Raw genomic sequence first — 59750 nt, 5'->3', positions numbered from 1 at the left:
CAGCTGTGTTCTTTGCCAAGAACAACAAGCGTTCTTCTAGTTCTAAGCAAATACCTTTGAAGCAGCTATTTGTTAGACAGATGTACCTACATGTGCTAGAACGAGCATAATTAGCTATAATGAGCCACGCTCATTGTACCGCCGGAGGTACCGAATCTCACCAAGGGGATGACCTACGAAGTCACGGCCAGGCGGGCTACCGCTCGAGCCCTGGACCGCCTCCAGATCACCGCTGACGCGCCGCGTCAAGATAGCATCAGAAGCCCCTGACGCTGGGAATCGAAGCACAACAGTCCCACATCGGAAACAAGAAGAAGATCAACCCCTTCCTCGCCTATAAAAGGTTCTCTCCTCTCTCCTCATTAATTACGCAATTACTACTCATTTATTGTTATGTTGCGCATATACAGTGACTGACTTAGGCATCAGAGAAGTGAAGGCATCCCAACGCGGTCTCCCTCTGACGCCCTGTCTATCGTGTTGCAGTAACAGGAATCACCTAATCCTAGGAGTAGCGGTCCGCCCACCGGACCCGCGTTAAGCAAGGAATCGGCTACCGCCGGACTTGAGCATTAACAACAGAAGACAAGGAGTGAAGAGATAGTAGTACCTTACATAGAGACTGCAAACATGCTTGCAGATCCTCTTACTAAAGCTTTAGCAAATAAATATTTTATTAGGCACACTTTCAATATGGGATTAGTTGCTAGTTTCAATCTAATTGAATAGTGGGAGCTTGTAAGCAAGCTCTTGGAGGACTGAGGCCATATTGAAAGATCTGGTCTTCCTATTCTTTTATGCTTTTATGGATTTTATGACATGTCATTGAGATTTATTTGGATGTATTGAACCCATATTTAAAGTTACTTGTGCACTTATTCAGACCATTTTTATTGGTTTATATTGTTGCTGCAGTTTATGTTTTAATTGATAGCTATTGAAGGATTAACTTTGCTTGAAGGTTTATTGCAAAGTGGAGTGTATGCTCGTTGTGGCATACATGCTTCTTGGAAGCATCAGGAGATTTGAGGATGCTCAAATCATAAAGTGGACCACCATATGAAACAATAAGGTATCACATTAAAGAAAGTTTCATATAATTTTCATTTAAGCATTATCTTATGATCATGTGAACATTGTGCTAGTAATGTGGTTATGGGACTCTTACATTAACAGATTATGTAAGCTGTGGTGTAGCTCTTTACTTGTCACATGTTTGACCGATTATGAGTTGGGTTATTATCATATATGTATTCTCGTGCGCACTAAGGAATTATTTAATTAGTTGAAGATTGGTATTGTTGTTATAATACATGAAAGTCCAAGTGGGAGAATGTAAGATATCTTTATTGGATATATCATGTATTGTAATGATACTAAGGAAACCAATTAGTCAATGATTAAATAGTTGAGAATATAATAATGATTATCCGGTTACGATATATTGTTTATGTGATATAATATATTGGTTGGAGACTTAACAAATAAAGGATTTATGTAATCCTAAAGATATGCTATTAAGGTTGCTTGGTCGTAAAGTTGTGTCTTATGGTATCCTCGATGGGTTAGGACTTTAAGACATATGACCATATAAATACAGGGTCCCTAGGCTCACAGTCGATATGCTAAACATTCTGCCCCATTAAGATATAGCATAAGGAGACTGGAGAGAATAGAAGATCTTGTGTTCTACAACGACATCAACCGAAGCAATGGCATCCGGACAAGGTTAGTATGCTATTTGGTTAATCAAAACTTATGGTATAATGTGTTTCTATGTGTGCATATGTATAAGGATAATTCAGGATAAAGACTACAGTTTTGGCTGAGCTTCATGATCTTTAAAAATGTTGAATCGCTTAGGTAACAGTTCTTTTGTTAATTCCACCTTAATGAGTAGTTCTGTGTAATTTTACTGATTAATGAAGTGAGTTTTCATTTTCTAAAAAAAAAAAAGAGTTATAATCAAATAGCTTTTATGTGTATACTTTTTTTTTTTTTTTTGGAAAAGGAATATCGGTTTAGTTGTTAATTAGTGCAGCTGAAAACAAGTGGACTCTTTGTACCAAAAATATAAAAACAAGTGGAATCGAATGAGGGGGTTCCTCACTGGTTTAATTTTTATCAAAAATAGAAAAACAAGTGGAATCTAATGAGGGGGTTTCCTCACTAGTTTAGTTGAAAATGCTTCTTTGCATGTGGGTTGCTTCTTTGCATGTGAGTTGTTTTTCTTCCTGGCACCTTATATAAAGGTTGGACGTGAATATTCTATTTTATGATTTTCCACTTGGACGTGTTTGGATTCGAACACCAACCCTTAAAAAGGTTCTTAAAATCTAAGAAAGTGACAAATTTTACTTATACGAAAGGCCCAAATGCCCAATGATCTAGCTAGCTGGGCACTGTCTTGGAAAGACGTTAGGTAAAATAGACATGTCACCTTATATTGTTGGCCATGGAAGGAGATTTTGGGTTCAAGCTATAAGAATATATTCAAAACTTAGCTAGAATCAATTTGTTTAATCGATAAGTAAATTCTTGATTAATAATAAGAAGTAAATTTTTGATTAATAATAAGATTTATTGAATCGGAAAGGTGATAATGAAATAAATAAAAGGGACTGGAATTGATGCCCATTATTTTACAATCCACGCATTTTTTCATGAGTAATTTTCAATGGACATATGCATGAAGAGGAGTATGCTTTATAAAAAAAAAAAGTGTCAATTTCACCCTCTTAAATAAACGAAAGACCAGCTTTTATAAGCATGACTTTTTTTTTAATTTCTTTTTTGTTACAGTAAAGGGTTTAGTTATGTTTGGCAAAAAAAAAAAAAAACTATTTTCCATCTATCGAGGTCATCGTCTCAAATCTAATTTATAGTATTTTTCGTATCAAAAAAGAAAAAATCATTGTCTCTTTTTTTTTTTTTTCCCTTCATTCCAGCATCAAGCTCAGTCTGTTCCAAAAGAAAAGCAACAAATATAGCACCTGCAGATCTTATCTTATCGGCTACCCTTCGTCCCACGCATTATTTAATCGGTGGCCCGACTTCTTTGGACATACATCTAGCCCTCATGTTAAACGTACGTACAACAATATACATATCTTTCATTTCTGAAAATGGAGTTTAAGTGTTTAACGTGATTAAATTTTTAAAAAATATGAGATTGGTGGAGATCTAAAATTGTTTCATACTTTTTAGCTCAATGGTTTTGATGGGACTAATGATATAATCACAGCTTCTACTTTAACGTGCAGTGGGAATTAAATATTAGAAGAACCGTTCAATGATTGAGCCACAGATCGTAGACAACGAGCTATGTCCAAAAACAATCTATCAAAATGTATAGAGAAAGAAATTATTACTGTAAGAGAAAATAAAAGCGAAATACAGTTAAACAGTTATAAGTTGATCGTCTTCTTAGGTAACTCCTGCATCTACCTTTTGTAGTAGTTTATGACACAACCACATCATTTAATAAAATTTTGTACTACATCAGCTGTCACATAAAGTAGGATCGATTCATATGATATCACTTAATCAACACAAAATAGTGGGGCACCAAGTTTTACTCAACACATAATCACATATAGATTTTCTGGTTATTGATGCTTCCATGGATCAGACTATACTAGAGTAAAAAACGGAGCTAGAATTTTGAATTAGATTGGACTAAATTTACCTTACAAACAAATTCTTTTTTGAAAATACAAAATAAAATTTTGACAAAAAGTTTGAGAATTGTGTGTGTTTTTTTAGAATAAAAAAAAACCTTTTATTCCAAGATACTAAGATTACATAAGATGGGATTGACTGGTGGTAAACATAAGTTCCCCGCTCTTCTCCCGAAGAACAACCTCAGTTACGGGTCCATCAATAACCATGACATCCATAAGCCAAATGGACCCAACCCCTAACCAAACTAATTGCCCATTTGCTCGACCTACGTGATAGTACTAATCTTGAGAGTCACGATAAATTCTCACCGCCAATACTAACAACAACCATGTCATCTTCATCCGTTTCGTGTTCCAAAATAGTCAGACCACGTACAAGGATAAATTGCTGCCATATTAACCACAAGAGGCCACTGATAATATCACATGTAGTCCTCGGGAATAACACCGTATCAATAGCTCATCAGAAAAACCAACCCAGAAGTCTCCATACCTTCTCATAGCCAATCTTAAGGAAAAAAAAATGACTACCTTCAACACTGTGACCCAAAACCTCCAGACCATGTGCAAGAGCTCTTCCCCAATACCTCGTGTTGGTGTGAGTCATACTTACCTTATTTATGTAGATATTTTGTAATATTCTGTGATTTGTAATATTCTGTAATATCTGTAGTATTATTTGATTTACTATTTGTCTTAGGAATAGTACTTGTCTTATTGGGCACAATTGTAATTTGTATATAATTCCTTCTTGTAAGGTGAATGAGATATAGAATTATTCAGCCAAATTTTGACTTGGTATCAGAGCAGAGATCCGATCTTGGACTCTGACTCATTGCTCTTTGATCCTTGACCCTTGTTCTTTGTGCTTAGATTTGTTCCTTGTCCTTTGATCCTTTCATCACCGTTGCCTTATTATATTTCCAAGTACTTTATTGTTTTTCCTTCCGCTGAGTATTCACCATGGCTAAAGATCAAGACGTTTCGATCGTGATCAAGCAAGATGGAGATGGTGAGACGTCTCATGGTTCCAACTAAATTTTTGTCTCCATTAAAGATGATTCAACTGGAAGTTATGGAGGTGTCAAGCTCAATGGCTCTAATTACCGAACCTGGAAGAAGATGATGGAGGCTCACCTTTGTGGAATTGATAAGGTGGGCTATGTTGATGGTTTAATTACTGAACCACCAATTGCAGCCAACAATTATTCAAAATGGAAGACTGCAAATGGCTCGGTAACCTCTATTCTTTACAAATCCATGACTGAAGATGTTTCACAGATGATTATGGGATATAATACAGCTGAAGAAATCTGGGAAAGCTTTAAGGAGATCTACTTTAACGGAACAGGTTTTGACGAGGTTTATGAGTTGAGCACTCAAGCCTCCCGTATGACACAAGATGGAAAACCAGTTGCCATGTATTTTGCAAAACTAAAGGGGATTTGGCAAGAAATTGATCAGATGCGTCCATGTCGCATGAAGTGCCCGGATGATGTCAAGATTTATAAGGAGGAGCAGGATCTCATGAGAGTTCATATTTTTTTGGCTGGCCTAGATCCAATATTTGAGAATGCAAGGAGTGAATTACTTCGCCGGACTACCACACCAACCTTGCAGCAAGCCTTTGCTTATATTCGCAAAGATGAGACCCAAAGAGCTGGAACTAGAGCAGTTACTTCAGAAGTTGCAGGCCTTGCAATACAATCAAAGCCATCCAATCCCTCAAGTAATCGGTCACTCTCAGGCAATCGACCTCCTTCTTCTTTGCGTCCCTCTCCTCAAGGTCCTCCTCTTGGGTTCTCCTTAAATCTGACTTGTAACTACTGCAAGAATCCAGGTCATATCAAAGCAAATTGTTACAGGTTGGTTGGTTTTCCAGCAGGCTACTTTGATAGGCCCCGACCTTAGGACAACAAACCCAAGGGAAAGACTGTCGTTCATCTTGTTCAAGACCAAGATTACTATGCGGTGACAGAACCAGAGCACACCAACTTGGCTGGTAAGGATACCGCATCAGTAAGTCGCGGTGGTAATGGTAAGATTGGAGTTGCTTTAAAAATTTCTAGCTTTACTGGTGGCAATACTTGGATAGTTGATTCTGGAGCATCTTACCATATGACCTAGCTATGATCGTAGTTTCTTCCTTTTTCTCAATCCACCCTCTATTTCCTCTGTTGTCAATGCCAATGGTGATTCTTTTCCTGTTTTAGGCATAGGGTCTGTTTGTCTCACCCCTTCTTTGACACTACATAATGTTCTTTATGTCCTTGATCTCTCTCATCATCTCATATCTGTGCCTCAGCTTAATACTCAATCTCGATGTTCTGTAACATTTTTTCCTTTGTATGTGATTTTTCAGGACCTCCTCACCAGGGAAATAATCGGCAGGGGTTATCTGAGGGGTCGACTATTTCATCTGGATTGCATGTTCGCTGGAATGAAGCCGGAGAAGGCAGTCCAAGCAGCTTTGATTTCGACTGGGGTTACTAATCAAGTTAAAGAAATATGGCTATGGCATTGGAGATTGGGACATCCTTCCTTTAGTGTCATGAAGAAATCTATGCCATCCTTGTTTCTGGGCATTGATGAGTCTAAGTTGCATTGTGAGTCACGTGTCTTAGCTAAAAGTCATCGTACTAGTTATCCTTTTGAGTACTACTAGGAGTTCTTTTCCTTTTGAGCTTATTCATTATGATGTATGGGGACCTTCCCGTGAGTCAACCTTGTTTGGCAAACATTGGTTTGTTTTGTTTATTGATGATTATACCCGTCTTACTTGGGTCTCTTTATTGAAACACAAATATGAAGTTTTCTCTGCTTTCTAAGAATTTTTTGCTCTTGTTCAGGGGGGGGGGGAGTTTGTCAATTCTCAGTTTCACCAATTCTTTCATTCTCATGGGATTGTTCATCAAACTACTTGCCCTCAAACCCCTGAACAAAATGGGGTGTCATAAAGAAAGAATCGTCATTTTCTTGACATAGCTCGGTCTCTTCTATTTAGTGCTCATATGCCTAAGTATCTTTGGGGATATGCAATTCTCACTGCTTGTCATCTCATCAATAGGCTACCTTCTTCTATTCTCAATGGTCAAACCCCCTATGCTGCCCTTTCAAATCATGTGTCTGTCCATTCGTTTTCTAATCTCCCTGCTTGTGTCTTTGGGTGTGTAGTGTTCGCCCATGTCCCTAAGAATCAACGGTCCAAACTTTATGCCAGGGCATTAAAGTGTGTATTTGTGGGCTATGGTGTTAATCAGAAGGGCTACAAGTGTTTTCATCCTCCTACACAGAAAGTTTATGTTACCATGGATGTCACCTTTTATGAGGATGCATGTTATTTTTCTTCCACCAATCCTTCACTTCAGGGGGAGAAACACACTTTTTTGGAAGATAAGTCTTGTGAGATTAAAATTCAGCCAATTGAAGATGATGATCGTGTAATTTCGGGTCTAACGATTGATCGCCATAATGCCAGCGATCGATCGCCAGACAGGTTCGAAAAAGACAGTAGCCAAACGATCGATCGTTCCATTCCTGGCGATCGATCGTTCAGCGAGCCAGAAGCTCCCAGTAGCAAAAAGATCGATCGTTCCATTCTTGGCGATCTATCGCCGGCAGAACCAGAACACGATGTCTGAAATTTAGTAGTCCAAGAAGGCCAAGCTCCTCGACCCCTCTCAAATATAGATAACCCTTGTCAACCAATTCCTGAGGAGCGTCCCAATCTTGAGGTTAGTGGTGTTTCTTCTAACTCTGATAATAGTGATAGTGTGTATGTTTTGCCTCCTAGGTCCACCCGTGGTAAACCACCTCGTCAATATGAGCCAAGTTTAGATGTTAAGTCTAAGAATGCCATAGCTAACTTTGTATCCACCCATCGGTTATCCAAATCCCATGCTTCATTTGTGAATCAAATATCCTCTGTATGTGTTCCCAGTAAAGTGCAGGATGCTCTCAAGGATCTCAAATGGTCTCAAGCGATGAATGAAGAGATGGAGGCATTGGAGAAGAATAATACTTGGGAGTTGGTGACACCTCCACAAGAAAAGAGAGTTGTTGGATGTAGATGGGTGTTCACTATCAAACACAATGCAGATGGTTCAGTGAATATATATAAGGCAAGACTTGTTGCAAAGGGATATACTCAAACATATGGCGTGGATTATGAGGAGACCTTTGCTCCAGTAGCAAAGATTAATATTCGAGTGTTGATGTCTCTAGCAGCTAATCTAGATTGGCCTTTGCAACAGTTTGATGTGAAGAATGCCTTTTTACATGGAGAGCTATATGAAGAAGTCTATATGGATCTACCACCAGGATATGAGGCAAGAACAAGAGGAAGATTTGTGTGTAAGTTGAATAAGTCCTTGTATGGACTCAAACAATCACCACGAGCTTGGTTTGGTAGATTCTCTCAAGTTATGCGTCGTTTTGGGTACAAACAGAGCAACTCTGACCATACATTGTTTCTGAAACGCCGTGAAGGTAAATTAACTGCCTTGATTATTTATGTCGATGATATGATAATGACTGGTGATAATTCAGAGGAGGTTGAAAGATTAAAAGATTTGCTTGCATCAGAGTTTGAGATGAAAGATCTTGGTTCTCTTAAATATTTTTTGGGGATTGAGGTCGCCAGGGGGAGTTCAGGAATTTTCTTGTGTCAGAGAAAATATGTGCTTGACTTGTTGACAGAGACAGGAATGCTAGGTTGTAGACCTGCTGATACTCCTATTGAGCAGAATCATAAACTGGCTGAGTACCCTAATCAAACTCTTACAGAGAAGGCTCGCTATCAGAGGTTAGTTGGCAGATTAATCTATCTCTCACATACTCGGCCAGACATTGCATATGCAGTTAGTGTTGTGAGTCAATTCATGCATAATCCAAGTGAAACTCATATGGAAGCTGTGATCCGTATTCTGAGGTATTTAGAGTCTGCACCTTAAAAAGGCTTGATGTTTTCAAAGCATAATCATCTGGATGTTAGTGGTTATACAGATGCAGACTGGGCAGGTTGTGTTACAGATAGAAAATCCACTTCTAGTTACTTCACTTTTGTAGGTGGTAATCTTGTTACTTGGAGAAGTAAGAAACAAAAGGTTGTGGCCAAGTCAAGTGCTGAAGCAGAGTATAGAGGTATGGCTCATGGAGTTTGTGAGTTACTTTGGTTGAGAAATTTACTTCGTGATTTGAGATTTAAACCCAAACGAGCCATGGATTTGTATTGTGATTATAAGGCAGCGGTGGATATTGCTCACAACCCAGTACAACATGACAGAACTAAGCATGTTGAGGTCAACAGACATTTCATTAAAGAGAAGCTTGATGCTAAGCTTATCTCTTTTCCGTTTATCCACTCAGAAGAACAGTTGGCTGATGTTCTCACTAAGGCAGTATCGAGTAAGGCATTTCATGACTCACTTGACAAGTTGGGCATTCGTGATCTGTATGCGCCAACTTGAGGGGGAGTGTTGGCGTGAGTCATACTTACCTTATTTATGTAGATATTCTGTAATATCTGTAGTATTATTTGATTTACTACTTGCCTTAGGAATAGTACTTGTCTTATTAGGCACAATTGTAATTTGTATATAATTCCTTCTGTAAGGTGAATGAGATATAGAATTATTCAGCCAAAATTGTCTCTAGTTTTTCGTTATATTTTGACTCCTCGACCATAAGATGATACCGAGAATAAATCCATACTCCTTAAGAGTGACACCATAACAATGGCACAAACATACCACTAAGAACCCCAAATTCCACCTCGAGAGGGTAGGGACTCAAATGACCTAGCAAAAAGACTATAGACAAAGACCTAAAAAAGCAAAAAACAAATAAAAAGTAAAAAGCGATGTCACCATCGACCTTCATTTTCCATACCCAAAGCTCCGACACCGGCTGAGGTAACCACATAACCACAAAGCCTTGCCGAAAGGTAAGGCTGCTGCGTTGTACGAAACCTTTTCACATATCCCCTCCAATAATAGACCACCAGGCAAAGCTTGAAGATATCAAAATAAGCCAACAATTGTAGACCACGGAGCCACCAACCACCGTGCCCACCGCTGCCAGTTCATGTATCTCTTTTTCTCATAAACCCAACCCTTGAATATTGTCCCCAATAATCCAAACCCAGATTCACCCAAAACCTTAAAGATTGACCTAATCTGACTCGGATATTGATGAACTTTCAACCATGGCCCATCAATCTGCCATAGAACACCATACCACCACCACGATCTTCTTGAAGCCGCCATCGATTTCGCATTTTCGCCTGAGAAGTAAAGAGAAAACGGTGCCACATCTCCCACTGAGGACTTCGAACTGACAACACTATAGCCCGTCCGGCTATAGTCATCTTACGCCGACTAGGCAAAGAGCCGTCATCGATGTGAGGGTCCCGCTGGACAAGCGCCAAGAGAAACTTTGTTTTACCCAAACCCTAAAACGCTTCGAATTGTGTAGAGTTCGACCCCCGAGTAGTCCTAAAACTTAATACATCCAAGGCTTCAAAAAAAAAAAAAATTATAGCAGGCTAACGGAAAAGACAAAAAAATTAATTTTTCTTCCATGAATCAAATGAAGCCTAAAGATAACGAAAAATAATTTCCTCTGTCAATGACTAACCAAGTAAACATGAATGTTTGGAGACGGAGTGAAATAGTGGGTCGGTTACTAATCTAGGGGAAATATCACCAATGGTCACCAAGTTATGACTTATTCGACACTTAACTCACTGTATTTTCAACAATATCACTTAACTCACTCAGTTTTACATTCGTCTTTCACTTAACTCACTGCCGTTAATTCTACTGTTAGAAGCCGTTAAAATTGAGGGTATATTTGTCAAAACACTTAAAAATCATTTTTAACTTAAAAAAACTACATTTATTAGATTTTTTTTTCAATTTTTTTTAAATTTCTGAAATTTCTAATAAAAAATAATTTTTTTAACTTAAATATAATTTGAAAAAAAATTGTCTTTTTTTAAAAAATAAAATTAGAAATGTATTTTTTTAGTGTTTAGACAAATATACCCTCAATTTACATTTATTAGACTTTTTTCAATTTTTTAAATTTCTGAGATTTCTAATAAAAAATGATTTTTTTAACTTAAATATAATTTGAAAAAAAAAGTGTCATTTTTTTATTTAAAAAAAGTTAGAAATGTATTTTTTTAGTGTTTAGACAAATATACCCTCAATTTTAATAGTTTTTAACGGTAGAATTAACGACAGTGAGTTAAGTGAAAGACGGATGTAAAACTGAGTGAGTTAAGTGATATTGTTGAAAATACAGTGAGTTAAGTGTCGAATAAGTCATAACTCAGTGACCATTGATGATGTTTTCCCTACTAATCTACTACAATTATGAGACAAGTACTTTAATGGCTGGAAGCCAAGTTAGGTAGCAATAATACATAGCAGTGGGTGGGTGGTTTTGTCGATAGGAAGTTCACTTTCTGATAAAAATGAAAAATGCGACTTAACTAGTCTTTTAGGGTTTTGAAAATCTTATAGCTAGTATATATACCACATTCTACAAATAATTTTGTTCTAAAATGATCGTGCTTTTTCTTGACGCATTTATTAAAATGTTAAAAATCAGCAACAACTACCATATGATGAAGAGCATGCATGCAATCAGTCTTATGGATAGTAGATTTGTTTATGAGAACTACGTATATTATTGGATATATATACATGGTTCTTGGCTAAGAACATCCTTACCTAAGCTTAGCTATGGATTTCCAGTTTTTGGCCACTTTTTGATCACATATTTACATCTTAACCGTTCAGTTTTTGGGTCCTAATGTATAGATCATCTCTGCAAAATTTCAGCCAAATTGATGATTGTTAAGGCATTCAAAACTGCAATTTACAACAATATACACGAACGGTTCCTGTTCGACAGATTCGGTTCGTTCGTGTAAATTGCAGTTTTGGATACCTTAACGATCATCAATTTGGCTGAAATTTTGCAGAAGTGATATATACATTAGGACCTAAAAACTGAACAGTTAAGATGTGAATATGTGATCGAAAAGTGGCCAAAAACTGGAAATCCGTTTCATAAGCTTAGGTAAGGATATCCTTACCTGAGAAAGCATATATATATAGGATTTTTTTTTTTTGAGCCATTTTAAGGGATTTCTTATGGAACTCACTTTTTCATTGCATTTTGACATCTTGACCGTTTAATTTTTAGCTCATAATATATAGATCTATTTCTGCAAATTTTCAGTCAAATTGATACCTTAACGATTCAAATAAGATTAAATCAATGGACGAACCAAATCTGTCAAACCTGAACCATTCGTGTTTATAATTGTAAATCGCAGTTATGAATGCCTTAATAATTATCAATTTGGCTGAAAATTTGCAGAGGTTATCTACTCATATAGACCTAAACATTGAATGGTGGAGATGAGAATATGTTATCGAAAAGTGGGTTTAATAAACTATCCCTTAAAATGGCTAAAAAAAGAGATCCCTCACTAGAAGGGCCATGTATATATATGTAAAAATATATACATAACCCTTTTTTGGTTATTTTTAAGGGATTGATTATTTGACCAACTTTTTGATCACTTATTAACATCTAGGGCTGCCACTTGGTTTGATAATTACCAAACCGACCGAATACCAACCGATACTTTAGGTTTGATAAACCGACTTTTTGGTAACCGAGACCGATAAAACCGAAATCGAAAATTACCGAAAAAGTTGGTTTGGTTTTGGTAAATACCGAATCTACCGATTATCTAAATAGTAGCTTTATATGCTCTGGTTTTCAATACACATACATGTATATTAAGAAATAAACATAAAAGTTTTCATAATAGTATGAACATTACTTAATATACTACATAATTAATAGTACATGTATTTTAAGTAACCTACTCCAAGATGGTTAAATAACCTAGTTTTATTGAAAATAGATAAAATTTGATGTCATATATACAAAAGAAAGCTATGATTAGTAGATGAATATGAAGTTTACTGTTATAAAATTGAAAAACCTAATTTTGTTCATTCTAATTTATATTACAAAGAATTAGTTGTTCTAAAGTTGGTAATACCGAAAACCGAAATATCAAATTTGGTATATATGATTAAAAACGGAAAATTTTGGTTGGTAATTGGTAGCTCAATTTTGAAACCGAAAGCTTTGGTTTTGAAGTTGGTAATATCTATAACCGATTCGAACCGACCGAGTGACAGCCCTATTAACATCTCTACCATTCGGTTGTTAGGTCTACACGATTAGATCAATTTGCAAATTTTTCAGCCAAATTGATAATCGTTAAAACATTCAAAACTATGATTTACAATTAATAAGATGAACGGTTCAGGTTTGATAGATTTGGTTCGTTCATTGATTTAATCTAGTTCGATACCTTAACGGTCACCAATTTGGCTGAAAATTTGCAAAATGGTCTATTTATGGAGTCCGAAGAAGTGAACTGTTGAGATGCCCATATGCGATCAAAAATTGTGTTCCACAAAGGATTCCTTAAAATGACCAAAAAAATGGATCATATCTCTTAGTCGAAGGGCCATATATATATATATATATATATATATATATATATATATATCAGTGTTCTGAAACTCGGCCGCCCAGGCTGCCTAGGCGGCGACTCTCTGACTCACCTAATAAGCTGTTAGGCGGACTGAAGTTAGGCGGCCTAGGCAGGTAACTAGGCGCCTGGGCGGGGGTGGTTGGGCTCTAGGTGGCCTTTCTAGGCAAATTTGCAGGTTATTTCATAGAGTTTGACGGCTTGGAGAGAGAGAGAGAGTGTGTGGAGGAGTTGACTATGATCAAAGTAGTATAAAAACCACAAGGTTAAAATATTGATCGTCATCGCGGCCTTCGTTCTTGTTTCTAGTTGTTTTATGTGATTATTGACTGAACAATAAAGAAATTGAAGAAAAATCGATGAAGAGAGATGAGAGAGAATGTGGAGGTGGTGACTACTGGTTTACTGGTTTTGTGCATGAGAGGACGAGGAAGAGAAAGGAATGAAAAATTGAAAACAAATGGGGTAGTTTATTGTTGGGAAAAAAATACAAACAGTACTCCAATTATGGCCCATTCTAAATTTTCATACCCAACTTTTCGAAACTATCACAATGGTACCTGGAATTCCCAACCCGACCCAATATTCGTACCTGCCGTCCATGACGGCGTTAAGCGGCATGCCAGGTGGCATATCTTAAGGGATATTTTGGTCACTTCATTCACTTAGACTTTTTTTAATATTTTTTTCTTTCCTCTCTCAATTTTTCTTCTTCTGGTGATTTCACCAAACCTATCCTCTCTCTTTTGGGTCCCTATGCTCAGCTCTCAAACCTTGAGCACCACTGCCATCAGTTGGAGGAACACCTTCCTCCATGCCACCACACATACGGCCATACCCATGTCAGGAGCAGCGCCGTTTAGCCATTGGATAGCTTGGTTTCGATTGCATCTTCAATCTTCTTCTGGTCTTGTGCCTTGAGCATGGAAGCAATCTTCTCATCTTTAATGGTTTTCCTCACTTGAATCTATAGCTTTGGAATCAGGATCTTCTGGTGTTCGCAATTGAGGCCGAAATCGGCACCTCCCAAGCTTCCACCTTTTAAGCTAATCAAAACCCAAAATTTCCCACAACCCACTTCATTTCTCCACTAAAATCAACCGACCCAAAAACGAACAGCCCCAAAGCAAACAATCTCAGAGCTAATAAACACTACCTTCCCCAGATTTCTTCTTACAATCCCTTCTTTTACACGCAACGGCGAAAACAAGAGCAGAAGACAAAATCGGATTAAGTGTGAAGAAAGTGATTGTAAGAAAAATTAGAGGAAAACAGAAAAGAGGTTGTCAAGGTCTCTCAATCGGCTCCGTTGGAGCTTAGACTCCACCATTGCTGATTGCTACTTCTCTTGGGTGTCAGAAAGTGATTTTTGCTATTAATTCACTATTTCACCATGGTTAATGGGTGGACTCCACCATTGTTGATGGCATGTTTCCTCCACCATTGTTGATTGTTTCTGGGTTTGCTGGATTTGAATGGGGACGAGAGAGAGAGAGAGAGAGAGAGAGAGAGAGAGAGAGAGAGAGAGAGAGAGAGAGAGAGAGAGAGAGAGAGAGAAAAGGGACTAAAGAATGGGGCTGGGTAAGTAAATGACACAAATACCCATCAAATATGCCACGTGGCATACGTGTTAACCCCGTCATGGACGGCGGGTACGTATATTGGGTCGGGCTAGCTATTTGCGGTACCATTGTGATAGTTTCAGAAAGTTGGGTATGAAAATTTAGAATGGGCCATAATTGGAGTACTGTTCACTAAACCTCACTAAACTTCCTCAAATAACCTTACTCATATAATTTGTAAATAAATTATTATCTTTAAAATAAAAAATTTAGTCATTTCAATGATTTAATCATTCTATAAATCTTAACTAAATATACATTTCTTAATCAAACTTGAGTTTCAAAAATTAATGTCTAATCAATAAGAAAATGCTATGAACTATTAGTTTTTTTTTTAAAAAAAATTCTATTTTAGCTGTGCAAAAAAAAAATCATTTTTTTTAATTCTCAAACAAAAAAAAATCATTCGTTTTTTAATGTTTATTTTTTTCTGTATTTTTTGTACCACATGATTAATTATTTAAATATTTTTTTTTTGGCAAATATAATGGATTGTTTTAGATTTATGTCATAAATCATAAGAGGATTTATTTTGTTTTCCCTCACCAATATGTGTTCAACATACATATCATATATTTTTATGTCACATGATCTTAATCATATTTTTAATTCTTATTAAATATATATGAATGCTTTAATGAGTATGTAGTGAAATTGGAAAATGAAAATAGATAAGGAAAATAATAAGGAATACAATCTAATATTATTGAATTGGAAAGTCTACATAAAATAAATATAATATTTTTTTTGGTATAATTATTGTCCTTAATAGTCATTTTATAATAGGTTATATATGTCATTTAATAATTTATAATCGAGTGAGATCAAGTGAGTAGATTTGGAGGTCCCAATAGAAACTCTTTTTTTCCCTTTATTGTTAGAGAGAGAGAGAGAGAGAGAGATTAAAAGGGATAACTTCATTCAGTTGCTGTAAGAATCTATAATCAATGAGTTTATAGTGATTGACTTCGTTCCCTATCATGATTGGCTCACGAAAGAGTATCTAGTACCACTCCATTAGAATAATATATATCAATTACTTAGATATTTTGAAATGGATGGACTGAGCCAATCATGCATCATTCTCAACCAATACATAGCAGAAGGCAATGCGAAGGTACACTACACAATAGGCGGCTTGGTTACAAATTCTTGGGGCATAATGTCAAGAACAAGACTGGAAAACATTCAATAACCGATATGCCTCGATAATGATAGCACCTTCATGACTAAGGTCTTAATTCTTATTATCCAAAAAAAAAAAAAAAAAGGTCTTAATTCTTCGTCGGTGTTGAGAGTTCAAGTATATATACCGCGCTTGTACTAAAGATACCATTTGCAATATCCAATAAGCTCCCTAATTCAGCTCCTCCAATGATTACGTACTTCATATTTATCAAAATATGCTTATGTTGAGTGATGTACGTGGAGTCTATGTGGCCGTGAGGCATACACATGTGGGATAATTCATTCTAATACCAACAGGTCCCCGCACATGTAGTGAATCTTCAAGTCATATATGTAGACAACTTATATTAGGTGACATGAATCCCGTGTAGTCGCGAGACATACAGAAGTAGAATAATCCACTTCGATACAATGATACACATGAAAAATTCATATTGGGTGATGTGGAGCCTGTGTGGCTGCGAAACATGCACACATGAGATAAAACATACTCCAATATAATGATAAAGTAATATGAGTTTTACAACCAAAACTAATTGATAATTGACAAAATTTAAATCCTTATAAACTCATAGGCAATGTCCTCATTTTTCTATATGAGATTCATATTCTCAACAAGAATTGACATAAATCCTTATAAGTCTATAAACAATTAATATCTCTATTTTTTCATGTGGAATCCATATTTTCAACTTAAGTGATTGCAAGTGCCAAAAACCAATGCAATACGATCACCCTTTAAGGCTTCCCCACGTCATAGCACAGTACTCATATTTATATGTTTGGAGATGACTTGGAGCCTATAAATACCATCGCACTAGCAGTAGCTTGTTCATCATTCGTATAAACCAAGTTAGTTAATTAGAACATCCCAGGCCAGAGCTAGCTTTCTCTCATATCTCTCTAGCTCCTTCTTCTCTGCTCTATAAACCATGTTTCCTAATTTCTTTACTTGTTGCTCGCTTCTTGAAACTTCAAGGTAATGCATATAGGATACAGAACTAGCTCTGTATCAGAAACGTTCACGTTTTATTGTGTTTATGGATGCATATATGTGCTCATTTTATTTGCTTCTAAAGCTCTAACCCTGTGAAATGTATAAAATAAAATAATGTCTACAATATATTAGCTGGGCAGGTAGCCGGATACAGTCGATCGGGCTATGGTCTTCTCTGCCAGCTTTTGTTGTTGAGAGATCCAGGCGTCGGCTTCCTTTTTATCATCGTACATTCTCTGAAATTATAAATTTTTATATTGTCGACCCTTCACTTTCTTCTCTTTTTGAAAGGTCCCCTCCCACCAACTTCGGTCGTAGCTTTGCTTCTTTTTCTATAATAATACAAAAGGAAGGACCGAATCGGGGGTTCTTTTAAAAATTGAAAGTGATGGTCCAATTTTATTCAGGAACGAACAGTGAGTACTTGAAAGTGATTAAGTGATGGTCCAAGAACTGTGCGTAAGCACTTTATTCTGAGATAAATTTATTCAAGATCTAATATCGCATATTAATCTGTATAGCCACATTAGGACATGTATATATACAGGGACGTAGCTATTTACAAAGCTACTTAGGTTGCAGCCCAACTTAAATTTCTCTTAAAATGTTTATATACCATAAAATATACCATACTCAATTAAGTTTCTCATAGGCCGGCCAGTTGGTTAAAGCTTTGGTATAACATAAATCAAGTCACTGGTTTGATCAACAATAGAATAGGTTTTTTTTTTTTTTTTTCCTCCTTTTCTTTCTTTCTTCTTTTACTAATTTTCATTTCCTTTTTCTTTTCTGGGTCTATTCTCTTTTACTAATTATACATCAAAATATTTCTAGTTTTATCTATTCTTTTTCATGATAGGATTGAGTATAGTAAATGAGTTGTATTTCTCTAAATTCATTTATTTACAGTAGGTACAATTATTGTTAATCGATAAAATGTGTATCACATATGTATTAAAAATAAACCCAATCATTTTTTAAAATTTATATGCTTTTAGCAGGAAAAAAATAGCTTATTGTTATAGCCCACTCAAACTTGACATCATGGATCCGTCCCTGGCTAAAATTAGACTAACCTATTTTCAATTCCTGGTTACGTCCCTATATATATATATATATATATATACATACATATATATACACACACACACACACACATATATATACAGATCCTATTCAGAGCGAGGCCTCGCTTTGAAATTAAAGTGCGAGGTTGGAGTTTATGGTCACTTTTCGGTCACATATCCACATCTCGACCGTTCAGTTTTTAGGTACTAGTGTATAGATCATCTCTGCAATGTTTCAGCCAAATTGATGATCTTTAAGGTATCTAACTCGCTTAAGCCAATGGACGAACTGAATCTGTCCACCCTAAACCGTACTAGCTTTAAGGCAGTTATCAATGCCTTAATGACCATCAATTTGGCTGAAATTTTGCAGAGATGATCTATATATTAGTACCTAAAAACTGAACGGTCGAGATGTGGATATGAGACCAAAAAGTGACCCTAAACTCCAACCTCACAAGTTAATTTCAGAGTATGTATCTATGTGTGTATATATATATATATGTATGTATGTATGTATATATGTATACGTATACATACATACATACATACATATATATATATATATATATATATATATATATATATATATATAAAGAGTAATGCTATTCATAAGTGTTATGAATTAATTGTGTGTAGTTAGAGCCTCATTTGATGACACATGATAACACCGGATTTGGATCACTCAGGAAGAAGAAGAAGAACATGGTGATCACCCACCGGGATCAGAACCTGGAAAAAGTGAAAGCAGAAGTTGACCCACAGTTGCTCTACTTCCATGTAAAACCAATGGGCTCCAGGAAGCAAACAGAATTGTCTCTACGATCAGAAATGGTCAAGCCGAGGACAAAAGGCGGAATGGCCTCCTCCGGCAGGAACAGAAGTTCCGGGAACCTAGCCGATTATCTCAGCACGAGAGACCAGGACGCATACAAGACTCACGATGAAGATGAAGAAGAGGAGGAGGAGATGGGAATGGAGTTCGTAATTATGACAGAAGTGTTCAACGCCGTTTCAGCCATGACAATTGCATACGTGAGCCTACAAGAGGCCCACAACCCGTGGGACCCGGAGAAGCTGAGGGCGGCTGACGTGGCGGTGGTTGGGGAGCTGAGAAGGCTGGGAGACTTAAGAGAGAGGTACTTGAGGAGAAGATGTTACGGCAGAGGTAGTGGTGATATGCTGAGGGAGGCGGTGGTGCCGTACGAGGCGGCAACCGAGGAACTGAAGAAAGAGGTGAAGGCTAGAGATATGGAGGTTGACAATCTGAAAGAGAAGCTCAAGAGCATTATTGGAGAGGCCAATAGCGGGAAGAAGAGCAGGAAGTCTCTGTCTAGGAGAAAGGTCCATTGCATTACTCAAGGTAACGTAGAAACAGCCACTTATGGATCAGTTTATTAGGGCATGCAATAACACCTTGTAGCAATTCATGGCCACTTTAGGGCTTGAGTGACAAATCGTAGATATAACTACAAAATAGACAAAAACCTATGGTGTCATTTATTACAACATCAGGAAACTAGAAGAGTTGAAACCCTATACAAGCTTTCATTTGGCTTTTTGGATATATACCACAAAATTTATAGCAGCTAATAGCTTGTAATCACTTGCAGTTCCAGCAGCTCCTGCACCAGAATTGTTCGAGGGGGCAATGAGCGGAGTTAGAGAGGCATTAGACACCTTCACTATAGTTCTCCTCTCTCTCATGCGTGCGGCTCACTGGGATATCGCTGCGGCCGTACGCTCCATTGAAGCCGCCACTGCCACAGCTACGAGGATCAGCGCTTCCTCTGTAATCCAAACTCAACGTGCCAACGCCAAGTTCGCTCTTCAGTCCTACATTTCCCGTAAAGTCTTTCAAGGCTTCGACCACGACAGCTTCTACATGGATAACGGCCTCTCCTCATTTCTCAGCCCAGACCAGTATCACCGGGACTGCTTCGCCGAATATTGTGACATGAAAAGCATGGACTCCGCAGAGCTTCTCAATATTCAGCCCTCGTGTAACTTTGGGAAGTTTTGCTCCAACAAGTACTTGGCTATTGTTCATCCCAAGATGGAGGAGTCATTCTTCGGAGACTTGGAGCAGAGACAACAAGTTGTAGAAGGCAGGCATCCTAGGAGTCAGTTTTACAGGCAGTTCTTGGAGTTGGCTAAGGCGATGTGGTTGCTTCACTTGCTGGCGTTCTCGCTTGACCCTGCACCAAGTCAGTTTGAGGCCGGCAGAGGAGCTGATTTTCATCCAGACTACATGGAGAGTGTTCTCAAGTCTCCAGGACAAGTTCCTTCGGCTCAAGTTGTTGGGTTTCCCTTAATTCCAGGGTTCAAGCTTGGCAATGGGTCGATTATTAAGGCCAGAGTTTACCTTGTATCCAAGAATTAGACGTCTTGATTAGTTATCAAGAAAAGGTCCAAGTACTCCTATTGTTACTACTGTTGTGGTGCTACTCTAATGTTGAGGACTTGAGAATGTGTCACGGTGTGCAATAAGCAATGTCTTTTTCCTGAAATTAAGTAATATGTATTGATGAATTCCGAATTTATAATATTTTAATTGGACTTCATTTTGAGCCATCCGATTTTATTTCCGCAAGTAAACGCTCTCGTTCTCTCTCATAGCTAGGGTTTCCCTCGACAAAAATCTTCCTCGTCCGGCGGCGCACCCGCGTCGGCGTGGGCCTCTGGTCTCGTCGGCGTTTGGCGCGTGCAGCCGGACGGGCACTTTCCTCCTCGGAATTCTCAGATTTCTGGCAACTTTGACAGGTTTCAATCTCAAGCGTGGTCTAGGAGAGATGGAAGGGGGGTGGATGTCAGGGTGGGTAGATCGATTTCGATCTGACCTTCTATGGTCGTGGGCGATCGTAGGTGCAGAGTGGTACTGGAGTGGGGTTGATCGGCGGCGGGATTGGGGTTGTCCTATCAGTGGTGATTCCAAAAGGGATATGCTGCTCTTTTGGGTTCGATCACTGATTTGGGCGGAGGTCTATGAAGGTTGGTGGTGTGGTTGGATGGCACCGGATCGTTTGTGGCGAGGCTGGCGGAGGAATGAGCGATCTGCAGCTCTGACGGTCTTGGCTTGGAAGAGTGGTGGTTGGGCCGAGCTTGGCGGGAGGGATCTTGGTAATTCACCCGAGGTTCTTCTAGGCAATTCTATGGATTCCGATGGTATTTTTTTGTTTTTTAGTGCTATTTCAGTTTTTGGTTTAGGTTTTTGGCTTAGTCTAATAAGTCCCTACTCCTTTGAGCTAGGGTTTTGGAGTATTGTTATGGTAGGTGTGTCGTGTTTTTCCCAGAAATTCAATTTACCTTTTTGTGGTCAAAGTAATGGGGAGAAGCTCCTGCACATGGTCTGGCGGTTTTGGGCCATGGTGTTGAAGGGAGTATCTTTCCTCTTGAGGTTGGCTGTGAGGATGTACTTTGTCTCTTGGGTTAGTATGGATGAAGTGCCGTTGATATGGCGTTATATCCGGGGACTACATGTTTTACTCTCGGTGTTTTCTTGTTGTCAATGTGGTAGTGACTTGCTCTTGCACGTGGTCTGGTTGGATTGGGACACGGTGTGGATGAAGGGGAAGTGGCTGTTTGTTATGTTGGCTGCAGGGATTTATCGTGACTCTCGGAAATTGCCTTATGTTGTAGCCCGAGTTGAGGGGCGATTGGTTTGGTTAGGGGTTGGGCCCTTTCGGCTCATGGAGGTCATTTTTGATGACGGACCCGTAACTGGTTTAGGTTTTAGGGAGGAGAGTGGGGAGTTTATGTCCACCACCGGTCATTCCCGTATGATGTAATTTTGGTTATTATCAATAAAGGTTTCTTATTCTCAAAAAAAAAAATTGGACTTCATTTTGTTGCGGATTTTAATTTACAAAAAGAAAATAGAAAGAAAATTGTTTGATCAATTGATATCTTACATTGAGGATGGGGATGAGGACTCCCCATGCATACTTTTAATTTGGGATTGGAGAAGAGATGTGGGCTGAGAATAGATAGATTCTAGATGGGATGATGTTGTGATCTTGATCCCAATCCATTTTATTGCCATCTTATGTAAATTAAATTTGAACATTCTATAATTCACCAAGAACACAACAAGCCAGGCTTCCAAGCCATAGCTTGAATAACACCTTCATCCATGATGTAATTATCACAATCTCCACCGTCACATTTTGTTATAACTTGCATCAGTGTAGTATGAAAATTAACCAATTTGTTGTAAATATTATATATATATATACATATATATATATATATACACACACACACACACATATCCTATCCAGAGCGGAGCTCCGCTTTGAAAATTAAAGTGTGAAGTTCAAGTTTTGGGTCACTTTTCGGTCGCATATCCACATCTCGACCGTTCAGTTTTAGGTACTAGTGTATAGATCGTCTCTGCAAATTTTCAGCCAAAATGATGATCGTTAAGGCATTGATAACTGCCTTAAAGCTAGTACGGTTCAGGTTGACAGATTCAGTCCGTCCATTGGTTTAAGCGAGTTAGATACCTTAACGATCATCAATTTGGTTGAAAATTTGCAGAGATGATCTATACACTAGTACCTAAAAACTGAACGGTCGAGATGTGGATATGCGACCGAAAAGTGACCCAAAACTCGAACTTCACATGTTAATTTCAAAGCGGAGCTCCGCTCTGGATTGGATCTGATATATATATATATATATATATATATATATATATATATGTGTGTGTGTGTGTGCATGTGTGGCTATCCACTGTAAATACTAACTAGTTATGTCCTTAAGATATAAACTCTACCCCTATATAAAGGGGTTTAATGAGAATGAAACATATGTTAACGAAGAAGATTAGTCTGTCTGCTAATTAGGGTTAATTAGAGTTAATTGTTACTTAGTTTGTTACGTACATGCTTATGTGATTCAGTTGCCTACAGTTGGTTTACACGTGTCACAATTCTGCTCACTTGTTCACTTGTATAAATAGCTGCTCTCTCTCTCTCTCTCTTGTTTGTTGTTGGTTGTAACAGAATCACTGTAATAGAAAAACCTCTCTTCAATTTCTCTCTATTTTCTCTCTAACTATTACTTCAAGAATCCTAGCTTTCATGGTATCAGCAGCTCAGGTCGTCACCTAGGGTTTGCTTATACGTGCGTCTGCTTCACAAAGCTCACTGTTCTTGCTTTCTTCAGTGCTCGACGTGCTCCTTCTGCAATTTTCAGATAAGTTTTCTGTGTGTTCATCAAGAAGAAAAAGTTAGATCTACAATTTTATAGAGTAAATTCCTTGATTTGAAGCTTTGATCTGGTATAATCAGTGTTCGATTATGAATATATGCAAGTGTTCTAGCAAAAATGATTGTTTAGCTGTGAGGATTCCTATAATTCTTGTGATTCGAAACCCTAAATCTTGAAGTGTTATTCTGAGAATCATTTGTGAACTATAATAGCAAAATTGAAATCTTTATCAGTTGGTATCACACTATGAAGTGTCAAAATTTCTAGTTGATTGAAGGATTGTGAGGATTATTGAATCTATGGTACTTTGTGAGGTTTCAAAACCTGAGATCTACTAGTTTTACACAGATATACACTAGATTCCTAGACTGTGTATCTTTTCTTCAGCAAGATGACTACATCCACATCACAAGCCTCTACTATTACCACTCAGACTACTGTGTACCTCCCGAATGTCTTGCTTGATGAATCCAACTATCCTACATGGTTGTTTCGCTTAGAGTCCTTTCTTAAAGGACAGAATTTGTATGGATATGTTGATGGCTCAACTCCATGCCCCACTCAGTTTGTCTCTGCATCCGATGGTTCTGGAAATATAGTATCATCTGAGTATACTAATTGGAAAATACAAGATCAGAGTATTGTGAACATGATAGGTCAAACACTTAGTCCTGTGGCCATGTCATGTGCTGTGGGAAGCAAGTCTGCACAAGACATGTGGAATAGACTGAAACTCAAGTTTGCTGCACCGAATAGACAAAATATTTTGCAACTCAAGTCTAATCAAGGCTGCTAGAGATGCACTTGAAACAGTGGGAGTATTTGTTGATGATGAGGATATTGTTGTTACAGTATTGAGAGGTTTGCCTTCTGAATATGCTGCTATCAAGACTGTTATCAGGGCTCAGTTTGTTGCTTGTTCTGTTGGTGAGCTTAAGACACTACTTAAGGCTGCAGAGATTGATATAGAAAGTGAAGTTCAAGCATCATCATCAACCTCATCTCTTACAGCAATGATAGCCAAAAATACTAATTCTGTTCTTGCAACTGACAACACTAATGGTGCTTCCTCCTCAAGCTTACAGTCTCAAGCTCCTACTGTGCCACCTGGCTTTGGTCCTCTATTAACTACTCCAGCCAACAACAACATTCACCTATCATCACAAGCTCCATATGCTTCCATTCCAGTTATACCATATGGTGGCATTCCTCAGATCAATTCATTCTCCATGACTGATCCTAGCCAATCAATGACTGGTTTTTATGCTGGTAGACCTACTGGTTCTTTTGGCAACAACAATGCTAGGTTCAATAACAACACTGGAGGATACAGAGGAAACTCCAACTTTCACAATGGCATGAATAGAGGAAATGCAGGGTTTCATAACACCTTCTTCAGACCAAATGTAGGAGGGACTGGACTTACTTGTCAACTCTGTGGCAAACCAGGTCATGGTACCAAAACATGCAGGAGTCTATCAAATTTTCAAACCTCTCAGCCAGGCAGCTTGAATATCACTGGATGCCAATATTGTGGTAAACCAAATCACACTGCAGATAGATGTTACTACATCTTTGGTTTTCCTGGTCAACAACAACAGTCTGCTCCACAACTTCAAACTATGCAAACCATGCAGACTCAACCATCTCAACAGTTCCAAAATGCTCCACAAGGTTTCCAGCAGCAGGGAGTAGCAATGTTTGCTTCATCTTCAAGTAACAACACACCTCAATATTGGCTGGCTGACTCTGGTGCAACCAATCACATGACAAGTGAAGTGCAGCTCAACAACCTTGCTCCATATAATGTTACAGATTCTGTGCAGATTGGTGATGGTAAATTTTTAAATATCACACATATTGGTAACTCACATCTGGGAAGATTAAAACTGAATAATGTGCTTCTTATTCCTGAACTTGCTGCACATTTACTCTTAATATATCAGTTGTGCAAACAGAACAATTGTTCTGTTTGGTTTGATGAGTTCATGTGTGTGATACAGGACAAAGTATTGGGAAAGGTGCTGTATAAGGGACTGAGTAATCAAGGCTTATATCCAATACCTTTTGATCTGCCACTGATCCTTCAAGAACAAGCTGGTTCAAATAACAGTCAGTTCAATCCACAAAATAAATCTGCTAATCTTGGAAGAATTGTCAAGCATTCTTTGTGGCATCAGAGGTTTGGACATCCTACAAATGAGATAGTTCATAGTATGTTAAATAAGTGCAACATTTCAAGTATACCAGACAAGGATTCTTCAGTGTGTGAAGCCTGTCTTCTTGGGAAATTTCACAAGCTACCTTTTTCTTCATCTCAGTCTAGAAGTCAAGTTCCATTTGAGATTGTTCATTCAGATGTTTGGGGTCCATCTCCTCATCTTTCTTTAGATGGCTACAGATTTTTTGTATTGTTCATAAATGATTGTACTAGATACACTTGGATTTTTCCAATGAAACATAAATCTGAAGTACTTAGCTATTTTCAGTCTCTTTGTGCTTTTGTTGGCACTCAATTTTCAACTTCTATTAAATGTTTGAGAAGTGATGGAGGAGGGGAATTTACAGGAAATAGACTCAAAGAATTTCTGTGTAAACAAGGCATTACACATCAGATTTCTTGCCCCTACACCCCAAAACAGAATGGAACTTCTGAAAGGAAGAATCGACACATTAGAGAGACTGTTGTCACATTATTACAGGATTCTCATCTTCCTTCAATCTTCTGGTACCATGCATGTGCAATTGCTGTATACTTGATAAACAGGATGCCTACAGCAACATTGGTTATGAAATCACCATTTGAGAAACTCTACTGTAAAGTTCCATCACTAGAATTGCTTAGAGTTTTTGGATGTGCCTGCTATCCACTCATGACTCCTTACAACAGTAACAAACTTCAACCAAAGACTACAAAGTGTGTGTTCATTGGTTTTGCAGCTGGATATAAGGGGTACATTTGCTACAATTTGTCAAGCAAGAAATGTATTATCTCCAGACATGTGTTCTTTGAAGAAGATCAATTTCCATTTGCAAAATTGCAGACTACTAACTCTCACTCCAATATTGCTCAGTCTCACAACTCCCAACATCTTGCAGCACCTGCTCTCGTCAGCACCACCTTACATCAGGTACCTATCTCCACCACTGTACATGATCATCATCATCATCGCACTAGTTCATCATCTCAAGTATCTGTTGCCACTCAATCTCCTAGCTTCTCTTCTGTTCCTGACCACAATGAAAATGCTCCTCAAAATATTTCTCCTGTTCCCGTAATTCCACCATCCACTGGTTATGATCAGTCCATCAATCCTGCATTTTATCCTGAGTCTAACACTTCCATTAGTTTTGGAGATGATACTGGTACTATTACAGTTAACACTCAACCAGGCAATGGTTATATATCTCTTTTTCTTGACTGTGCTCCAAATAGTTCAACTGCACAAATCTCCAGCTCTAATATCTTACATCCAGTTCAAGGTCTCTCTGAGTCTACAGTCAATGATCATAGTATGCTCACTAGAAGTAAGAGAGGAATTCTGAAAAAGAAGTGTTACTTATCCATCTTGAATAATGCATCTTCTGATGATTTACAAAACTCAGAGCCTCGGAATTATAAGTTGGCTATGCAATGTCCAGTTTGGAAAAATGCAATGCAAGAGGAGTATGATGCCTTACTGAAACAACAGACCTGGTCTCTTGTTCCATTGCCTCCACACAAAAATTTGGTGTCCTGCAAGTGGATTTTTAAGATAAAGCGCCATTCTGATGGTTCAATATCTCGACACAAGGCTCGACTTGTTGCCAGGGGGTTTAGCCAAGAGTATGGTGTTGATTATGATGAAACATTCTCTCCTGTAGTAAGACACACTACTATCAGGTTAATCTTGAACCTAGCTGCACAATCTGGTTGGACGCTTCACCAAATGGATGTAAAGAATGCTTTTCTGCATGGTCTTCTTAATGAAGAAGTTTATATGGCTCAGCCTGGAGGATTTGAAGATGTCTCTCAACCTCATCTTGTTTGTAAGCTTCAAAAATCATTATATGGTCTAAAGCAGGCACCAAGGGCTTGGAATGAAAGGTTCACTAATTTCTTACCTAGTCTTGGTTTCAAATGTTCGTATGCTGATCCATCATTATTTGTTAAGACATCAGGTAGTTCCAAAGCCTATCTTCTATTGTATGTGGATGATATAATTCTCACTGGTGATTGTGAAGGGCTTATCTCTGAAATCAAGCTGGCTTTACAGGCTGAATTTGATATGAAAGACTTGGGTAGACTTCACTATTTTCTAGGTCTTGAAATAAACTACACTTCTGATGGCCTCTTTGTCTCTCAACACAAATATGCCACTGAGCTGATTCATAAAGCTAGACTGGATGATTGTCACACACATCTAACTCATTGTCAATCTGGTGTGAAGTTGTATAAAGATGGCAGTCCTCCTTTGAATGCAACAGATATTCCATACTTCAGAAGCTTAGTGGGCTGTTTGCAATATCTCACTTTCACCCGACCTGATATAGCCTATAGTGTCAACTCTGTCTGCTAATTTTTACACTCTCCAACTGAGGCTCATATGTTAGCAACCAAAAGGATTCTTTGATATGTCAAAGGAACAATCAATCATGGCATTTATTTCAGGAGGGGTTTTCAACAGCCACAACAATTTCATCTTCAAGCTTACTGCGATACTGATTGGGCAGGTGATCCTAATGACAGGAAATCTACGACTGGTTTTGTTATTTTACTCAATCAGTCTCCTATTTCCTGGTGTAGTAAAAAGCAAACAGCTGTGCCTCGCTCCTCAACTGAGGCTGAATATCGCAGCTTGGCAGACACCACATCTGAACTTCAGTGGCTACAACACTTACTTCATGATCTCCACATTGAGCTCCATAGCATTCCAACTCTTCACTGTGACAACATCTCTGCTTTAGCTCTGGCCACTAATCCTGTTTATCATTCTAAGCTAAAACATATTGAAGTTGATGTTCATTTTACCAGGGACAGAGTTAAAGCTGGTTCTCTTCGTTTACAGTTTGTCATTTCCAAGGAGCAGCTTGCTGACTTGTTCACCAAGGGCCTGTGTTCTCCTCAACATCTTTACTTGTGTTCCAGCTTGCTGTCTGCTCCCATCCATCAAGCTGAGGAGGGGTGTTAACGAAGAAGATTAGTCTGTCTGCTAATTAGGGTTAATTAGAGTTAATTGTTACTTAGTTTGTTACGTACATGCTTATGTGATTCAGTTGCCTACAGCTGGTTTACACGTGTCACAATTCTGCTCACTTGTTCACTTGTATAAATAGCTGCTCTCTCTCTCTCTTGTTTGTTGTTGGTTGTAACAGAATCACTGTAATAGAAAAACCTCTCTTCAATTTCTCTCTATTTTCTCTCTAACTATTGCTTCAAGAATCCTAGCTTTCAACATATACTTCTACCTCCTCCATTTTCTGTTTTTCTCTTCTATCTCTCTATATTCTTTGATTCTAAACAACGTTATTCTGTAGTTTATAACACATTATCAGCAAGTGTTTGTTTTTTCTTCTTTTCTTTGAAATCCATGATGATCCGTAAGCCTTCTGATATAAGTTTTTTTTCTCATTCTCAACGAATTGCTTTATACATAACATAGATATCTTGTCTTATCACATAATAGATATATGTGTTTCATCTTTATCATCTTTGTTCCTATTACATATGAACATCAATTATTTTTATACGATCATATTGTTATAGATATTTGGTGTATAGTTATTGAGAATTTATATTTCCTATACGACATTGAGAGCTACATGTTCCAATAGTCATTACTCGAGTCCGCTGACTGAGTAGTCTTAGACCTACGGCTCTATAGACATCACATGAATGTTTTTCTCGTGTTTTCCCTAAGGGATCCATTGTTCATATTTATGAACACTTCGAAACCTCTGTTTCGTATATGAATTCTCTATGATCTTTCATATATAGCACATATAGTTCTAATACTTATGGATTCTCATACGGCCGCATATGTGGCTACGGTAATCTTTTTTTCTCATTGTTTGTGGCGCTTTAAAACATTTATGATGCTTCCTTCTCAACTTTTTTATATTTAAGTGTAATTTTATTATAGGACTACAAAAAGACCAGTCCCATTGGAGCACTGCCTATTTTACTCCGGAGAACTTTACAAGATATGTGAAAGTGAAAGCTTCATTCCTCAGGGCTTCAAAGCTGCAAAAGATACATTCAAGAAAAAGAATAGTCCTGCCACCGGCGGCGGTGGTGGTGGATCACGTGCTCCAGCTTCTGCTTCAGCTTCTCACGATGGGGCTCGAGGTCAAAAACGTGAAACTGCACATTCAGGAAAACAGAAGCAATCGGGTGCCCATAACTCGGGGAATTTATCCAGAACTGGTGGAGCAAATCAAAACAACGGCAATGGCATGAACAATTGGGGTTTAAGAAGATCAGATGCTTCTTCGTGGTTGTCACAGTTAATAACTCAAAGAAGTCACTATTACCTGTATGTTTGAATTTACTTCCCTTTCGCACGTGTCTATTGCTTTTATTCATTTGACTCTAGCCACTTCTGAAAAGAATACAGCAAGAGCTTCTAAGATCAGCATCAAGAGTCCATAAACTTTTTGAAAATGCAGAGATGTCTGCCCCCCAATGCAATCAAATGATCAGAACTGTCTTTTTTCCAAGTCCTCTTTCGAGGACACATCTGCCAAAAATCAGCCAAAATCAAGAATTGTTTAGGCATTTACTAACCGTCATTATCATTTTCATTTTGTCCAATATACTGTATACCGAATGATGTGCTATTTGGCTGATTCTTTGGAAGGACAATCCTTGCGGAGGACCTAAAGAATGACTGGTTCTTATCGTTTGATTACATTTCAGGGTTGGTGTCTGCATTTTAAAAATTGTAGACGTCCACTCTAGAGGCACGCCTACATGATTATTATTTCATCTTTTCTGAAACTAAATAGAGAATAATGAAAAAAGGAAGGCACCGCCAAATGGAATTTGCATTTTCATATTTAGCAGAGGTGAAAACTTTGTTTCCATCCATGCTTTTAGCCCTAGTACCTACGAGACTGTTGTTTACTTTATGCAAATTTTGGAATTTTCTATAGGGTTTTTGTCCATTTATGATTTACCCCTTTTCTATATTTAGGAATTGACCTTGCTTGTCTAATAATTCTGTAATCTTATGCCTTGACTTGTCTGTACAGGTGGTTATATTTTGTTTCTCAAAGAATCGCTGTGATAGGTCAGCTGATAGCATGTCGGCAATTGACCTCACAAGTAGTTCTGAGAAAAGTCAGATTCATGTTTTCTGTGACAAAGCATTTTCACGGCTAGCTGAAGGGATCCGACAGGAATTTACCTCAGGTATAGTTGCATACTAATCATTTCGTCTTAATTAAATACAAAACCTTGGGCCTTAATTAGACATCATATGTTCTCATATGCAGGTTGTCAGAGTTCAAAACCTTCTCCATAGAGGGATTGGTGTCCATCATGCAGGACTTCTTCCAATTGTTAAGGAAGTCGTTGAAATGCTCTTTTGTCGCGGTGTGATAAAGGTAAGTGCGTGTTGCTTCTGGATTTTACTTGTTTCTTGACGTTGATGTTTTGTTATTCAAAATGATAATCCGGATACCTTGATGTTTAGCCCAACTGTATATTTATGACCAGTAGTATTGAACTTTCTCTGTTGTATTTCTACATCTAATTGAATTTGACTTACTGTTGTGATTTTGGATTTGTATTTTGTAATCTTCCTCCAATTTTTTGTAGGTTTCTGTTTTCAACAGAGACATTTGCAATGGGAGTGAATGCACCAGCTAGAACGGTGAGTTGTGTTAGGCACTATTGTTAAAATTGGAAGTATAATTTCCACTGCCATATCAAAGATTTCTGGGGTGGTTCTTTGTTATATAAGATATAACTACTTGTCCAAACAAGAAAAAGTTTTAAGCCTGGGAAATATTCTATGTTTCTGTATTCTTTCATCTCTTTGAGTGCTAAATTCATTGATCAGTCTTACTGAATAATCCTGTTGGTTCAAGTGTCTAATTATGATGTTGATTGAAGCTATTTATTTTCATCATATGAGGCTAGCTCAGTAATTTAATTTGCGACTTCTTATAACGTGTTTGATTCAAGTCCCTCAGGAATTTGTCTGCTTGATGGTTTCATTATGTTCAATTGTTTATTACAACCAGTAAGAACGTGGTCTGTGCCACCTAAATGTAATCTAATTTTTCACAAAGCCACTTCTAGTTGTGGTTTGTTAGTCTGTGTTGATGAATGCATTAATATGAAGAAATAAAATATCAGGAATTATGAGAAAAGAATTGTGCTTTTTGAACCCTGGTTGATATTCTCTAGCGACAGTGCATCTTTCTATTTGCTATGCATTAGCCGTAGATATGACATTATTATCTTGAATTCTAACCTGTGTCAAGATTTTGCGCAGGTTGTCTTTGATACATTAAGGAAATTTGATGGCAAGGAATTTAGACAACTACTACCAGGAGAATACACTAAAATGGCAGGCCGTGCTGGCAGGAGAGGACTTGATAAAATTGGTACAGTTATTGTAATGTGCCGTGATGAAATCCTAGAAGAGAGGGATTTGAAGCATGTCATAGTTGGAAGTGCAACCAGGCTAGAATCTCAGTTTCGGCTAACTTATATTATGATCATGCATCTTCTTCGTGTTGAAGAACTGAAGGTACCTATTTTCTTCATGTCAGTCCCATTCATACATATAGGGGAAAGGAAACAGGACCGCAGATCAATTTTGAATCCATTCCAAATTGAAGAAGCTAAATCCTGAAAGTAAAGCTCATGTTTTTTTTTTTTCGAGAGAAAAAAAGATAACTTCATTCATTTATCCATGGCCAGAAGGCACGTACATCAAATGCTGTCTTACACCAAAATCATAAATGGTATAAGCTACTAGACAAAGGACAGGTGACCCTCACTGTTAACACATTTGCTCACTTATTGAGTGAGCCTAATGACAAGAAATCAAATCCTCACTACTGACCTCTCATTTAATAGTAAACCTAGTCGTCTAGAGACCTCAATTGGTGTACAACTAGAGAAAAACTTGAGATGAAAGTAGTAGAAGACCAGATTTCGAGTGATAGGCAAGAAGACCAGGAAAGTCTTGACTTTCCTAAGCCCTTAACTCGAGAATCCTCCGTCGTTACCACTCTAGAGGATTTGCTAGAGGCACGAAAATGCGTAATTCCCTAACAAACTTAGAGAGTACTAACCTAGGGTTAAACCCGAAACCTAGGGTTCTAGAACAAGGTGAAAAAATAAAAAAACTAAAAAAAAAGTCCAACTAGCCCAAGGAAGAAACAACACCCTAGGCCCAACAGCTGGCCCAACTCATTCCACCTCCACCTCCCTACGCTCAGATCGACGCGCACACACCGCAAGCAGCCATCGCCTCCATGCCATGCCGCAATCATGTCGTCGCCACCCAGCTTTAAGGAACCTCGCCAACAATACGCTGCCACCACTGAGAGGCCATCAGCGAACCCCGAAAGCACCAGACCCGATCCCATGCGGAAACTGATCCCCGATGCCCCAGAAAGATCAACCGCACCCTGTCAATGACGCTGTGCCACCGCTTGGATCCAAAGCCAGCTCGCTCCGCCCCTTGAACCAGAACCCACGACTGCCCAAGCCACAGAGAGGCTTCAAACCAGAACGAACACCAGCCCATTGTCGACTTCGGGTTACTGCAAATCCTAGAAGCTAGAGAACCGTAGACCACCATCACCCATCCGGCAGCCTCCCAACGACGACGAGGCAACCCCATGCCGATGATGAAAGCCACCAGACGAGAGGAACTCAGCTAAATCTCGACCAAGCTTGTGTGCGTGCAGCGCCTTCGAGTACTAGGGTTTTTGAAACATCTACTATTTTAAATATCGAACTGTAAAGCTCATGTTGACAACGTATATATAGCTTTTAATACAGGAACGCTCTTCATCCATAACTTCTGTAGCTTTATGGGAGCAAAAGAAATATATTCTTTCAATACATGCATATATGATCTCGAAAGCTTTCCTTAATCTCATGCTAAAGCACATTCTATTTGGGGTGGATTAATATTCCGTTGAGATTCAATAGGATGAATAAAGAACTTACATTGAGATTCACTAGGATAGAATAAAGACCCTTAGACATTGCTCAACCTATTATAAGCATTGGCCTGCTTGTGTTCATTGCAGTGAAGGACCAACCACCTTCTGCTTATAAACTAATTCTCACAATAATCAACGAAGGGTTTGTTTTATTTTTCTTATTTCTATGTGTTTATAAAGAACATAAGTAGGTACAAGGCAAAGTTTAATCTCTGTTGTCTTGATGAGTCCATTTACAAATATTGGTTGGGACCATTACCGCAGGTGGAGGACATGCTGAAAAGAAGTTTTGCTGAGTTCCATGCTCAGAAGAAACTACCAGATATGCAGCAACTTCTGATCCGAAAGCTTGCTCAGCCTACAAAAAGTATCGAGTAGGTCCACACCAGAGTCTTGATTATACTGATCCGTCTTGTAGTGTATAATTATATGTGGGATTCAGGGCAGCCTCTTTTATACTGATCTGTTATTTTTTAGTTGATATATTATGCTTGTTGCACTCAATTTATTGGTAACTTATGAAATGTGGCATAATTTTGTCAGGCATGCAAGGTGTAAAAGTATAAAACACAGTTATTCAAATGAAAATGAAACATGGTTCTGGTTCGAATTTTGCTGATTTTTTATGTTTGCTAGTGAAAATATTTTGTGCTCTTAGAGCAACTCCAATAGATTCCCTATAACTATCCCTATTTTATAGATAATGAGAAAAGAGAAAACCAAATTCCCTAAATTTACAGCAATCTCTAAAATTTAAGGAAGAATTATGGAGATTTTAGAGATTGTTGTAAAATAGAGAATCGTTGGAGTTGGAGTTGGAGAAGAAAAAAAGGGAAAAGTTTAAGAATAGTACATGAAGTATAGGCCATTCCGAAGTTCGGTGTATTTGGTTTCAAAGAATTAACTTTGGTACATGACGTTACAATCCCGACCCAAAATCAGTGTATGCCGTTACGGCCCCCGTTAGTCAATCTGATTTTAGTCAAATTTGTAAAGGCAAATTCGTCTCTTCATGAATTAACAAAAAAAAATTGCAGAAGAAGGAGAAGGAAGACGAAGAAGAATAAGGAGGAGGAGGAGAAGGAAGAAGAAGAAGAAAAAGAAGAGGGAAGAAGCAGGAGAAGGAAGGAGAAGGAGAAGGAGGAAGAAGAAGGAGAAGGAGAAGGAGAAGAAAAAGGAGAAGGAAGAAGAAAAATTGCAGAAGCAAAATTGCAGAAGAAGGAGAAGGAGAACTGGAGAAGGAAGAAGAAGGAGGAGGAGGAGGAAGAAGAAGAAGAAGAAGAAGAGGGAAGAAGGAGGAGGAGGAGGAAATCATATTTGGGTACCCAGATTTTGGGTGTCCAAATCAAATCGGGGAGGGAGGGAGGGAGGAAGAAGAATGAAGAAGAAGAAGAAGAAGAAGAAGGAGAAGAAGGAAGAAGAAGGAGAAGGAGAAGAAAATTAGATTTGGTGTCCAAATAAAACTTAGGGAACTTAATATCAGAGAGGGAGGGAGGAAGAAGGAGGAGGAGGAGAAGGAAGAAGGAAGAAGAATAAGGAGGAAAAAATCAAATAATCTGGGTATCCAAATCAAATCGGGGGGGGGGGGGGGAAGGTGGGTGGGAGAGAGAGGGAGAGAGGAAGAAGGAATAAGAAGAAGAAGAAGAAGAAGGAGAAAAAGGAGGAAGAAGAAGAAGGAAGGAGAAATATACCTAGAAATGGGTGTCCGAGAGAGGGAGAAGAAGGAATAAGAAGAAGAAGGAGGAAGAAGAAGAAAGATGCCCAGAAATGGGTGTCCCAGAGAGAGAGAGAGAGAGAGAGAGAGGTGAAAACCCAAAATTGTTATAGACGTCATGTTGTCGGGATTGGAACTTCATGTACCAAAGTTAATTCTTTGAAACCAAATATACTGAACTTCGGAACGGCCTATACTTCATGTACTGTTCTTAAAATTTTCCCAGAAAAAAATGCTAAAGGTTTAACTTTTGCTTCCCTATAATACAGAAATGATAAGGAAGCTGTTAGAGTTGCTCTTAGTATGCATATCTAACAATACAAGTTGCACTTGTACCACTTGTCGGCATGTCATAGCATATTAGGCTTTTGTCTGTAATAGAAACAATTTTTTTTTCTTTTCTTTTTTTCTCTTTTTGGGTTTCCGACAACTGTTGATGGGTTCCCTTTGTTTAAGTTTAGTTGATATTAAGGTGGACTGTGGACAGATTGCTATTAGAGTAATTATTAATTAGGACAAATTTCAGTTTAGTACCCTAAGGTTTGGGGGTAACATCATGTCAGTCACTGCCCTTTCAATTTGATCAGCAACACCCATGTGCTTTCAATTTCAATCAGCCGTGTCCAAATTTTACTATGCGGTCCAAAATCAGACATTAAGTTTGACAGAGGGGCCCACTTAAAGGGCTAAAAATGTCATTTCAAAAATATTTTCTTCTTTTCTCCTCCTCTCTCTCAGCTCTGATGGTTTCTCTCACATTCTCTCTTTCTCTCCTCCCTCTCTGTCCTCTCCTCCTCCTGTCTTCTCCGATCAAGCTCTCTCCTCACCTCAGCCTCCATCGCCTTCTTCTTTCTCCCCCTCTTGTACTTTGCTTAATCGTTCGACCTGGCTAGATCGTACTCTTCTGGCATCTTCATCTTCGTCTTCTGGGATTTTTCGGTTTCGTTTTTCCGTTTTGGTCTCTCCCCCAAGGAAAGGATCGAAGAATGGCCAAACTGATTGGAGGTGTTTGGCTTGGGATTATCGATCTCCATAGACGACATCGGCTTGGGATTGTCGATCTCCATAGACGACATCTGCATGGGATTGTCGATCTCCATGACATCGTCTGGTTCTAGTTCTCTATTTGGCTTGAGATTGTCGATCTCCGATGTTTCTGCATTTTCCGGTGACTCCACTACAAAAAAGAATTCATTTTGCCACGGCTTTGTGCCGTCGCGGAAAGTCTGATTGCCGTCGCAAAACACCAATGGCGACGGCTAGGCGACAGCAAATATACCGTTGTTGTTGGTGGCGTCACCACTGGTCGTGGCTACAGCAAAACGCCGTCGCAACAAGATTTAGCTACGGCAACGAGCGTAGCAATCCATTGGTCGCTTATTAGGCGACGGCATGTAGCGACTGAAAACGCCGTCGCAAGTAACCTATTTGCTACAGCAGATGCCGTTGCTTGCAACAAACTATTTTTTCAAATATTTTTTTTTTCCAGAAATTTTCCCTCCAAATTTATTAGAAATAGGTTGGAAATTGATTTTCCCTCCATAATTGCGACGGCGTCATTGCCGTCGCCACCTCAAGTAATTTTTCATATGAAGCTTTAGCAACAGCTAATGACCGTCACAACTAATTGGCCACCCAATATTTTTGAAACCAAAATGTTTTCTGCCATTTTACACACCTAATCAAAAGATATAGTAAAACAATATAAAGCATCAAAACAATCACTTCAATCATAGTATCTCACAACTGAAATTATATAATCAAAAGATAAGTGCCAAGTTATACTTCATTACCAAGTACAAACCAAACCAACCACATTTCATAATTATAAGGTCCTACCATACTTGGTAACTGAAAGGAAACATTGCCAAACTTAATATTGTTCAAAAGCATCCTTGACCACAATACTAGTTATCATTAACTAGAGGGGCTTGGTGAGTACTGGAGCATGATCAATTTCTTGATTACTAGTTGAATGTGGATGAACTCCTTCTCCTATGGACTCCCTTCTAACTTCATGGCCACTAGTTGCATCTTGAACCTATCACATAATGCACAAGTATACAAATATCAAACCGGATTCACATGAAAATGAAACATGAATAGATCGGATACTATCACATGTAGTTTGAATTCAAAATCTGGGATTTTATCCTAATACTGATAAGAATCAACTGTTACATATAAATCTCAAGTCATATAATTGTGTAAGGTCTATTATCAATAGCCTTTTAGTAATGAGCCCAATGTGTAGCATTGAACAACCTGCAAGTAATCTGGACTGTTTTTTTTTTTCCTCCTTCTCCATTTTTAATCGAAAACAGAAAGTGTCAGAAACATGTATTTGTTATTTGTTAAAGAACTACTGCATGAAGGTTATCCTCATGATATTGGTTATAGAACATGATGATTTTGGCTACAGAACATGATGGTTTTGGCTTACTCCATACTCATATAACATGCATTTGTTATGAAACATTTGACACATAATAGATGATACAAAATCATTGAAGCACACAAACACAACTTCCCTTTCTTTCTTCAAAACTGGGAAAAAAAAAAAAACAATTCAACTTGCAGCAAGAGTTTCATCAACTGTCATACTATAAACGATATTGAAATGATATTAGACTCATACTTTATCCTCTCAGCCATATGAAAAACCTAAAGCTAACATAGTTTGTTCATAAACTCAAAATCAACAACCAAAACTGCAACCAAGTCTGCAACCTATCTGAGCTAGCAATCTCAATATCTACACAGATCGTTTTATACACATTCAATATTTACATAATCATGCATATATATACACAAACATGTATATAAACAAATTTGTCGAAGATAAAAATAGTCAATTGTTGTAACAAATAATATTATGGATTTGTGTACCAACCTGTCCACATGGATTTCTGTTTTGCCCCTTATTGCTCTCTAAAAAGTTAATCCGAGCTTGAAGCATATCTAATTGGTCCTGCATCTTCCTTGTGAAAGCCTCTTTCACTTTCTCTGTAACCTCTTCAGTTATTTTCTGTATGAGGTCATTGGTGTTATGAGAAGGCATTGATTCCTGTGGATACACCAAACTGCGAGGCACAGTAGAACCATAGGTACGACAATAACCATGACCATCTTCCCCAAGCAATTCATGGAATATTCGATCTTTTACAGCCCTAAGTTCTCGCTGGTCCTTAGGTTCCATTAGCAATTTCTTGTCATATTCCTCCTACATGAAAGTACTGATCAATTAGTTTGGAAAAGATTAAAAAAATAACTGAAATTCTTAATATAAGATATAAGAAGCTAAACATACAATGACTTGGGCAACATCTGCATTTGATTGGTTGCGTGCTTTTTTCCGCACACTCATCTTATCAGTTTGTTCTCCACTTTGTTCCATCTGTCAAGTACAAAACAATGAATCTATGTACATATAACACACACACACACACACACATACATACTACCAACAAATCTTACAAATACTTTATAGTAAATAGTATTAAATGTTACTAGAATTTAAACAATATGGATGCAAACATTGCACAAGAAGTAAACATTTTCTGTTGGTGCCTCCATGCATTTCTGACCAATAATGTTAGAAACAATACCTCATATCGCAGCTGGGCGAAATGTTTTCGACCAGTACTATGAACTGGTCCACGCTGCTCCCGATTGATAGAATTTCGTGTTGCTATCAGCTACAAAATCAATTCCAAAATCATCATGCTAGTGTCAATCTTTTTAGCACAATCTGATTATGAATGTTTCAGCATTTCTACCTTTGCATCTTCACTACTCCAATAAGCAATGAGCTCACTCCACTGCTCTGCTACAATATGTGGAGGAACTAGAGAACTTAGATTTGGATTATCTCTGTTTTTCTGAAAGTAGTTGACTTTGGTTTTGCTCTTGTGATCCTTCCATAGTGTATTGCAACATCTAAGACACACATGTTTATATCCTTCTGGAACATCAAGCAAATTTTGCTACAAATTACATAAAGGAGATTTATCAATAACTTCTAATCATCATTAACTAAATAAGCACAGATAATAAGAAATTTCCTACTATTTTTCAAATAACACACGTAGTAACATGTTTACCTGAACCTCTTTCCATATTCCCTCTTTCACATCAGGTCTAACAGCCTTCCAGTCAAGTAATGTTAGTGGAATCCTCTGGCCATCGCGTACAATTTGCCCCAATTGTGACTTTAGCTGTGTAGCTCTTTCTCCAACAGGTTGGAAGTTAGAATCAAACATAATCTTGATTTTAACTCCAGTATTCCACTCTGGGATACCTTTATTGTGACCTCTAGTAATAAAGGTAGCAGATTGTACTTCAGCTTCTACCAAAGTTGCAAGAAACATTAAATTCCATCATTGAAAAACATATCAATAGTGCTGATGTAGGAACTGGTGATAAGTGAATTAGGATGTAAAAATAAACTAAAAAAACAAACAAACAAACAAAAAAACTTGTTAAGCGAAGTAATACCTAGAGATGGAAGAGGTAATATTGGAGGAGAAGGTGCAGAAGGAGGCGGTGGGGGTGTAGGAGGTGGATTAGTAGACCTATAGGATGACTGCGATGAGGAACCATTGCTGTTTGAAGAATTAGATCCACTTGAAGTCAAAAACTCAGACATAGTGCGTGGTCTCCCAACCTTCCTTTTCTTCATGGTCACCTGCAATAAGAAGGCAAACTCAATTAAATTTGGTGTTGGTGAGGTACAAACTAAAAACTCAAACCTTCCATACTAAATAAAATAACAAAGTTCATGAAAGGGAAAGGGAACTGAGATATTAACTAGAAACTCAAAATGAATATTTGACTTCAAACATGAATCATTATTCTTATCAAAAAGTTCCAGGAAGAATACTAAAGTACACATTAAGGCCAATATGCACTAGTCATAACATCTCTATTGTAATGGCCTTATTCATCCATTTAAACACCATCCATTAACTCCCCTGAGCTATCATTTTCTTCAGTATTGTCAGTTTGCACATGAGAGAAGTTTTTTGACTCCATTTCCACGACATTTAGCCAACCTTGTCCTGAAGGATCTGGAGCATACCACACCTGCTGTGCTTGAGATGCTAAGATGAATGGTTCATCCCCAACCCGATCATTTCGATACAACAATCGATTGAAGTTAACTAAAGTGAAGTTAAAAGGATCTAATTTAATCCCTGCCACAGGATGTACCCAATCACACCTGAACAACACATATTTGATATCAACAGAGTAGGTGACTTTGATAATCTCTGTTAATCTCCCATAATATGGTAAAAAATCTACACGTGGATTCTTATCTTTCTTATTGCCGACACTCATGGTATCTGCTTGTAAAGCTACACCACTGTTTTGTCTTGATCGCTTGTTATCAACAATTTTCACACCGAAGAAATACCCATTAGATGTATATGAATTCACCTTAGTTGCTGAAGGACTAGGAGGACTAGACAAGGCAATAATTTCTTCTGATAACAAGATATCACTTGTGTTTTGCAGAGTTATAACCTGTGAGGAACAAATAAATTAAAGCAAACCTTTACAAAAGTACTACTGAACATAATGTACACGAAAACACCTAGCAACTCACATGATCCTTAAACCAGTTCGTAAACTCATCAAAATGAACACGTTGAACATAATGGTCATCTGCATCCGGAAATTGTTGTTTAATGGCAGTAAGATGTTCCCTGCACAGTAAAAATCCGATGTGTCATACTTTACAATCCTTGAAGAAGAATCAACATGTTCCTTCCGACCAGAAAACATATAATCATATATACATAATTTTTGAAAGAAATATGCAGAGTTATTTTCATTACATACTTGAGAAATGGCGTGACTGCCCTTGTATGAAACAAGACCCATCGATGAATTTGTATGCGCGTAACTTCACTGAGAACACAATTTCCCTTCTCAGGGTCATCACGATTCTTTCTCATTAACGGTCTGTTTGACTTACTCTCCACATCTTTAAGATATTGGGTACAGAAATTCATGCATTCTTCCATTAGATAACCTTTAGCTATTGATGCTTTCGGACAAGCTTTGTTACGTACATATTCCTTTAAAGTCAACAGATACCTCTCAATGGGGTACATCCACCGAAACTGCACAGCACCAGCAATTAATGCTTCTTGGACTAGATGGACAGGTAAATGCATGCTCCATCACATCAAAAAATGATGGTGGAAATATCTTCTCAAGATCACAAAGGGTCACCACTATACGAGAACATGCCTCTTCAAATCTGCTGCACAATTTAGTTTGGAGCACAATACTTTGAAAAACTTGCCCAGATCAACCAGCCCTTAGACCACTTTCTTCTGTAAAGAACTTCGTATAGATAATGGAATTAATTGCTGTAAAAGAATATGATCGTCATGACTTTTAAGACCGCTAATACTTCGATCTTTCAAATGTACTCACCGTGCAATATGAGAAGCAGAACCATCCGGCATTCTTGTTTCTGATAAGGCTACGAGGAACTTATCTTTCCCATCATTATTCATCTCAAACTCTGCAGGATCAAAGTATTCTGAACCGGACTCCCTCCTCTTCACATGGTACTGCTCTCTAATTCCCATAAGCTCAAGATCACGTCGAGAACTGATATTGTCCTTTGATTTTCCAGCAACTCCTAGTATGGTCCCAAGAACATTGTCACACACATTCTTCTCTATATGCATGACATCAAGGTTGTGACGGATGAGATTATCCTTCCAATAAGGAAGCTAAAAAAATATACTTTTTTTCTTCCAATTGTGCTTCCTTTTCTTCAAAGGATCTTTCTCAGGTTTCTGTGGCCCCATCATTTGCCTTGTCTGCAAATCTTCTCTTCTATACTCTGTAAGGATACCATTTGATTGAAGCTGGGTGAGAAGATCTACTCCAAATAATGTTGTAGGAGATCGTCTATATTCTCATAAGCCATTGAAAGATCTGGGATCCTTCCAATACTTGTGATCGTAAGGTAAAAACCGCTGGCTGCTACCATATGAGAACTTTTTACCGTTTGGCAACCATATAGAAGCAGTTTCAGAGTTGCAAGAAGGGCATGCATATTCACCTTTTGTACTCCACCCTGATAGATTAGCATAGGCAGGAAAATCATTAATCGTCCAAAGTAAGGCAGCATGCATTTGAAACATTTGATTGCTTGATGCGTCAAAAGTTTCTATGCCCTCATCCCACAATTCCTTCAACTCTTCAATGAGTGGCTGCAAGTAAACATCGATCTTATCACCAGGTCCTTTTGGGCCATCAATAAGCACAGAAAGATAGATAAAAGGTTGCTTCATCAACATCATTGGTGGTAAGTTGTACGGAACTAGTATGACAGGCCAAGTACTATGAACTATGTTCATAGTCCGGAATGGATTAAATCCATCTGAGGCCAACCCAAGCCTTACATTGCGAATATCTCCGGAGAAACTTCGATGTTTCTTGTCAAAATCCTTCCAAGCGAGAGAGTCTGCAGGATGCCTAAACACACCATCATCAGTTTGTTTCTCGGCATGCCATCTCATAAGCGTTGCAATTTTAGAGGACATAAACAACCTCTGCAACCTTGGTTTCAAAGGAAAATATCTTGCTTGTTTTGCTGCCTTTCGTTTCCCAGGTCCCGAATCAGAAACTAAACTGCAACCATCTTCTTTCCATTGAGAGGCCTTACATATCAAACATTGATCAAGATTTATGTCTTCATTTATGAAAAGCATATAGCTATTAGGGCAAGTATCCACTGTGTTATATGTGAACCCTAAATCTTCAGTTAACTTCTGAGCTTGATAATAAGAATTAGGAAGGTGTCTGGCATAGACTCGTTACATATGCCAAGCAAGTCTTTGAAAGATTTGTCAGTCCAACCATTTAACACTTTCGCCTGTAGGAGTCTGACAATAAATGACAATGTTGTATGTTTCTTAGAACCAGGATATAATGGAAGGTTTGCAGATTTCATCAACTTTAGGAACTGCTTAGTAGACTCGTTTGGCCCAACAAGTGGATTTGAACTTTCTCCACCACTCTCATCATGTGGTCTAACAACATCTGCTGTTCCTATAGCTTCTTGGACTAGTCTAACCATATCCTCTTCCATATAATCATCTGACCCCATAAACATCTCATCTCTATGCAATGAATCAGCACCATCCCTGGACTCACCATGCTTATCCCAGATCTTATACTTCTTCCAAAACCCATTACCATGAAGATGCTGTCGCACAATTACTTTTTCAAAGAATTTTCTGTTTCACATTTTCTACAAGGACAGTAAATCCTTGAACTCGGATCCCTATTGACATATGCAAAGTTCAAGAAATCTTCTAACTTCGCACGATATGGTTTAGAACACCAATCTGCCCAATCAATCCCATTTTTTCCCTTATCAATATCTATGTCAGCTAGAAATACAGTAACACAAATAGCTAAGTATGAAAATATATACCAACTATACTAACAATAAATCTCTACATTAAATGAACAACATCACATCAAGCAGAAATAAACAAAACTAAATCTTTAATTAGAGAACACACATGATACAATATGTATATTAGATTAACATCTAATTAATCTAATGTGCACAGATATATGCAAAGTCATAAAACACATGCAGGATAAGGGAGCTTCATTACTTTGGAGAAGACATTGAGTAATAAAAATAATAATAAGAATTATAGAATTCCTGTCATAGATTTTATATCAGAAACCCAACATACCAATTAAAACAAAATGCAACAGACAAAGATCAAGGGCATAACTTTCCACTACATTTACAACCAAATATTATCATTAAAAACAATATAACAAAAAGAGGAGCCTTACTTGGAATCAAAACCAATAGATAGAGCTTCTGATAAGAGGAAGACAAATGACACAGATCGAACAACGAGATTATAATGCAAAGAACCTGTAACCAAAAACAAAAAGAATAATTCAGGCAAAGTCATATGTATGGAAAAATCAAATCGAATTATATGAATATATATATATATATATGTATATATATATATACATATATATATATATATGTGTGTGTGTGTGTGTGTGTGCGCGCGCTTTAATTATAGGCATGCATGGTAGGTTGTGTGGGGTTGTGTTAAAAGCAACTTAATCATTAAAATGTTTGATTATTTAGTAGCAGAATGACATTAAGTTGGGTGATTGCATGGGTATCTATTTCAGCTGCTGGCCAAAGTGCCAAAAATAATGCAGAGGTTCGTGAAGAAAGCAGTATTAAGACAAAGTAGAGGCATAAAATCAAGTTGGAATATATTGGTTTAGTCTCTTCATCAAAATCAAAAACATCAAGATATACTAAAGAGTCATAACTAAGGTTTTTCTTTTAACATAGCAGAATAATGTCCAGACAAGAAAAAAATATGTTCTCAAACTTGGAATATACATAATCAGACAATCTTTAGATTAAGCATTTGATTAACTAGTCAGATGAGTATAGCAAGCAAGTATTTCAAACCAGTCCAATTCCATCACTTTCTTCATTCCAAACTAACAAAATTGAACTAACAAGATAATTAGATATGATGCAGCACGAGTTTGTGACTAGATACAATTAGATATGAAATGAACTACTTATCAATCTCATAATTCTAGACTTTTTGTTTTCATTTTTTGAAGTTATACATGTCTTCGTTGCTGCCATGGGTGAAGTTAAAAGCAATTGAGAGCTTTTATTTTGCTAAGAGATAATTAAAAATAAAACTTTTGGCTACTTGTGGTGGTGGTGTTAGCACTTAGCAGATAAGAAATGGAATCATGCACTAGCCAAATATAATGGCTTCTTGTCAAAATCTTCTGGACTCTTGTTTGCATAAATGAAACTTTGTCATGCAGCGGTGGCTTTTGGGATTTATCATGAGGTTTTAATCAATTGTAATCAAAACTGAACAAGACAAAAGCTCAAATCTTGAGGTCTGGAGTGCAGGAACAAAACAAAAAAGTTGTAATGGACTCAAATGATATTAATTGACTAACAACTTTAATTGCTTGGGTAATCCTGATATATGCATAAGTTCCAATTTATGAATCATAAATTGACTAACAACTTGACATATTTATGGACCAACACTAACATTTCTGCAAAGCAACCAAAAAAAAATCATATCAAGAAGAATTGAGCATGCAGATCTAGGAAATGAGATTCACTTACAACAGAGACTGATTTGTTGAGGCAATGTTTCTGTGCTTCTCTCTAAACTACTCCTTATTCAAAACCAAAACAAAATGCCAGCAAATTAAATGAATTCACAACAACAAAAAAAAAAGTAAAATTTTCAAACTTAACCAATATGGATCGCTTACCTTTGAGATCAGTTCTCAAGCAGACTCGAGCAATATTTTAGTCCAAGAGTTGCAGCAACAGATGCAAAGAGAGTGATACCCTGCATGAGCAGAATATACAGGAAGTAAAGATGTGTACAGTTTCAATACAATGCTTGTCAAGCAAGTTTACCAAAAGGGAGATGTCACAACAAATAGGCATTTAAGAACAGATAATTCTCCAGCATGCATAACCTTATCATTATCAATAGATTGATAGTCCATTTTCAATAACTATTTTTTGCTCGACTGACAATTACTTTAGAATGATGTTTTTACCTTGAAATAAGTTACTTTATAGTTAAACAGAGAAAGACCACAAGGTCTGCGAGTCAGCAAATTCAATAAATAACTTATCTTTGCTGATCTGAAGTGTATAAGACGGAACCGGTTCCACTCTATCATCTCAAATTTTAGGGGGCACTTGCAACATGCTAATAAGATGTCACTAAACTTCTCCAAGTTCACCACTTAAACTACAACTAGGATACTAAGGAAGCCTTTATATATTCAGTAACTCTCTATTTGCTTCACCAGAACATGAAAAGAATACATTCTTTCATTTAATTTCTTTCTAAAAACATGTAAAGTTCAGAAGACCCAAGTTGTACACTATTACAAGAGTTACCTTACTATTTCTGATATCTTTCTACTCTTAGAAAATCAAAAGGAACAGTACTTTCTTATCATAAGCATATCAAACTCATAAAATGCGAAACTCTATCGTGAAGAACAAACCGACAATACCCAAAACCCACAAACCAAATTCTATCACCAAAACTTAAACAGTCAAAAACCTGCAAAACCAAAATTAGACCAAACCCACCAAATAGAATAAAAAACCAAGCATTACCCATCAAAATAGAGCATACCAATTTGACTCTGGGGTCGAGAGAATGAAGAAAAGTGACGGGTTCCGACACGTACTGGCCAATGGGGCTAGCGGTGGCACCGGAGATCAATCTGAGAACTTTATCGGATCCCAAAGCTTGGGCGAACAACAGGTTCGCCCACCACGGCGGTTGGCTATTATCGCTGGCGGCGGAAGCTCTAATTCGGAAGCTTGATTTAGGGTTTACAGAAATAAGGGTTTTGTTGTTGTTGTTGTTGAATGAACGAAGGGGAGTGAAGTTTGGGGTTTTGGCAGGAAGAAGAAAAATAGGAAGGAGGTGGAGCTGAACTAGCAGATGTCGACTTCGCATATTGCTATGGTTGACTTCGTTGTCGGGACTGGATGGAGGGAGCGGGAAATAGCAGATGGAGGGAGCGGGAACAAGAACAATGTTCATGAACCCAAAGTTTTTGCTGACATGTTTAATTTTGGCACCTATATTCACCCAAAAGTCAAAAAAAACAAAAAAACAAAAAAAATGTATAAAAGGAAAATACACGACGGCACATTCTACCGTAGTTAAAAGTAGAGAAATTTAGCGACGGAAAAAATATGCCGTAGCAATTGAAGGCACATTTATGCGACGGCGACGCCTTGCCGTGGCAAATAATTTTTCTCTTTGCGACGCGGCATTTGCCGTAGCAAATTTTTGATCAATGGCGACGGCATTCTAACGCCAACGCTAACTGGTGAAGCTAAATGAATTCTTTTTTGTAGTGCTCCGACCACTGTTTGACTTGCATGTGGTATGAAAATTAATCCCTTCGTCATGCACTCCACTTTAGTCTACTTAGTTTTTCAATTCGATCGATTTTGATTGATTTTGGTTTTGGGGTTGCTTCAGCCTCGAGGCTGTCTTTGATGCCGGCAAGTTTTTCTGGAGCTTCTAGGCTTGTTCTGGCTTGACAGCACTTGTGGATCAAACATTGAGAAGCTTGCGGGGTTGCAGCATCAAACATCATCAGTTCATCATCAACCCAGTTTCGGCAGTGAGTCTGGGGAGCTGAATTCGGTTGATCGAAGTCGATTTTCGAAGGTATATCCCGAACTTTGAATCAAAGTGTGGAAGTTGAATGTATTGTGGTTGATTAAGTTCAGATCGAGTTCTCCCTGGTTATTGCTTTTATCAGATTGCTGTAACTATACTAGTTATTTGAGTTGAGAAGGAAATTTGGATGAGTTAATGAATTTGTTATTGGTTTTTGGACCGGAATTGGTTGCTTGCGTTGTATGCTGATTGTAAAGTGCAGTAGAAAATGGTGATTTGAGTTTGTTTCAGATTTGGGGTTTTTGGTTAATTTTCAGGTGAATTGGGATATGTATCAATGCTGGGGCTTGAATTTTTGTGATGCAAGAGACAATCAGATTCAGTGTAGTGTGATCGTCGCTCGTGGCAGCGAGCGAGGAATCGAATTCAGGATTTGCCAGAAGCTGGCGGAGGCGCCGGAGATAGTTGCGGGGAGAGGAGGATCAGAGGAAGAGAAGAATAAGAGTGTTTTTTTTTAAAATGTGGAAATTAAGTGAAATGTCAAATTTACCCCTGTATCTGGGCCCACTAGCTGAGTTTGTCGCTGCCACGTCAGCATTTAACGTCTGATTTGGATGGCACAGTAAAATTTGGACACGGCTGATTGAAATTGAAAGCACATGGGTGTTGCTGATCAAATTGAAAGGGCAGGGACTGACATGATATTAATTACCCCCAAACCTCAAGATACTAAACTGAAATTTGTCCTATTAATTAATACTCAAAATTTCGTTTATTACACTTGAGCAAATGAAATTGTTAGCATGTTGCATTTTGTCTTATATGAAGCTTGGGTATTTGCATGTAGATGTATAAAAGGGGAACCAGCAATTGAGGAGTATTATGACATGTACTCAGAAAAGGAGAAGCATAGAACATAAGTATGGCAGTAATGCAGTCCCCTGGTGCCCAACAATTTCTTACATCCGGAAGAGTGGTTGTCATGAAATCACAATCAGTGAGTCCTTATTAATTGTTGATTTCCTTCCTTTTCCTCCTCCTGGATCCAATTTCTGTGGTACTCTTTGGAGTATTATTAATTGTGGTAAGCCTAATACAAGTATATTTATGTCTATCTAACATTAAGTGTCAAACTGTTGATATATGATAATTCCTGCATGATTTTTGTGGCTTTTTCTCGTATGGGATACATAAAGATACTTGTATTAGGCTGACATCTGATTTGTACCTATCAAAACTTAAGATTAGAAGAAATACATGTACGTTGTCTGATGTTGTGATTTGAAGAAGACTTGAGACTTTATTCTTTAACTTATAATTTAACCATAACTTTAAAACATCCTATATATCCGTTAAACTTGGCCAAAGCTTGATTATTCACTGACAGTTGTATGCACAAGGGTGGGAGATATCATGGAGGAGATTTACAAAAATTGAAAGAGTTTGAAATTTTATGTATTGAAGCATGAGTGTTCATATGTTTGAGGTTTCTATATATTCAGCCTAAAAGGAAAATTAGTAGGTAAAATTTCAATAACTTATCAATATCACTTTGAAAATTAATTGATAACAGTAAATGAAAATTTTCAATGAGTTCCAACCTTCCAGGGTCAATAGGGAATTTGCATCTGAGGCTTTGCCATCTCATCCTCGTTTCTTCTGCTCTTGAAACTGAAGTTAAAAGGGAACGGTAGACTAAAAGTGGACAAGAGGTCCAAAAGAGATTCAAAGCGCGCAGAAGAATGTTTTTAGTCCTCACTTAGCATGATATGTCTGTTGTTAGCTTTTAAGTATGTGGTTCTGTAACTGTGTTTTCAGTTTGAATATACATGTAAACTCCATTTTGTCTATGAGGCTTTTCTCTGGTTTTTTATGGGTGTGCTAAATGCTTTACCAGCAGGCCCAGAAAAACTTGCTTGGAGTTGTTGTAAAAGCACCTTCTTCTAGTAACACACCGTTCTAGTGCTGAAACCTGAACTACGTACCAGCGACAATCCAAACTCCCCTGGCTAGTGGTAACTTACAAGATACCAAAAACACTGATTCTTCTCAGGGTTACTACATGGTAGAGAAATCTAAACGTGCTTTTGAAGAAGAGTATTGTACCTCTGTTTCTTCACGCAAAGGATCAGGTGTCATCAACATAAAATTACCACACCATGGTGCTGCTGGGGGTGAGATAAGAGGTTAGAGGAGCCGATATCACAGACTTCTCATTCATATGCAGTAGCAAAATAAAGATTGACCAAGTTCGGCTTCTTGAGGACAGTAGCAGTGCTGCTTACTCCAAGACAGTGCAACTGCTGTTGGAAACAAAACCTAAGGGAGAGGAGTACCCTCCAGCCTTAGATCCATTGAAAGGTATATGTATTTCACAATCTATATAACAATATTTTTGTGTGGGAAAGCAAGTCTTGTTGACTTATGCTAATGTATCCCTACATATATAAAAAGTATACACTTGTTGTGAATTTGGCTCATTGATATGTCTAAGTTGATTAGGATTCAAGGCCAAACCAGACGGGTAAATGAAGATTAGTGCGCACAGGAATTCTTCTAGTATCCTAATGGGTTTTGGAATAGGAAGAGTTATTCCTATTGATTTAGACCTGGAAAGTAAGTTCTATTCTAGTTTGGAATATGAAAGCTAGCTCTCTTTCCTTGTTCTAATAGTTTTAGGAATCCTAATGTGACATGTTTGTAACCAGCACCTATAATCTATAAATAGAGCTGCAGGGAGGTCACATAATGTGTCCTCAGATTAGAGAAGAGATCAAATAGAGATCTCAAAGAGTTCTCAGCTACATATAAACACAGGGGCAGGGAGAGCCAAGGGTGATAGAGAGATCTAGCAAAGGGGTTGGGGATCAGCATAGGGATTTCAATGAGTACTTGTAATCAAGTTGTTATTCTCCATAGTGCTAGTGATTCTCAAGAGAGATCACACAGAGGACGTAGGCAAAATTTTTGTCGAACCTCTATAAAATTCTGTATTCGTGTGCTGTGGTTTTTCTTACTGTGATATTTTGCATCATCATCATATTACTGTTTGCAGTCATAAGTCTATAAAGACAAACAAGATTCTGGGTAAAAGGTGCATATTTACTACAACAGTGTTGTACTCTTTTCATTTCATCATTGAAAGTTTTGTTTCTAATCAAATAATTCCTGGATATATATACACTTCAGTGCACCTATATAAATTATAAAGCTGTGCATGGCTTCTTCGTACGATTTTTTTTTGTCCTTGGATATCTAAATTCTGAACTATCCACTTCTTGATTTCATGTTTACTTTCTCTTTTCTGTTATATTACTTCTGTTAAGTTTATTACTTCTACTGTTGACAGAAAAAAAAAGTGCAGAAGACTTAGATAATTTGAGAATTTGTTAGAGTTAACTCACTCTTTAAGCTGACCTTCATAGTGGTGATCTTGGTTCAGATCTGAAGTTGAAAGATATGCATCTTGTGGAAACATACTACAAATGGACAAACTTAGTGCAGAAGATGGTAAAGAATAATTGCGATGGATGTATTAAATTGGAGGAAAACATTAAGTTAGCAAGAGAGATAGGGAAATTCACCGTCAAAATGTTGAATGGCATGCATAGAAAGAAGAATAGGGAAATTCACATCGCGAAACTGATCGGAGAGAGAAGGAGAAGAGGGAGACAAGAAGAAGAAGAAGAAGAAGAAGAAGAGGAATCTGGATAATTGGGTATTGATCTGAAGTACCTTGCTTTTATGTGTTTTAATTTGTGTTTTTCTTCTGGGTTTTGTGGTTTGATGCTTGGTTGCATGGTTTTTGTGGTTTTGGGTTTTCGAATTGCTTTTCTTTCAAATCTTTTGGAATTACTTTGGACTTTTGTAATCGGATTTTACTTTCAAATTGCCCGACGTAGAGAGAAAGAGAAGTGTGCCGATCAGGTCTTCTCCAAGCGGAAGGAGTTTCTAGGTCTTTTACTTTTCCACTTCTACCAGAAGCCTGTATGGTTATTTCTGTCTTCTTCGATGATGATTGGTTTAAATTCTGGGTGTGACATCATTGAGGTAAATCAGACATTGTATTGGTAGAGAAGTAAATTTTAGATTTTGTTTCTTTTCATGAAATTTGATGCTTTTTGGATTTGATTCTATGGCTGTCTCTCTACCTTTGCTTTTTATTGTTTTTTTTTTTTAAATTAATAAGTTTTTTTTATTAGATAAACAACTCAAATGCTACAACTAGTCTCGTGAGTCGAACTCACAACCTTTCACTTATAAAGAAGAGACTATGCCACTAGACCAAATAGTACTTTGCCTTTGCTACTTTCAGTTTTAATTTGACATGTTCAGCTAAGACATTAACATTGATTTGGGTAATTGGTCAAGTTTTGATTGCTTTGTTGTCTTTTTGATGTTGATTAGCAAAGCTTTTTCATCTTTGGTGATCTACTGCAACGGCTTTGGGTCTGGGTTTGTGATTGAAATTATCTGCTTGTTAATTCAGAGATTGAATCGATCAGTACCTCGACTTGACATGAGCGTCAAAGTGTTCATCATAGGCCTCATCAAAAAGCTCGCGGATCAAGTGGGCCGATGGAGGCTCGCAGGCCCGCAGGGCCATAAGCCCAGCCCGACCGGTCAAAAAGCCAGCAAAAACCCGGCCTGGCCCGTAACAGCCCGTAAACTATTATATTATAATATATATACAGATCATATCCAGAGCGATGTCAGGGTTTAGGGTCACTTTTCGATCGCATATCTACATCTCACCGTTCAGTTTCTAGGTACTAATGTATAGATCATCTCTGCAAAATTTCAGCCAAATTGATGGTCGTTAAGGCATTGATAACTGCTTTAAAACTAGTACGGGTCAGATTGGACAGATTCAGTTCGTCCATTTTTTAAGCGAGTTAGATACCTTAATGACCATCAATTTGGCTGAAATTTTGCAGAGATGATATATACATTAGTATCTAGAAACTGAACGGTTGAGATGCGAATATGTTCAGTCTCAAACATATTCATGGGGACCATGTTCCCATCCTTTTGGGAGTGCATCGATCTCCCCTAGCCACTATTCAGCGTCGGCAAAAGTGCTTCTGTTTTTAGAGCTTCTAGGTAAGGCATGAAGCTTGTGCAGAGGTAATGAAATCTGGTTGGGTGTGTGAGCCACAGAACCAACCTATGTTACAAGTTTCTCAGAAGATTATGCATACGCGTTTCTCCCTTAATGATTGGCAGAGAAATACTTTTGGATGTAGACGCAGGGAGATTGAGTTCTTGCGTGGCAGACTCCAGGTTCTTCTTGATTTACCTGCTTCAGAATCTAACCAATAGGAGAGTTTGTCTTTGTCCTCAAAATTGGAAGGTCTGCTTGCGCAGGAGCATGATTACTGGAAGCAAAGGGCGAAGATTACTTGGCTAGCTGAAAGTGATCGTAATACTAAGTTTTTCCACAGGAAGGCGTCCTATCGACAAGCAAAAAATCGTTTTCTTGGGCTCTTTTATAACCAGGGGGTATGGCAGTCCACGGAGGGGGGTATTGAGGTTGTGGTTATGGATTATTTTGGTTCGATGTTCAGGGCAGGTGAGGTTGATTTGTCTCATATGTAATCTGTAGTGGCACTGGTTTAGCCAAGGGTCACACCGGAAATGAACTTTGTGCTCCTTACACGGCAACTGAAATTAGAGTTGCTCTCTTTCAGTTGTATCCCACCAAGGCTCCTGGACCGGATGGGATGCCTCCTTTATTTTTTCAGCAATATTGGGATACTATTGGATCTGATGTTGTGTGTGCAGTTCAGAGCTGGCTCCATTCTGGTCAGTTACTTGCTTCGATTAATTACACACATGTTTGTCTTATTCCAAAAGTTAAAAACCCTACTTGCATGTCAAATTTGAGTCCCATCGCTCTGTGTAATGACATCTATAAGATTTGCTCTAAGGTGTTCGCTAATAGATTGAAGGGTATACTCTCCCAGATTATTTCTCCTTTTCAGAGTGCTTTTATTCCTGGGCGTTTAATATCTAACAATACTCTTATTGCCAATGAGGTTTCTCATTTCATTCATAATAACCGTTCCAGTTCTGATGAAGTGATGTCTCTTAAGCTTGACATGAGTAAGGCTTATGACCGCATGGAGTGGGTTTTCTTGGAGGCAGTCTTATTTCGGTTGGGATTTGATGAGTCCTGGATACAGGTCATTATGCAGTGTGTGAAGTCTGTGCGTTATTCTTTTTTGATTAATGGGAAGCCTCGTGGCTACTTGGCACCTACCAAAGGTTTGAGGCAAGGTGACCCGTTATCACCATACCTATTCCTGCTTTGTACTGAAGTGTTTTAAGCTCTATTGGAGCATAAGGCTACTCATGGGCAACTTCAAGGGGTTCAGATTTGTTCAGGGGCTCCTACTATCCACCACCTTTTATTTGCATATGGTAGCCTTCTGTTTGGAAAGGCTAATTTAGAGGAATGTTTTCATATTCAGGATGTCTTGTTGGATTATGAGTTAGCTTCGAGCTAGAAAGTTAATTTCTCTAAAAGCAGTATAGTCTTTAGTAAGAAGGTGTGCCCTTCTTTGCAGCAGCTGATTGCAGGTTCACTTGGTGTGGTTATTGTGGACAAACATGACAAATATCTGGGTCTACCTATTTATTTGGGGAGAAATAAAACTGAGTCTTTTGCTTACATACAGGAGCGTTTGAACAAGAAGCTTGAAGGTTGGCAAGGCAAACTTCTGAGCAGTGCAGGGAAGGATCTTCTTATAAGGGTAGTTGCTCAGTCCCTTCCTTCATATACTATGAGTTGCTTCTTATTACCTAAGCATTTTTGTGATTCACTGCATCAGAAGTGTGCTAAGTTCTGGTGGGGCAGTAAGGGTGAGAATCAGAAAACTCATTGGTTATCTTGGGACCAATTATGTCAACCCAAAGTGGCAGGTGGAATGGGTTTTCGGGATTTGCATGCACATAATTTGGCTCTTTTGTCAAAGCAGGGTTGGAGGTTAATTAGTAATTCGGGTTCTCTTTTGGCTCGATTGTATCAAGCTAGGTATTTCCCTAATGGTGACTTCTGGTCTAGTGAGCTTTCTTCATCACCTTCTGCATGCTGGAGGGGTATACATACAGCAAAACATATTTTGAGGAGGGGTGTCCGCTGGCAGGTAGGGAATGGACAGTCAGTAAAGATATGGGAGGATCCTTGGATCCCAAGACCCTCTACTTTTCTTCCTATTATTTGTCATGTGGATGGCCCATAGAGGGTTGCTGATTTGTTACTTCCAGGTTTTACTTGGAATCAGGTTCTTGTTAATCAGTATTTTGCCCCTGAGGATGTGGATTTTATTCTTTCTATATCTCTTAGTCAGCGTGATGTACCCGATCGTCTTATTTGGCATTATGATAAGAGGGGAAGATTCTATACTAAAAGCGCTTATGCTCTGGCTTTTAGTGAGCTTCATGATAGTGGGGTAGCTACTTCTAATCCAGTTAATATTTCTTCTTTTTGGAAGCAGATTTGGTTTGCTCAAATTCCTGGTAAGGTTAAAGTTCATTGGTGGAAAGTTTGCTCTTCTGTCCTTCCTACAGCTGCTAAGCTACGTACTAGACGAGTCTTAGTCCAGGATGGTTATTGGTTTTGCAATGATCAGGATGAATCTATTAATCACATGCATTATGAGGGATTGTCAGTTTGTAAAGGATCTGCTCTCTTTCTTCCCTGAGTTGCATGGTGTCCTACATATTGATTGCAATGAAGGTACGTCAATTGTTACTTGGTTGGCATCTTGCTTTGAAGCTCTCTCTAAAAAGAATGTGGCCCTTTTACTGTTTGTTGGATGGTTTGTATGGAAGGAGCGTAATCTGAGAGTGCGGTCAAATAAATTTGTTTCTTTGACCCACTTGCAGTTTCAGATCAGATCCTTCTTTACGTTGTTTCAGTCTCATTTGGTTACTACTCGGAGTACTTCTGGGATGATTAGGCCAGGTTGGTCCCCGCCTTCTTCCGGCTGGCTAAAGGCCAATTGTGATGGTGCTTTTGATTTGTTATCTAAATCTAGTGGGATAGGAGTGGTTATACGTGATGCATTGGGTGACATTGTTGGCGGTGCATGCATCAAGGTTAATTATGTTACCTCCCCTGAAGCTATAGAAGCCATGGCTTGCAGGGCTGCTTGCTCCCTAACAGTACAGTATCATCTTTCTCCCATTTTCTTTGAGACAGATTGTCGGCAATTAGTCTCTTCTGTTGAGTCTGGGGGTGAAGAAACCTCACCCTTGGGTCGTGTTATCAAGGATATCAACTCCTTTCTACAGGTGCTAGTTGGATCTTCTTTGAGGCATGTGTACCTTGAGGCCAATACAGCTGTCCACAACTTAGCTAAACTTGCTCTACTTTCTTCTTTCAATTTATCTTGGAGTGGGCATGTCCCTCCAGTTATTAGAAGCTTTATTGCTTCCCATTGTACCCATTGATTGATCAATTTAATCAGTTCGTTTTTCCCCTAAAAAAAATATATGCAGGCTCAGTTCAAGGTGAGTTTAGGGTTTCATATTGTAGATAAATATGTGTGTGTGTGTGTGTGTGTGTGTTTATAAATATAAATATAAATATATATATATATAAGATATATATGCATTACCGCATAATAAATATATATATACTGATATACATATATAGATATATGTGTGTGTGTGTGTGTGTGTGTGTGTGTGTGTGTGTGTGTTTATATATATGTGTGTGTGTGTGTGGAAGTTCTTATACTTCTATATAGAATATGTGCATATATATATATTCTACATATCATGACTACGGTTGAGCATTGGTAATGCGATTGGAAAATATGGTGAAATTTGCTAAATTTTTTACCACACTCATAATTTATTATAATAATCTCATCTAACGGTCGGTTTTTCCATTTTCTTTGAATTGATAGGGGTTGCTCTTTGGAGTGTATGATATATAAATATAGGTTTATAAGAGTAACTAAGTTTGACCTTGTTGATCGAATTCGAAACGAGAACCAAATTGGCTGGATTTTTTACAACCTCCATAAAACATTATAATCTCTCCATCGAGCGGTTGGTTTCTCTAAATTCATTTTCCACTTCATGATTGCTTTAGAATGAACCTCAACAATTTAAATGCAATGTACAAGTCATAGAACTTTAGGAGGCAAATTGGTATAGGCCAACGTCTTTGTAATTAAAATTGAAATTTTAATCTTATGTACATGCACATCCATCGATGGGATATTTAAAGACGTGATGTGAAAAAATAAACACATTTCGCCGTCGTCAAGCCATTCGTCAACCAAGAAGACATACAAGTGACGACGGTTGACCAATTTGATCGGATTCAAAATATGGTGAAATTGGCTAAAATTTTTACCACACTCATAATTTATTGTAATAATCTCATGGGCCGGTCTGTTTTTCCATTTTCTTTGAATTGATAGGGGTTGCTCTTTGGAGTGTATGATATATAAATATAGGTTTATAAGAGTAACTAAGTTTGACCTAGTTGATCAAATTCGAAACAAGGACCAAATTTGTTGAATTTTTTACAACCACCATAAAACATTACAATCTCTCCATCGAGCGGTTGGTTTCTCTAAATTCATTTTTCACTTCATGGTTGCTTTAGAATGAACCTCAACAATTTCAATGCAATGTACAAGTCATACAATTTTAGGAGGCAAATTGGTATAGGCCAACGTCTTTGTAATTAAAATTAAAATTTTCATCTTATGTACACGCACATTCATCGATGGGATATTTAAAGACGTGATGTGGAAAAAAAAAAACACATTTCGCGGTCGTCATGCCATCGGTCAACCAAGAAGACATACAAGTGACGACAGTTGACCAATTCGATCGGATTCGAAAATAAGGTGAAATTAGCTAAATTTTTTACCACACTCATAATTTATTGTAATAATCTCATGCAACGGTCGGTTTTTCCATTTTGTTTGAATTTATAAAAGTTTCTCTTTGGAGTGTACGATATATAAATATAGGTGCGTAAATTAATATAAATTATATAAATTATAAAATTATATATATTTTTTTTTTTCAGAAATGTAGCCGTTTCCTACCATTGGATCTGGAGAGTGGAGACCAGCCTTCTAGATGACCTAGGTTAGACGATTGAGATTTGAGATTCAGACTAACCCATTAATTAAAGACCTACACTTCTCTCTTTCTCAGCCGCTGTGCCTCCATTCTCTCCATCACTCCAAACTTTTCTCACATCGCTCCTCATCATTCACGACTCACAGTCTCACATCGATCTTTCGATCCTCTCCCTATGACTCACTTTCTTCGTCTTCCTCTTGATAGAAGGGCATTCTTGCAGCCTTGCAAACCCATATATGAGAGAAGGGCCAACAGAATGTATCTAAGGTGATTATGAATCTAGGCTTCGTTTGTTCATAAATTCCATCACATCGACTCACTTTCTTCCTCTTCCTCTGCAGATTACTCGTTGCCTGAGGATTTGATAGCTCAGGAAGGTATTGATCCTTTTAGTTTTTTACTCCTTGATGTCTACTCTGGTTTTAGTTTTGCGATTAATTGGTTTGTTTGTTTGAATAGGTACCGAAGCTGCACCAAGGAGTATATTGGCTGTTTTATATGAATATGATGTTTATATTTGTTGATGTTTTTTAGATTTGTGGAGCGCGATGCTGTGCATAAGGCTCTTATGGCCCTTTTGAGGTAGGTAAATATGATCTGTTTCTGTTTTTGATATGCAATCATCATGTCTTCTCTTTTTGATTAGTTAATTTTCAGTTTCTGTTTTAAATGGAGCGATCGGAAAATCTGACAAGTTTGAGTTTTATTTCTTTGTTTGTTCATGCTTCAGAACTCGTACATATATCTGCAATCGAGCATGGACTGAAACGATGGCTTTTGAATCAAGGTTATGGCTCTTTTTTTTCCCTTTTTTTTTTTTTTTCAAATTTGGTGTTTTGATTTATTGGACAAGAGTTGAAAGAGTGAATTTTTTTTTATAGTTAATCAAATCCCTATGCCTTTCCCTCTTCTGGGTTGTCTCTGTTAATCAAAGATGAATGACTACCCACAATTTTGAAGAACCCAATTTTTATGCATGATTAGATGTTGGGGTCAGAATGATTAGAGTTGGGTCAGAATGACTAGATGTTGTTTTATGCATATTTTGAGTTCTTATTTTCACAATGAAGAACCGAACTTTCTCAGTAACAATCTAGTTGCTGTATGCTATTTTTTTTTTCTTGTTTTGATTGTGATCTCTTATATTGCAGGACGAGGAAGAGCAAACCAAGGAATGGACAGTAGCACCTCTGCGAATAAGTTGTGCCTCATAGCAGTTTTAGCTTGCTCATTCAAAACACTCAAGTAATATCTTAACTTTGTTCATTTCCAGTAGAGAAGTAGAAACTCTCACTTGTGGGTTGTGGAGAACTATTATTTTTTTAACAATTTTTATGTGCTTTGACATACATTCTCAGTGGAAATTAGTCAATTAGATGTTTGATAACTAATGAGGCGGTCAGCTATGTCTAGAAATAGGAACTATTGATTGAAAGTTTTTGTTTGTATTCTAGCAGGCCGGGAGAGTCTCTTACTTTATTTATGTTTGATAACCAAAGACCAATTTTTAACTCGCTGTACCAATTATGCAGGGCTACAAGCATATGATAAAAGGGAAGAGTAAAGAAGCTTTCATTGCATTTAGAGAAGCATTGAAAGTTCAAGTTCGCTGCATATAAGTTGTATTAATAATTTGCTTTTGTTCTAATTGGGAATGATTTTGGACTTTTGATATATAGTCCCTACACTTTGTATTCTCCGTCTTTTTATTTCAATACATTAAACCGGGCGTGGGGATTAACCTTCCAATTAGGGGTTCCTTAAAAAAAAAAATTTGTATCTTTAAAGTTTCTTTTGTTAATAAAGCCCAACTCGGCCCGGAAAATAGGTGGGCTACCCTGCCCGGCCCGGAAAAGCCCGCAAGGGCCGCCTTATATGGACGGGCTTGGATCTTGTAATTTATAATAAAGCCCGGCCCGGCCCGCTATTTTTTGTAACTGTAGCAAGGCCCCGCCCGGCCCGTTGACGAGGCTTAGTTCATCATTAGCAAGCAAACAAACCCGCGGCATCGTGCAGGAGGAACTGTCTAGTTTGTACGAAAGACCCAATTAATGATCTAGCTAGGCACTGTCTTGGAAAGTGGTTAGGTAAAATAGACATGTCACCTTATATTGTTGGCCATGGAAGCTCTTCTAGAAG

The 59750-nt window shown here is 37.9% G+C and overlaps 1 protein-coding gene, 1 long non-coding RNA gene and 1 pseudogene across 2 annotated transcripts; all 3 read left to right on the top strand.

Moving 5' to 3' along the window:
- The first annotated feature begins 8902 nt into the window (after positions 1-8902).
- Positions 8903-20548, top strand: LOC121049270 (protein GRAVITROPIC IN THE LIGHT 1-like). The gene is made up of 3 exons (XM_040505970.1): positions 8903-9094; positions 18789-19512; positions 19763-20548. Exons 1-3 carry the CDS (start codon positions 8903-8905, stop codon positions 20530-20532), a joined length of 1686 nt encoding a protein of 561 aa, XP_040361904.1. The 3' UTR covers positions 20533-20548.
- An 8445-nt stretch (positions 20549-28993) lies between these two features.
- LOC121049432 lies at positions 28994-49442 on the top strand (annotated as a pseudogene).
- Positions 49443-57749: 8307 nt separating this feature from the next.
- On the top strand, positions 57750-58163 carry LOC121053129. Its single transcript, XR_005810849.1, has 3 exons — positions 57750-57878; positions 57953-57988; positions 58071-58163. It is a non-coding gene; the product is annotated as an uncharacterized LOC121053129 (long non-coding RNA).
- Positions 58164-59750: the final 1587 nt, after the last annotated feature.

This window comes from Rosa chinensis, chromosome 5 (assembly GCF_002994745.2).
Source record: "Rosa chinensis cultivar Old Blush chromosome 5, RchiOBHm-V2, whole genome shotgun sequence".
Classification (NCBI taxonomy): domain Eukaryota; kingdom Viridiplantae; phylum Streptophyta; class Magnoliopsida; order Rosales; family Rosaceae; genus Rosa; species Rosa chinensis.
This window is presented reverse-complemented; position numbering and strand designations above follow the sequence as displayed.

Excerpts from the sequence above, each read along its gene's own strand:
- LOC121049270 (XM_040505970.1), top strand. The coding sequence starts at position 8,903 with ATGGATTTGTATTGTGATTATAAGGCAGCGGTGGATATTGCTCACAAC. Across the intron at positions 9,095-18,788 it reads CTAAGGCAGTATCGAGTAAG|TTAGAGCCTCATTTGATGAC; the intron begins GCATTTCATGAC and ends AATTGTGTGTAG. Across the intron at positions 19,513-19,762 it reads GGTCCATTGCATTACTCAAG|TTCCAGCAGCTCCTGCACCA; the intron begins GTAACGTAGAAA and ends AATCACTTGCAG.